At 41.6% G+C, this 70,442-nt stretch overlaps 5 protein-coding genes across 13 annotated transcripts in view; 3 read left to right on the forward strand and 2 right to left on the reverse strand.

Annotated features, from left to right (window-relative positions):
- The first annotated feature begins 1,486 nt into the window (after positions 1–1,486).
- On the forward strand, positions 1,487–19,484 carry col2a1a (collagen, type II, alpha 1a). Of its 2 annotated transcripts, XM_077548916.1 has the most exons (54): positions 1,487–1,858; positions 3,238–3,444; positions 4,105–4,121; positions 4,220–4,252; positions 4,818–4,850; positions 4,971–5,024; positions 5,216–5,317; positions 5,523–5,600; positions 5,920–5,964; positions 6,069–6,122; positions 6,302–6,355; positions 6,442–6,495; positions 6,585–6,638; positions 6,743–6,796; positions 6,886–6,930; positions 7,035–7,088; positions 7,168–7,212; positions 7,316–7,369; positions 7,463–7,561; positions 7,647–7,691; positions 7,775–7,873; positions 7,950–8,003; positions 8,079–8,186; positions 8,316–8,369; positions 8,496–8,594; positions 8,672–8,725; positions 9,067–9,165; positions 9,260–9,313; positions 9,432–9,485; positions 10,386–10,439; positions 10,617–10,670; positions 10,953–10,997; positions 11,138–11,236; positions 11,471–11,578; positions 11,662–11,715; positions 11,818–11,871; positions 12,001–12,054; positions 12,990–13,043; positions 13,149–13,256; positions 13,358–13,411; positions 14,468–14,521; positions 14,603–14,764; positions 14,847–14,954; positions 15,133–15,240; positions 15,352–15,405; positions 15,520–15,627; positions 15,731–15,784; positions 15,886–15,993; positions 16,068–16,121; positions 16,644–16,751; positions 16,845–17,133; positions 17,423–17,610; positions 17,699–17,941; positions 18,028–19,484. In XM_077548916.1, exons 1-54 carry the CDS (start codon positions 1,765–1,767, stop codon positions 18,172–18,174), a joined length of 4,473 nt encoding a protein of 1,490 aa, XP_077405042.1. In that variant the 5' UTR covers positions 1,487–1,764; the 3' UTR covers positions 18,175–19,484. The 2 variants fall into 2 exon arrangements, with proteins under 2 accessions (XP_077405042.1, XP_077405050.1); XM_077548924.1 differs by lacking the exon at positions 3,238–3,444.
- Positions 19,485–21,980: 2,496 nt separating this feature from the next.
- aaas (achalasia, adrenocortical insufficiency, alacrimia) lies at positions 21,981–32,134 on the reverse strand. Its single transcript, XM_077573579.1, has 17 exons — positions 31,987–32,134; positions 31,674–31,808; positions 30,876–31,003; positions 29,488–29,543; positions 29,321–29,412; positions 29,168–29,214; positions 27,846–27,944; positions 27,600–27,743; positions 27,133–27,253; positions 26,929–27,053; positions 25,220–25,280; positions 25,025–25,115; positions 24,098–24,179; positions 23,926–23,993; positions 22,493–22,571; positions 22,292–22,376; positions 21,981–22,209 (listed from the first exon to the last, which is right to left on the reverse strand). The coding sequence occupies exons 2-17, from the start codon at positions 31,782–31,784 to the stop codon at positions 22,054–22,056; spliced, it is 1,545 nt and encodes a 514-aa protein (XP_077429705.1). The 5' UTR covers positions 31,785–31,808; positions 31,987–32,134; the 3' UTR covers positions 21,981–22,053.
- Positions 32,135–33,988: 1,854 nt separating this feature from the next.
- Positions 33,989–45,027, forward strand: map3k12 (mitogen-activated protein kinase kinase kinase 12). The gene is made up of 14 exons (XM_077549822.1): positions 33,989–34,239; positions 35,539–36,062; positions 37,214–37,397; positions 37,492–37,683; positions 37,988–38,146; positions 38,291–38,449; positions 39,702–39,810; positions 40,242–40,351; positions 40,959–41,075; positions 41,163–41,297; positions 42,120–42,849; positions 42,931–42,998; positions 43,108–43,405; positions 43,737–45,027. Exons 2-14 carry the CDS (start codon positions 35,600–35,602, stop codon positions 43,890–43,892), a joined length of 2,880 nt encoding a protein of 959 aa, XP_077405948.1. The 5' UTR covers positions 33,989–34,239; positions 35,539–35,599; the 3' UTR covers positions 43,893–45,027.
- Positions 45,028–45,769: 742 nt separating this feature from the next.
- Positions 45,770–52,310, reverse strand: pcbp2 (poly(rC) binding protein 2). Of its 4 annotated transcripts, none has more exons than XM_077548973.1 (13): positions 52,143–52,310; positions 51,237–51,359; positions 51,134–51,157; positions 51,016–51,048; positions 50,828–50,944; positions 50,618–50,749; positions 49,695–49,823; positions 49,539–49,613; positions 47,755–47,796; positions 47,452–47,524; positions 47,319–47,374; positions 47,060–47,229; positions 45,770–46,899 (listed from the first exon to the last, which is right to left on the reverse strand). In XM_077548973.1, the coding sequence occupies exons 2-13, from the start codon at positions 51,303–51,305 to the stop codon at positions 46,863–46,865; spliced, it is 957 nt and encodes a 318-aa protein (XP_077405099.1). In that variant the 5' UTR covers positions 51,306–51,359; positions 52,143–52,310; the 3' UTR covers positions 45,770–46,862. The 4 variants fall into 4 exon arrangements, with proteins under 4 accessions (XP_077405099.1, XP_077405083.1, XP_077405108.1 ...); XM_077548957.1 differs by having other exon boundaries at positions 47,737–47,796; XM_077548982.1 differs by having other exon boundaries at positions 47,737–47,796; positions 51,016–51,082; positions 52,143–52,303.
- A 7,915-nt stretch (positions 52,311–60,225) lies between these two features.
- The window catches only part of dlgap4a (discs, large (Drosophila) homolog-associated protein 4a), a 90,626-nt gene continuing 80,409 nt past the window's right edge, over positions 60,226–70,442 (forward strand). For 2 of the 5 annotated variants that reach the window (XM_077549029.1, XM_077549050.1), the window contains exon 1: positions 60,227–60,530. The gene's annotated coding sequence lies outside the window, so the exon portion shown is untranslated. Of the gene's footprint in view, positions 60,531–70,442 lie in introns of all 5 variants that reach the window. The other 3 variants (XM_077549038.1, XM_077549055.1, XM_077549045.1) reach the window with 2 other exon arrangements.

Genomic DNA, 70,442 nt, shown 5'->3' on the forward strand with positions numbered 1-70,442 from the left:
AGCCGAGAAACTAAATTTAAATCTGTTTAAATTCCAGAAATGTTTCCAGTGCGCACCTCATTATCATTACTTGTGCTTTCAACTTAATTCGTAAAAGTAAGTAACTAAAACACATTTGTTGTCACTGAAATTGTAAGCATGCAAACCGTGCTACACTGTAAAATGAACTGGAGTGAAGATGGCCAATCCAAATCTTTCTTCGCTTGTCTGAAGGTCACGACCCTGGAATTACAGTGCCTGTCAGGCTGACAAAGACCGGCTTTCAAGCTTCCTCACCTGGCCCAACCTCACGGTGCGCTTCACGATAACCATCACGTGGACGTTTCATCACCTTGCAGCTCAACAAAAGACAACAGTGACATCAAATGTACTGTTTTGAGAAGCAAGATGTTATTATGATGGTAATCCAGATTGCAAGTGCATACAATTGATTAAAATTATATTTGAAATGAATCAAACAATGAATGAATCAATCAATATGTGGGCAAACTTTCTCATGATTGCGTTTGTCACAGAATGTTTTCCTGTTCATCGCAACTTCCTGTTAATTGTCCCTGTCCAAATACAGCAACGTTCCAGAAAGTTAGACTGTACTGTGAACACAACTCATTGCACTGCTCATTGACCAGTTGAACACATAAAAGTTGTCAAACACTCACGGTTTAATCCATAATCCACAGACGAGACGGTAACAAACAACCTTGCTGACCCGGTTCTTGGTTCCCATAAGAGTTATGGGGCCAGCGGCTCCTCATTCCTTCAGAAACGTGTTCCTTTGCTGAGGATTTAAAAAGGGAACTGCAGTTTCAAGCATATTGGATTTAATTCAATATTTAATTAGCATTAACAAGCTTGTAAAGACATTTTCATTTAGTTTTAGGTACACTCCAAAAACAGTTGGGTCAACTTTCTACTTGGGTCTATTTGATCCAACAACTCAAGAAATGAGTCTTTTAGTGTAAAACAACTCATAAATATTGTTCAGATCCTTTACTTGGGTCCAAAAATTGGGTCATTTTGTATAAAACAACCCAGAAATTTGAGTCAAATTGACCCATAAAGTGGGTCGACCCATTTTTGATCCATAATTGGGCTACTTTTGACCCGAATGTTTTTAGAGTGTACAACTCCAAGAAACAAACAAATGGATTTGAAGAAGTCTCAAATACGGAAAGAGAATCAGTGTCCACATAGTGAAGCAGTTTGTTGTAATTGGACTCAGGAAATCACATCAGGGAGCAAGATTTGGGAGAATAGCCCTGAAGTATCATGGGTCAAAGTTTTGTTATACTTGAGTTGGTATCTCTATCAAGCCTCAAAAAGCCCGCACTGTGGAAAGCTCCACTTTCCAAAAGAAAGTGAAGGCGCATCTCTTGGTCAGGCCAAACAGGTCAAGGGAAGAAGGAGGGTTTGAGTTAAAAAAAAAAAAAAAAAAAATCCCTGGGAGAGTAGATGGTGCTGAATTGAGGGAGGGATACGAGGTTCAGGTTTCAGCTCAACAGGGGGTCTGGGGGAAGGACTGGCATTTTGGAATATACGAAGATCCATACAAGACACAGTGGACATAAAACCGCGGTGCTTGCCCTGACGCGGTGGGTGCAGAGTGCCAGCTGGGGCCCCGCGTTGGATTCCACTTAGTCTTTGGAGGGTTTGATTGTATGGTGCCGTTGGTCGCTGGGAACACACATTTAACACACAAGTGACTGAACGTCTCGTCCGTCCCTTCATTTCTCACCCGAGCTATTGCATGTCTAACATTTAGACATGTTCAGCTTTGTGGATTCAAGGACTCTTCTGCTACTTGTAGCATCTCAACTTGTTTTATTGGCTGTGGTCAGATGTCAGCAAGAGGACGACCGTAAGTAGACCAGTTTTCTTCTTCTTTGAACTTCGAGATAAAAATGATGTGCTGACCAACATATCAAAATGTGAAGTTATATTTCAAATGCAGTGTTGGTAGAAGAAAAATATAATTTTGAGAATTCTAGTGTTTCTTACTTGGTCAGGATGTCAAGGCCTGTCTGTGTGGCAGGTGAACAAGTGCTCATTTGTACTCACCTGGCACCGACTGAAATTCTTCAGCACAAGACTCAAATCAGAGAAATGCCACATTCATATAAATAAACAACTGCTATTAAAGTGTATACTTTCTTGACAATCAATAAAGCAGCTTGCGAGGTTGTACTCTTGATGACCAAAGAAAAATTCAAACAGGACCTGTTGAGGGAAAAGTTGGCTTAGCCTCTCTGATTTGTTTACACATGTTTCCTGGTCTGTGTCCGGATGGCTTTTTGTTCTGTTGGCTTTAATAGTCACAGCAAGGATGCTTGAGTTTGAACGCAATTAGAGTCAGGTCATCACACAAGGTTTGGCTGGAGCAAAATCATTGTTGTCGTGATGTGAAGTGACAGGGTCAGGTGGTGTGTGACCTCAGCCTAGCAGGCTCAAAGGGTAGCAGGAAGTCAGTGGCGGTTATTAACTGAGATGATGCACAGTGGGAGGCTGACAGATAAGAGCCGGATGCCTTTTTCTCCATTCTGAATTTTAAGTTGCGAAGTTTAGTGCTGCGCATCAACACCTTACATACTCCTAAAAAGCAAATAGCAGCAGTGAGTTGGCCAGACAAACAAATTGAGCTTTCTTAAGCTGTCGGCGTGTTTGTACTGTTGCTTGACGCCGCTATGTGGCCCAGATGGAGAATTTTTGGAGAGCCCTTGTTTACCCAAGGCAGCAGCTTGTCAATTGGGCACAGTGTTCCTGAAAGAGAGATTCATTCATAGGAGCAGCAGAGGCCCAACACATTGAGTACAGTCGGTAAAAAATGTGACGTACTTCAAGTTTGGATGCTGCTACTTACAGTAAATGATATATACGTTTGGGTGTTATATTTCAAACGTTTGTGTTTGTGGGTCACAGCCACATCTGCTCATTAGCATCAGTCAAATCATTCAATCACACTATTGAATCTTTTCCCGGTGTTTGAAATGTGTATACCTTGCAAACCTTTTAATTGTTACAGAGACTTTTTTCCCCCTCCCTCTATTGTTCCCTACTGGGACTTATAAAGTACAGAAACTCCATCTTACCCTGTTGCTGCTCCTGCCACCTCCTCGCCCACTTAAATCCTACTTTTCGCAAGCAATTTCTAAACATCAACGCACATCTAAACTTTTCCTAACTTTCTTTGGAACTGTCTCATTCCACCTGTCATCCCCCGCCCCCTGCTGGTCACAACAGAGGATGCAGGTGGCTGCATCCAGGACGGCCAGCTGTATAATGATAAGGATGTGTGGAAGCCAGAGCCGTGTCGAATCTGTGTATGTGACAGCGGAGCGGTTCTGTGTGATGAGATAATCTGCGAGGAGATGAAGGAGTGTGCCAACCCTCTCATCCCATCTGGAGAGTGCTGTCCCATGTGCCCCGCCGATGCCACTGCCCCCATTGGTTGTAATTTATTTATTCTCATAGCCATAAATAAATTACTCTTTTAGCTTGTCTCACCCTGGCTAACGCTAACGAATGGGGAAATGCTGCATGATCCAAATTGGCTGCATGATCAGCACTCACGTCATCTGTGAACCACTAGCTTTTGTTGCACTTAAACGATTAGCTTAGCAACTAGCATTGGATGCTAATCACAACTGTTCTGCTCCACAGTGCATGCATCCTGAAGTGTGTTGTCAAATTGGTTTCTAATAGAACCTGACCAAGATTAAAGGCCTTGAATTCCTTGGTGAAGTGATGTCATCTGTTGGCATCTTTTATCTAAAAGGAGCAAAACTCCACCAACCATCAGAGTAGTTCTTCTAGTTTAGTGGATTTCCTTGGCTATGTAGATTTTTTTTAACTTCTCTGATATTTTTTGGCTTAAATGATACACACTCATCACCATCATCATCATCATCATTGCATGCCTGCTTCTGCTTCAGCTACCTCCTTTTTTCACTAACCAAGATGGGGTTTAGGCCTGTGGGTTTGGTCCCTATAGCATCATCATATAATTTATCCTCTCCTAAAACTGAACAGCAGGGAAAAAATCCATAACATGTCTTGAAATGCCTTTAAATGTGTTCTTTCTTTCCCGTCACCATCCACCGATGACAGAAACGATCGGCGCAAGGGTGAGGCACTGGGAAAACATATTCTGTTTTAAATATGAATATTTCTTATTTTTCTAAATCCAAGTTTTCGCTTACTGACATTCTCTTTTATCAACCAGGGTCAGAAAGGTGAACCAGGCGAAATTGCAGATGTAAGTAAATCCTTTTGGAAGCTGCTATGGTTGAAATGCATTCTGTGAAACACTGTTGACTGGATAATACCACATGAAAGACCAACTATTGCTTTTATTTGGATTAACAATGGTTGCTGCACCTCCTCAATGTTTAGAAGCGACCCACATTTATGCCCAATTATGCCCTCCAATTCTTCATCCACATACTTTTTTTATTTTTAATTCTTGGAGTGTTAAATTATCCCCCCCCCCCCCCTTAAAGAGGCTTATGATGATTATGGTTTATCTACATGAGTGCCTTGTTAGACCTTTTATAAATGTGCAAAATCCGACATTCCTGGGACACAGTGAACCCTATCAAATCCTCTTAGATCCTCTCAGCAACTTCGTAGCCAGGGTGCGTGCACACACACATTTATGCACACACATCAGGTGAACAAAGTCAGTTCAAGCAAAGGTCAAGCAGAAGTGATGTTTTCAGACAAATTTAGTCTGTCCAGTCAAATCTTCATCATATTGTTGTTGTTTTCAACTTGATTCAAGACACACAGGACTTTATGACAAAACTTCTTTCCACCTGCAGGTTGTAGGACCAAAAGGACCAGCAGGCCCTATGGTAAATATCGTTGTGATCTTTTGGGCTCCACGTAGGCCGCTACAAGCCGCTTCTTTGTGGCCTGAGCAGGTGTTAGCCACACTTGGAAAACTGCTGAGTTGAACATTTTTGCTCTTGCAGGGCCCACCAGGTGACCAAGGATTACGTGGACCAGTTGGTGCAAAAGGTGACAAGGTAGGACAGAGAGAGAGAGAGAAAAAAAAGGAATTATAAATTCGAATGATTGTGTTCATAGAAATATTGATGCATGATAGGTCGGCAAATCGATGTAGCTTTCGCTACACTTAAACTGACGGAGTTAAACTTCTAATGAATTCTTCCAGTAACCTGTGACTGAAGGCTAATGTACTTTTTTTCCCCCCAAGGGAAATGCTGGACCTCGTGGAAGGGATGGTGAACCTGGGATTCCCGGAAACCCTGGACCCGGTGGCCCACCTGGCCCACCTGGACACCCTGGACTTGGAGGGGTGAGTCTGTAATCCATGTATCCTATAATTAGACCCCATTTCATTTATTTTATTGCTTTTTGTTTTATTATTAACAGTGTTTTCAAAAGTCGCCTTTGTTTAGCTTGGAGAAGGTCTATATTAGTTGGCATGCATGTTGTGCAGCACCTTTAGTATGAAACAAACTTTTTTATCTTTTCTTTTTTTCCTTCTTTTTTTTGTTTAGAATTTTGCTGCACAAATGGCTACAGGCTTTGACGAGAAGGCCGGAGGTGCGCAGATGGGAGTGATGCAGGGACCAATGGTACGTGTTGCGTTACAACAACCTCAAGTAGACATGCCGAGTACTGTAAAATGTTTGCAATGCTGCCCTCTTGTGGTCAAAGTGTTACTCATAAACAGATTACGTCAGCGTTTCTATTTGTTTTTATTATTATTAATGAACAATTGTGAATTTCACACATTAATAAGGTAAATGCCACTACAATATTTTACCGACTTTCTGTTAATTTAATTTTAAAATGTAGATGACATCATCAAAATATGGTGCTTGAGAAATCAATTGACACTGATGCATCCATGGTTTAGTACAATTAATTTACCCTTCTATGTTTCTTTTGCAGGGTCCAATGGGTCCACGTGGCCCCCCTGGACCAAGTGGAGCCCCTGTAAGTGTATTTACCACCGCAAAGCATAGAAATAAAGCCTTACAATTGTTTGACTCACAAAGACTACAGTACATTTGCTAATGAATGTGTTATTGTTCACGTAGGGGCCACAAGGTTTCCAAGGTGCCCCTGGGGAGGCTGGAGAGTCCGGTCCAGCTGTAAGTTTTATTTCTCACCATGAAGCTGTGTGTTTGGCAGGAAGAACATATGATTGTTCAAAACAAATGAGAAAAACAAAACAAAGATCTCTTAATGTCAAGCATTTCATGTTTGATTCACTTCATTTTGAACTTCAGTAGTTCGGCTGATGAACACTTGATGATTTGCTTCACAATAGGGAACAATGGGACCCCGTGGACCACCTGGACCATCTGGAAAACCAGGAAGTGATGTAAGGATATGTTCTCTTCAAATATATTTGAATATTTGAATATGAACAGAAAAAAACATTTAACCCTTCAACTTGTTTCACTGCAGGGTGAAGGTGGCAAACCTGGCAAAGCTGGTGAGCGTGGACCCGCTGGACCTCAGGTTGGAGATTCAATGAATGACTTGGTGAAATCATGCAAGGAAATTGGAGAGAGAGCTAACTTCTCTCTTGGTGTGTGTGTTCACTTCAGGGAGCTCGTGGATTCCCTGGAACTCCTGGCCTTCCTGGCATCAAAGGACACAGAGTAAGTGCTCATCACTCCTTGATCTGTGAAATATCGTCACAAAAACAGCAATATGATGCAATGTGTGCCTGAGATCTGACCAGTCTTGTCACTGTCATCTGTAGGGTCACCCGGGTCTAGATGGAGCTAAAGGAGAGAACGGTGCTGCAGGAGCAAAGGTAAGAACAGTGCTTGCAAAATACTATTCAGCTTTTAGTCCCTGCATTCTTTTTTCTTTTATTTTAATCTTGTGCCCTCTTTGAAACAGGGAGAGTCTGGTGCTTCTGGAGAGAATGGTGCCCCTGGACCCATGGTGAGTGCTTTAAACACTAATGCGCCTGTTCATTGCTTTTGTGTTATTTTGTGTACAGTAGTGTTGTGCGATGGAGCTTCTAATCCGATTTTCCCTCATTTCAGGGCCCACGCGGTCTGCCTGGTGAGAGGGGCCGGACCGGTGCTGCTGGAGCTGCAGTGAGTTTTAATCTCTGCTTTGCTTTGTCCAAGCATCCTTTCCCTTTTCTTCTCTGACTTTCCTATCCCAACTCCACAGGGTGCTCGTGGAAATGATGGCTTGCCCGGCCCTGCTGGTCCACCTGTAAGTCACATTTTGATATTATTGCAATAGATTGAACTCATTTGTCATTTGAAGTACTTTTAATACTGATTACACAGCACTAACTTGAAGGTTCTGTTTCCAGGGGCCTGTTGGTCCTGCTGGAGCTCCCGGTTTCCCAGGATCCCCAGGAGCCAAAGTGTGTACAGACCTCCAGTAGACTTGAATGATCTTGGCCGTGTCTTATTGTGGAGGTACAAATGTTGTTCTTGTGTCCTGCGGCACCTGCCAGGGTGAAGCTGGTCCTACTGGCGCCCGTGGAGCTGAAGGCCAACAGGGTCCCCGCGGAGAGGCTGGTACTCCAGGATCTCCCGGACCTGCCGGAGCATCGGTTTGTCTCTTTCTACAGCAGTAATGACCTCCAACTGTCCTCAAGATCTGATTGTGGCATGTTGTCCTTTATTCCTGTGTCACAGGGTAACCCCGGAACTGATGGCATTCCTGGAGCCAAAGGATCTGCTGTAAGTCCACTCCTCATTTCGAGAACATTGTGTAGCATGTGTGTTTCTCAATTTTAACCGAGTTTTTTTGGGTCACTTTCAAGGGTGGTCCTGGTATTGCTGGTGCCCCTGGCTTCCCTGGTCCCCGAGGACCCCCAGGGCCACAGGGAGCAACGGGCCCCTTGGGACCCAAAGGACAGTCTGTGAGTTACTTGAGAGTGATCTGTAAAGCTTGAAAGTTGTTGATGAATACTCATATTTACATTGTGTCTGGTTTAGGGTGACCCTGGTCTTCCCGGATTCAAAGGTGAAGCTGGACCCAAGGGAGAGCTTGTGAGTGCTTTTGGATTATATTTTACTAGTATGAAATGATAGTGTTGTGATACTGATATAACCTGATGTTTCCAGGGCCCTGCTGGTCCCCAAGGTGCACCCGGCCCGGCTGGTGAGGAAGGAAAGAGAGGCGCAAGAGGAGAGCCCGGAGCTGCTGGACCACTTGGACCTCCCGGAGAGAGAGTAGGGATTCCTTTTATTTAGCAACATAGCTAAAAAAAAATAAAAATAAATAAAAAAGGCAACATAATAAATCAGATCTAGTTATGTTGTCCCGATTCTGATGATGTTTTTTTCTGCTAATCCTTACAGGGAGCTCCTGGCAACCGTGGTTTCCCAGGTCAAGATGGTCTTGCTGGTGCTAAGGTGGGTCCTTCAACGGCATTGCTTTAAAAATCCCAAACGTGTACTTCAACCCTGGAAACAAAAATGGCTGAAATGATGAAAGTTGTCATCGACTACGAGTGAATTTTGACTCTTGATGTTGTTCAGGGTGCCCCAGGTGACCGTGGTGTTGCTGGTGCTGCCGGGCCTAAAGGTGCTACAGGGGATCCCGGACGCACAGGGGAGTCTGGTCTTCCTGGAGCAAGAGTGAGTCATCACATCATCAGTACAAATCAATTTTCTCACATTTGAAATGGTCTGAATTCATGTTTTGCCTTTCGTAGGGTCTTACCGGCCGTCCTGGAGATACTGGTCCTCAGGGCAAAGTTGGACCTTCTGTGAGTACTATTAAGTGGAATTTCCTCTTGAGGCATTATAATCCGTATAATGAATAAATAAAGTGAAAAACAGAGGACCAGCCAGAACATACTCAATGTGAAAGATTTTGAAAAACACAACAAATTGGGTTGATTTAACCATTGTGGGTTATCATGACGTGGATTACTGAGGATCTAGACAGCCATGAAAAACCACACCATTTTTAGGCATTCTCATATCGTTAAAGTAAGTTACAAATGATTGATGCAATTATGCCATTAGGCTAATCATATTAGCAAACCAGGTAATACATCACAATATGATTCAAGTTCTTAATTTACATCTGATTTTATCATGACAGGGTGCCTCTGGTGAGGATGGTCGCCCCGGCCCCCCTGGTCCTCAGGGAGCCCGTGGGCAGCCAGGAGTGATGGGATTCCCTGGACCAAAAGGAGCAAATGTACGTTTGTCAGGACAGAAATAGAAATATCTCAATTACTCGAATGTTTTATCATTCCGAGTGTTTCTATAGCTAACTGGTTTGTGTTCAACAGGGTGAGCCTGGAAAGTCTGGAGAAAAAGGTCTTATTGGTCGCACTGGTCTGAGAGTAAGTGTTCTTTCCTCATTGAGAATGTATACTGCCTACCTGCCCTTAACGCACATTAGTGGATTTTTTTTAAACTTCTATTAAAAAAATGCTAACTGTAGTGTTCCTCTCTGAACAGGGCCTGTCTGGAAAAGATGGTGAGACTGGATCTGCTGGACCACCGGGCCCTGCTGTAAGTGTTTCATTCTGTACTACTATACTCAATTTCTAATCTTTTCAACACCATTACATTTAAGCCCTCTGCATCGCTGGGTTACATCCCAGACCACTCCCACAATAAATTTAATCTGCGATATAGAAATATCATTAACGACACTTTTATTTTAAGATGCAGAAAATCGAATTTTGAATCTCTACTACCACCTGTGGCCAAAAAATGAAACTGCAGCTCCCTTCCTCTCATACTCACACATGACGTTCAAACCCGAATTCTGTCTGAAAACCTTTGGCCAAAGGCTTGCAGGAGTACTCATTGTGAACAGCTAAGGTGTTAATCTACTAATAAAAAAAAAATGTTTCAGTCATATAGATGGTCAAATAAAAAGGCTATTGTAAAGATATTTTCGGCCAGATTGTTACAGAGAGCAGCTTGAAATACGCTTTTAAAATACAAACATTTTCGAAACCATAGAAAGAGCAATGGCAAACATATTGATCCATCACCGACAAACTTATCTTGTCATCTCATAATTTATATCAATAATCATGCCAAAAGACATACATACATTGTAAAAATGTATCTACTGCCGTCACTTTTTGTAAGCGAAAAAAGCAGGATAATAGAGGTTTTAACGTTGAATACCTTTCTACTGTTGACCTACTTTTTTATTTTATTTTACTTATTTATACAGTGTAAGGGCAATATGGTGATGACATTCTGTGGCCTACAGTGACATTACACAAAAAAATAACAAACTGTCCAAAATAAAATAATAATAATTGGTGAAATAGCGGGGCCGCGAACCTGGAACCCGCATTGGAGAGGGGTTTACTGTATTTATAAGATTGTATTTCAATGTCTTCTACATTTGCATGAATATTGATATATGTTTTGGGTTTTTTTCAATCTCAGGGGCCCGCAGGAGAGAGAGGAGAGCAAGGTCAGCCGGGACCTTCTGGCTTCCAGGTTAGTTCCTTTATCATTGAGCTATTAGGGAAATGCACTTGGACATCTACTGTAGAAGTACAAAACCTTAGTTTTCAAAAAGTCCCCAGAGAGTCCATGTTTATTCCCACTTGCAAAGAATGATGCATAAACACAACACACTATAGAAAAAAATAAATCAACTTTTCTGTCAAACAGGGTCTGCCTGGTCCTACTGGTTCCCCCGGAGAGGCTGGAAAACCCGGCGACCAGGTGAATACTTTTTCAGTCTATATTTCATCTTTGGATGAAGTGGAATGATGCCAAAGTGTGACGGTGTTGTCAAAGTGAGCAGCGACAGTATTGCATTCGCAAGTTGAACAGATAGTTTGAATTATTTACACGGTGCTTTCCTTTCCGTTCTACATTTAATGATTGACAATTGAGATGTTTGGTTTTAATAGTTGTCCATGAATTTGTACAGAAGAGTTACAGAATGTTCCATTTAAAAAATATTCCTCAAACAGGGATGAACATTTCGGTTTCTCTCTGCAGGGTGTTCCTGGAGAGGGTGGAGCTCCAGGTGCTGTTGGACCCAGAGTAAGTTTTTGTGTTCCTTTTCGGTTATTTAAAGGAGAACATACATAATTGTAAATTTAGATAGCTTTAGCTCTTCATTTTACATAAATACAACGTTATTGTGTTGCTCCTGTTAATTCAGTGCACCTGTTTCCTAACAGGGTGAGCGTGGTTTCCCTGGTGAGAGAGGTGGTGCTGGTCCTCAGGGTCTGCAGGGACCTCGTGGACTTCCCGGAACACCTGGAAGTGATGGACCCAAGGTCAGTAAAAGATTATTTTAAACTCTTATTCAACACAATTAGTGACCTTTATACCACCTACACTTCATCATCAAGCTCCTCACCTTTGCGTTTTTCACACATTATGAAAACTATCAAGATTTGCCCTACCTTAACGCAGAAAGAAAAAAAAAAGACAGATTAGCAATGTAAATTACATTCTGTTACAATAGCCATTGCACAACTGGCCTGAAAGGTGACAAAATCCTCATTTAGGGAGCCATTGGACCTGCTGGAGCTGCTGGACCCCAGGGACCCCCTGGCCTGCAGGGTATGCCCGGAGAGAGAGGAGCGGGTGGAATCCCAGGAGCCAAAGGAGACAGAGTGCGTGCCAGATTACTTCTTGTTCAAAAAGCCTTTTATATTTACCTTATTATGTATGATTAACATTTCTCTTTGTCCAACAGGGTGATAATGGAGCAAAGGGACCCGAAGGTGCTCCTGGAAAGGATGGTTCGAGAGTGAGTCCACAATGGCGTTGTGTTTATGTTTCGTTTTTTTCATCCCCTGATGGCAACCATTAATCAATATCAACAACCATGTGCTCTTCACTCCGTCCTCAGGGTTTGACTGGTCCCATTGGTCCTCCTGGCCCCGCTGGACCCAACGGTGCCAAGGTAAGAATGAGAGTGCTGCTTCTGCATTACCAAAGCGCTGTCCACTTGAAATTAACTCTTTAGTGTATGAAACTATCCAAGTTGTATGTTATTAAGTATGACTGGCTTGACTGTTTCTATTCCATCCAGGGTGAGAACGGACCTGCAGGACCTTCTGGTGCTCCTGGCGTTCGTGGTGCTCCTGTAAGTATACATACAACTGGCACATTAGGACATGCTTGTAGTAAGTGTTTTTTGCAATATTCCAATTAGGGTTTCAATGGTTAATACATTTCTACATATGAGAATTGAACTGTGGGAAACAGGCTTAAAGGGGAAGCCAACCTCCCCAAAATTTCTTGACATTATGTTCTATGCACCCGCTAGTCTAAATATGGTATTCTGGTTAGTATTGCGTTAGTGGAATATGAGTTAAGCAGTAAAATCCAGCAGTTTTAATCAATATCAGAAGGCGGCCATTTTGCCACTTGCTGTCGAGTGAAAATTACATCAATGTTGCTCAGGTCTCAGGTAAAAAACAATCACAGCGCAGCTTCAGAGAACAGGTGAGCTGTCATTGGCCGTTGCCTGAGGCCTGAACAACTGTGATGTCATCTTCAGTCGACAGCAAGTGTCAAAATGGCCGCCCCTGAGATGGATAAAAACGGCTGGATTTTGCTGCATAATTCAGATTCCACAAATATAATATTAATCAGAATGTCATGTTTAGACTCGTGAGGTTACATAACATATTGTCAAGAAATGTTTATGGTTGACTTCCCCTTTAAACAAATTTTGCATTAAATATATTGTTGCTTTAACCAACATTGTGCTGCATGATGCAGTATTTGATCAAAATGTATGTTCACCGTCAGATTTTCTGTTCATTCCTTTAATTCCTGTACATTGCCAATATTCTCATTAAGACATTTAACATACTAATAAGTGATGACTGGAACATGTACAAATAATGATAGTGTCTTTTTGGTTGGATAAAGCATCGTATAGTCACATTAACAACAATCATATTCATACGAATCGTAAGCGTCTTATATTCATATTGATGAGTGAGCTTTATATTATGGCTTCCTGGTGCCCATTTGTTACAGTAAAGCATGCCTTCTTCTAACCTCCTGCAGGGTGACCGTGGTGAGGGTGGTCCTCCTGGGCCTGCTGGATTTGCTGGACCTCCTGTAAATACATTTAATCTCTTGGAACATTATCATTATCTTGGAACAGTAGTCTGAAGTCCTCTCTATCAAATATGCCAATGTTGCTACCTTGTGGGACATATCCAGGGTTCAGATGGTCAGCCTGGAGTCAAGGGAGAGCTTGGTGAGAGCGGACAGAAAGGAGAAGCTGGTGCTTCCGGACCTCAAGGACCATCAGGAGCACCCGGACCTGTGGTGAGTACTTAGAATTAAACCCATATTAAAGCCGATTCCACAAAAGGTAAGTCTAAATGTATAACGTATAAAGACTTATGTTTGGTGTTTCTCTCTGTCAGGGCCCAACTGGTGTTTCTGGACCTAAAGGAGCACGCGGTGCTCAGGGAGCTCCTGTACGTAATACAATACAATTCCTAATACAATTTTACAGGGAAAGAATCAACATAATAATCTTTAATCTTCGATAAAAGCAAACTGTGTAAAGTTGGAACTCACGTTACTTAGTGACTGGTATGGCCACTGTTTAAACTCATAGGGCTCTATTTTCATGCCCAGCGCAAGTCTAGCACAAGTCTAACTGTGTGCATGGGTGGAGTTTATTTTCTTTTGGTATTTTCCTAGTCGAGCGCAGGTAGAATAGGGTGTAAGGTTGTAGCGCCGTTGTGGGATGAAACGCAGCCGACTTCTGGCCAATTGAGGCAACTTCCCTCATTCCCTTCAAATTTAGCGCAGATAGAGATGCACAGTCTACATCCAGTGAATTGATTTCTACAATGATTCAGAGGGATTGTTCCACGCTGTTGTCATAATTATTAATGGAATACAATGACATGCACCACACGCATGGAGTTCAGAATCTGGCTGCCCGAGCCTCGATCAAATTTACCAAAATCACGTTACGCCACCTGTGCCACAACTTAGACCTGCTCTTAGCTGGTCTAAAATCGAACGTACTTTTAGTCCACTAATTAGCCAGATGCGTCGGGGGTGCAATAAAATATGCCGAAACGCCTATGAAGATGTTCCGCTGTCTACCAAATTCAAAAACACGCTAAATTAGACTTGCCCCAGCATTAAAATGAAGATGTGCCCTGTTTTTATGCCAAGCACCTGTCTACGAAAATAGGATGCATAGAAGTTTTTGATTAAAATGTAGTCATTTATTAGTAGGGAGCTTGCTGTCAGTAACATTTCACTCTTTACATTTGGGGGAATACGTTTTTGACCTCCATCCTCCGTCATCCAGATCCTTTACTTGATAAAATTGTCATTTAACAAATAGAAAAATAAATAGTTGATTGAGAGGTGCTCTTCAATTGTGGTATATATCAGAATGTATAAAAGCTTCACAAATCTGTCTAGATACAAATAATCGTTAAATGGTTTACAAGAGGTTATTGCTGAGGTCCACAAGTTTGGTGATGCTGAACACAGTCTGTTTTTGGCAGGGTGCCACTGGTTTCCCTGGTGCTGCTGGTAGAGTTGGATCTCCTGGCCCTAATGTAAGTAAATTCATTACAAAATAATCTCAACTGTTCTGTTTTTGACTGCTATCGTCCGATGGTGTTTTCTCCATCTCACAGGGTAACCCTGGAGCTGTTGGACCTGCTGGTCCTTCTGGCAAAGATGGACCAAAGGGTGCTCGTGGGGATGCAGGACCCCCAGGAAGACAGGGAGACGCTGGTCTTCGAGGACCTGCTGGTTCACAAGGAGAAAAGGGAGAACCTGGAGAAGATGGACCACCTGTGGGTCACCCTTTCAGACTGATTCAGTTCCTTATTGCTTGGAGAAGATCTATACTGGATCATACCTTGTTTGTCTGTGTAGGGTGCTGATGGACCTTCAGGGCCTCAGGGTTTGGCTGGATCTCGTGGTATTGTTGGTTTGCCTGGACAACGTGGAGAAAGAGGCTTCGCAGGTCTTCCTGGACCTTCTGTAAGTTCTTGATTGCTTCTGGACTATTCTGCTATATTGTAGTTGCACTCAAAACTGTTCAACCTCCACTGCACTTTTGTAACCGTTGCAAATATTTTATATAAAAAAAAAAACTTTATATTTGCATCTTAGATAGATTACATATTATATATAAATTAATACCCACTTTATGTCAAAGGGTGAGCCTGGTAAACAAGGATCTCCTGGCTCTGGTGGTGACCGTGGACCTCCTGGACCTGTAGGACCCCCTGGACTTACTGGACCTTCTGGAGAGACTGGGAGAGAGGTGAACTTGGCATACACAGGCAGAAAAACTAATCATCCACAAGAACTAAGACCACAGAAATGTAAGTTGAACAGAGTATTAGTATATTCAATATGTCTGTCTGTGCTTCAGGGTACCCCTGGATCAGATGGACCACCTGGCAGAGATGGAAGTGTAGGAATCAAGGTGAGAGAACATAGTCCAAGTTCTCCCAATTTGAGAGGGAAAAAAAACATGGAATGGAATAATAGAAAAAAACTTGATGGCAATAACTAAGTCAGTGAGTTATTCTTCCTGTAGGGAGAGCGAGGTAACACTGGTCCTGCTGGTGCCCCTGGAGCTCCCGGTGCTCCTGGTCCTTCTGGCCCTGTTGGACCTCTTGGCAAGCAGGGAGACAGAGGAGAGTCTGTGAGTAACACAAAAAAATGGAATCTTCTAAAAGGCCTGTGAGGACACTAATTGGATAAATGCACCAAGTTGAATGTAAACTTGAGAAAATATTTCTTCACAGGGTGCGCAAGGACCTGCAGGACCTCCTGGACTCGCAGGTGCACGAGGAATGGCTGTGAGTGTCAAAAACTGAAATCACCTTCAGAATGAAGCTCAGTATTTAAATCGCGTGCTACCATCAGGTATGAATATTAAGATGTCACTTTTTCACACCAGGGACCCCAAGGACCACGGGGAGATAAGGGAGAGAGTGGTGAGGCTGGCGAGAGAGGACAGAAGGGTCACCGTGGATTCACTGGTCTGCAGGGTCTTCCTGGACCTCCCGTAAGGAACTCACTTAAAGCATTTTTAATGTGCCTTGTCTTTGTTGCCTAATCTGTTTTTATTTGTTCAAACAGGGTCCCTCTGGAGATGCTGGCGCTTCTGGACCTGCAGGACCAAATGGAGCTAAGGTGTGGACAAAAAGAGATTTCTCCATCTCTTCTTCTTTCGATTCTCCATCATTTGTTATGATATTTGATGGTAATGGGTGTCACCGGTCGGTCTGTGCAATTCTCCAATCACTTGGCAAAAATGGGGACAGCAAAGTGCGAGGGCCTTAATTACCCACCGATGTGATAAGACGGACGGCGGACACTTTTTGTAATTACTTTGTGTGAGGAAATGAGGCTGACAGACAGGGGGAACCACTTCAGCGGAGATCAGAATAGGTTGTAATATCTCTTGGAGATTAGATAAGCAGAGGGGATATGATAAGAGGAATGAAGGAAAATGTCACCACATAAATTATCGCCATGAATAATAAGGTAAAAGTGGTCTGGAGGTGATTGGAGAGGGAAACTGAAAGAATATTTCATCAAAGTTTTGTGTGTCATTGAACATGAAGAGTTTAGGAATGATTCATATTTACAGTGAATCTTGGCAAATTGGTCACAACCTTTTGGCGTTTGACTTAAAACTCACTGTATCTTTAGGGACCACCTGGACCATCTGGACCCGCTGGCAAGGATGGATCTAACGGACAACCTGGGCCCATCGGACCACCTGGACCTCGAGGACGCTCTGGAGAAAGTGGCCCAGCTGTATGTGAAATAGAACTCAATTGAATTGCATGTTATCTATGTTTGGGTAGTATTTTCCCTTCTTGATCATTTGCTGTTTTGGCAATTGGTTAGGGTCCTCCTGGAAACGCTGGACCCCCTGGTCCTCCTGGGCCCCCAGGCCCTGGCATTGACATGTCTGCCTTCGCTGGTTTGGGTCAGACTGAGAAGTCTCCCGATCCACTGAGGTACATGAGGGCTGACGAGGCTTCCAGTTCCCTGAGACAGCACGATGTTGAGGTTGATTCCACACTCAAGTCGCTCAACAACCAGATTGAGAACCTGCGCAGCCCCGACGGTTCCCAGAAGAACCCCGCTCGTTCTTGCAGAGACCTCAAATTGTGCCACCCTGAATGGAAGAGTGGTACGTATTGTATATTTGCTGTGGTAGAAGAATATACTGTATGACAGTTATAGAAATTCCTTGCTAGATGAATCAGGCCAGGCATATTGATAAACTGTAATTTGTAAAGAAACAAAGAAAAATGGACTGATCGGATCAAGGGTTAGGATTCCCATAATTATGGAAGATTGCCAACGAGACACACAAAAGGAAGGGGTACCAATGCAAGGACCAAGAACCTCTTCGGACTGTAGGCCTATACCACAGCGACATTTATGTATTAAACCGCCGACTTGTTCCATCCCTCAAGGTGACTACTGGGTTGACCCCAACATTGGAAGCATAGCCGATTCCATCAAGGTCTTCTGCAACATGGAGACTGGCGAGACCTGCGTCTACCCAAGTATCGCCAATGTACCAAAGAAGTCCTGGTGGACCAGCAAGAGCAAGGATCGCAAGCACATCTGGTTTGGAGAGACCATGAATGGAGGATTCCACGTGAGTGCGGTTGAACACAAAAACTCCCTTATTGGGTGATGCTCATTAAGGCGTTTCTAATCATCTCCCCCGACTTGTTTGGTTACAGTTCAGCTACGCTCAGGATGGGCCTGCTGCGAACGCCGGCAGCGTTCAGCTGACCTTCTTGAGGCTTCTTTCCAATGAGGCATCCCAGAACCTCACGTACCACTGCAAGAACAGCATTGCCTACATGGATCAGGCCTCAGGCAACCTGAAGAAGGCTTTGCTGCTGCAGGGCTCCAACGACGTGGAGATCCGTGCAGAAGGCAACAGCCGCTTCACATACAGCGTGTTGGAGGATGGCTGCAAGGTGAGTGCAGATGTCAGACAACAATATTCCATGAAAGGCAAGTAAGGGTGAGACTGACACATTTTTTTTTTCTTTGCCGCCAACAGAAACACACGGGCCGGTGGGGCAAAACTGTCTTTGAGTACAAAACACAGAAAACCTCCCGTCTGCCCATCGTGGACATTGCTCCTATGGATATCGGAGGAGCGGATCAGGAGTTTGGCTTGGATGTAGGCCCAGTCTGCTTCTTGTAAAGTGGAATATCACAGTGACCCCCCAGAATAACAGGAACGAAATAAACTCAACCATGAAACACTACACACAATTCCACCAATAAAGACGACTGGAACTCTAAAAGAAAATTGATCTCACAACGAAGTGCTCTCCAAGTTGGATGCTAGCACTGAAGGGCATCGGCAATAAGTGTACATCTCTGTCAACACGCTTCCTGAGATCCAGTCATGTTTCCCATGGCCCACTGTTGACGGGTATGAGTCCGGAGGAAGAGGGACTGAGCAAAAGTTGTGGAGAACTGAAACATGACTTGATGTCACTTATTTATTGTCTCACTTGAACGGGCAGAGATGAGGTAGGACTGGAGGGGTTCACTTTGTAAGTACAAGCCCCTTTCCACTACAGAACAGCCGCACAACCTCTGTCCCAGTCCTACTCCACCTCCCTCCCTGTTCCCTCCTGTCACACCAATATGGCATTTTGAATCCGTGTAGACCAATAAAATATTCTGAAAATCCAGGTACTCCACGCCTGTCCATCGTGAGCAGGAGCAAAACCTTTACTGTGTATTATAAAGCCTTGGTTCTCTTGTTGTAAAGGTCTGTGTTTATAAGCAACCAGATGGTTTATGTGTGTTTCCACATGATGTGTGTACATGTGTTTATATGCACACCAACACTTTTTGGAAAGTGAGGTTACATTTGGGGTGTATGTTCCAAAGTCCTGTACCCTTTCACTGCCCATCAGAGAAGGGAAACGTATTCTGCTCTCATCCAAAATTTGCTTTGAAACGATCCTAAGCAATTGTGCCATTTCTTGTAGTCATCCAGATGGTTTGAAGCTACCTCACGCTGAAAAACTAAGTGAAAATGTAGAGATGACCATAAACACATCTACTATCGGGCAAATCCTAATGGCTGCCTTTGCTTTGGGTGGCTGTCTCTTCAGAAGGTGCTATGAGTTCTGTAATAGTCGGTAACAAAAGCCCCCTTTACCCCAGCCCTAATTCCCACTAGCCTCACACCGCAGTTACACTCCACCCTGCAGAAAGGGCGCCGTCGGGTAAGACAGGTGGAGACCAGGGACACTTCAAGACCTCTGCTGAAGTCCTCACTCCAAAGCTGAACCAAGTCGCTCAATAACAACCAGGGTGGGACGCCTCTGTGTGCTTGAGGGTGTGTACATTTTTTAAATTAATTTTATTATGATCCATTTTGTTTTTATTTTGTTACACTTCTTATTGATGTAAATTGGAAATAAAAGGAAAACAGAATGAAAAAGTTGATTTTTGCTTTGAGTTTTCAATAAAAGTATGTACGTGCGTGGGAAAGTTTTTTTTTCTTCTTGTGACCACAAACATTATTAATGTGACACAAATCTGAACTAAAGCACTGTAGCCTATAATGTATGGCTCTTCACGTGCATGGTGTCACTAAGCATCGTCTCAACAGTCAAGATCAAGATACTGTATATGCAATATACCGGTATATACATAATGTATATATACTTAGTGAATATATGTATACATACAGTACACATATATACATATATTGAAGCCAGAGGGCAGCCATCTTACCTTGCCACTCCTACTACTGTTATTTGCTGAAAAACACTGTTCCCAGTGCGTTTTACACTTGGATCCGTTTGCGTAATGAGAGCCTCTCAATGAAGAAACATCCGTTTGCATTGACCAGTCAGAGTATATTATCTCAGTATCGTGAATCATGACTAGAAGGGTAGATTGGCAATTTGTAGCAGTTTTTGTTTGGTTTTGCTTTTATTTCATTGATGATGGTTTTGGCATGATGCAGACAAATCTTTGACTATCACGAGAGAGATACGTCCCTTTTAAGAAAAAATGTATAATCACGTTCTGTTGCATCTATGTAGCGCCGAGTGCCACACATTGTGGCATTTACTCTTTAGAGACAGACTTTAGAGTGCTACACACAGTGGCTTCGCTTCTCTCTAGGGTGGGTAAGCAGCATTGTTGGTCTAGTCATAGTCATACCTGCCAACTTTTGAAAGTGAAAAAGCCTAGTAGCTAGGGTCCAGGGGCCGCATGTCGACGTCCGGTGGGGGGTTCAGGGGGGTGAAGCCCCCCTGAAGCCAAAGGATTTTTAGCATTTTCAGGGCTTAAAATGCAGCTAAGAAGTAACAAATTTTACATTTTTTTCACAATCACAACCTCATGTTTACTGTCAATTTACCTTAACTGTACTGATGGAAATAATCAAAAGAAAGTTCTTTAAAGCTCAACAATTTATTTAATATAACAAAGTCATAGAAAACCCTCATAAATGAATGATATCCAAATGTTCTCCATGTTATACAAGCTACAGCCTAAGCATTATTTGTTCTCCATTGTGCATCGTTTTGATTTTTTCAACTGGTCTTTCGAATGGGTCACACTGTGGCACTTGTATCCAGATGATGTCATCATCATTTTCCTCGTCATCAGTTACGAACAACGGTACATACGAACATGTCTGCGCGTACAGTACATGTCGAAAAATGTCCGTAAAGAGATGCTGTAAGTTAAGATTTTGTATTGCGCGTAGTGCTTCTTTCCGCCGCTAATACCGCCGCTTGGCGCTGTGAGAGCTCATTGGAGGCTCTGCAACGTGTCGAGGAGGAGGAGAAGAAATTCGAGGCGAAACTGTTGGCGGAGGGGTTTTCGCTGATAGATAAAGCCCTCGCACTCTTCGAGCAGCAAGACCCAAACATCGAACCTTGCCCAAAGGTTGCAAATCAAATAAATGATGCCACACAGTGCTACCGCGTCATTTATGAAGAAAAAAAAGGAAGCTGTGCAGTCGTCGTTGGATCGCTTCTTTCGGCCAGTTTCAAATAAATCCTCCAAGGGAGATACTCGCCAACCCGCATCTTCTTCTCCTCGACCCTCAACTTCTTCCGACGTGTTCTTCCATTAAGTGTCTCTCGTTCTCTCTCTAACATTGCACTGTACTGTACGTATTCTCTCTATTTTATTAAAAGTTTTTTTCAGTACAAACCAATGCCGTTTATTTGTATACAAACTTAAACATACTTATATAAACCTTCAATATACTTATATAGGCTTTAAACATAAATTATAATACAAAATATAGCGCTGAAGCAACTTACGAACGACCGCTCGGAACGGAACTCGTTCGTATGTTGGGGAGCGTCTGTACTTCGCGATCTCGTGGTGGAATGTTTTTCATTCTTTATTTACGATTTTAATTTTTTTTTTTTCAAGGGGAAAACCGTAGTTTTTGTAATGCAACCGTAACACCGTAATGGGTTCAAGAAAACCGTACTCATTACGGCAAAACCGTAGTAGTTGGCAGGTATGCATAGTGTACTGAGAGTGGTTTCAATTAAGAATCAGGGAGTACCGTGTTGCTGCCTGAATGAAAAGAGGAAATGATGTCAAACCATCATTGCATCTTTTATCATGGGAGACACAGAGGTATCTCGGTTAAAAACGTAGTAAGTTTTTAAAAATTAACTTATTCCCTTTTGTTCTAAGGTAATAATGTAATATAATGTACCTTGAGTGCCAAGAAAGGCGCCTTTAAATATTAGAGTAATTATAATAAATGCATGAACATTTTCCATGTAAAAACTTAAATAGAAAAAATATCATACCGTGGCACTAACGTATTGAATCTATCCATGAATTTTGCATATCATTGCACCCCTTAGAGACAACTAAGGAAAAAAGAGAGGGTGACAATCAGTTAACATGTCCTTTGCCGTTTTATCCTAAGTCACAATAACAGATGCATACCTCTATAGATTTACTTGTCTTATTTTAAAAATATCATACATAAGGAGATCATTTTAAACATTTCTTCAGTACATTTTATTGACATGAACAAAATGGAAAATATTTGTGACAATTTGATTGATGGTCATGACATGAACTCAGTAAAGAGCGACATATTGGCTGGGTCGGCAGAATGTTCCTGAGGGCGTGGTAGCGACGGAGTGCCATTGAGCCTAAACCGGCTGATGTTGACGCTTTCGAAGTAGAAAGGCATGTGGGTAATTCTTCCTGTGGACCAGCACTATGGAGAAAAACACTTCATACATTAGTCTGTTCTGGTACATTTTCAAAATGGAGCATGAGAATCAAAGGAGGGTACTGACCACAGTGAGCAGAGCTCCATGCTGAAAATTTGGGTGGAATTGCAGCAGTCTCGGTTCCGCACCAATCTCCCCTTGAACAAAACCACTAAGGACAGGAAGGACAAAGCATGAGCAAAACATGAGGATTCATTTCATTTGAAGACAGTAACAAGAAACTACAGCACACAAGTATGAAACGTAACCACAGATGGAAACACCTACCATGGCAAAAGTTCAAAAATGGGCTTTGTTCTAGTCTTAAACACAGGAATTACGGCAGGTTGGTCTGCTTGTGGATCACCTGAAAGACCAGAAATTAGCAACTTTTGTATGTAATGTTGACAATAGCACAAGTGAGGTCAGAATACTCCACATATTACCACCATATTTTTTGGACTATAAATCACACGTCTTAGCCTGTCCTGTCCTGACGTCCTGTAAGGTGCGACTCACAATGTACATACTAAAATCAGAGCTCGGACCGACACCGAAAATCCTTGCTCCCTGATCATATTGAATTTCTAGGCATTACCGTCACCTTCTTTCCACTGGTGGTAAATGCACCAAAAGTATTTGCCAACCGCCAAATGACAGTAGAAGTGGAAGAAGAAACGGAAAAAGCAGTCATGCATTACCACTAGTGGCCACCCTTTTTATATCTTCTGATGCCTTAACGCAATTCAGAGCAAGTGTGTGTGAGAATGTGTGTGTGTGTGTGTGTGTGTGTGTGTGTGTGTGTGTGTGTGTCTGTATGTGTGTCTGTATGTGTGTGTTTGACGACCTAGAGCGCACCATTCATTTCCAAACGCAGCTTATGCAAAAAAGTAATCAGCAGCTCATGCTTGAATTGCCTGATGCTCCAAAACGTTGATTGTCCGTACGCTGTGTCGGGCCACCAAGATGCTGGCTAGTACACATTTTATAAATTAATGTGATGAAATTAACACTGAAGTGTTTAAAAAAAACAACAACAACAAAAACAAAACTGCGTGTCCACATTGAACAGTCCCCCAACCTTCCTGCTTTCTGCTGTTCGTATCGGGGAATGTTTGATGCATGCTATTTTGCACTGCAAAAGTTAGCAAAAGTTTAAATTTTCTTACTTTACTACAGTTGAAAATTAATTCATCCATAGATACAGATATATTTGACAATAACACACTGAAATTTCATACACTTTGATTCAGGCTGCAACTGCTTGCACATTACAAGGTTGATGCTATAAATACAGTACAATAACAAATATTGAAGCCATAATTTATTAACAATTGTGGTTATAGAGCAATGATTATGTGGAATATAACAGTATGCATAATTATTTTCACCCTATTTCATAGTATACTGTAATAACTGTCAAACAGTAATGTACTAGATAAAATGTAAAAAATATGGAAATCCAGACAAATTGTTATTGAAGTGAATTTTGATACGTTAGCAGTTCTGGGTTTATAGTCTGAAAAGGTTCCTTCCCACCAGACCTTATTCCAATTAATGCCATCAGAAACAGCTGTGAAATGGCATTAATGTTGTCTCACCTATTGTATTGTCTTGCCAACACCAATAACAAAGGAGAAAAATGGAGAGAACGTACTGTAAATAAAATCTAGTCAATGTTAGGTTTTATGTGGGAGGATACAAGAAAGATGATCGCAGACCTTTAAGAAGCACAGCAAGTCTTTCTCCTCTCGGGTCCCATGTCAGAGACTGGATCTCTCCACCAACACTGCACAAATAAACGTCCATGGTCAATTGGTCATATAGATGATACGTTTGTGTGTTGAAAAAAAATATTATTTTTTTTTTAGCTTTTCAGATTATAGCTCTTACGTTACATCTCCCTCGGATGTGTTAAAGGTTGTCTGTGACAAGTCGGCCACCACTGATGCTGCTTGTGATCCTTTTGATGTACCTGTGAGGACACCAACCAAATAAACATTAAATCACACTTGAGTAAAATCAGACTTGTATGGGTCACAATGAATGGCATTCCAAATAAGATGTGTAAAAAAGAAAAGAAAAAAGAAGCCTTCAAATAAATGTTATATTTATTTCAGAGCATACTGAAAATTGTAGAACTGTTTCATCAGACTCAATCAAGCTCCTCTCATGCCATCTCAGTCCCCAGACCTCAACCCCACTGAACGCCAACGGCGTGAGCTAAAGAGGAAAGGGCCAAGGTCGCTGGATGACTTAGAGATTGTGCAAAGAGTAATGGTTGAAGAGCTCTCTTTTTCTATTCTCCTATTTTGTGAAACATTGTATTGTAGGAGATGAGGTGCTCTTTATTTTGGGGTGGGGTGGGGGGGGCAAAATGGGGTTTTACAATGTATTAACATCGGGGTTGCTAATAATTATGGCACTCAGGATTTCATTTAAATGTGGGATTTCTTAATGTGGGATCCCCTCGCCCCCTCCACTAAATAAATACAATTTAAAAAAGGGTTGCTCTTTTTTTTTTAATGGTCCTATATTATTCAGATAAAAAGTATGTAGTTCACATTTTTTTCCACAAATCAACACTATTGGTCAGTCTCCACACGGGTCTGTTATTTTCTACAAATTATTGACCAACTGCCTCCGTTGTCTAGTGTTATTTTAATGTGGTTGGAGACCTTCTCCATTGTGTGCATACAACCTGAGACAAAATATTTTTTCTGTAATTTGGCCCCATATAAATAAAGCTGACTAGAAATATTGAGGGAAGCAGCGTCACATATCCCCCCCACCAAACATGGCCGTTTAGTATGTAATAACCTGGTGTGTCAGTGAAGGTGAGAGCGTAGATAACAGTTTCTCCCTGTACGGTGAAGAGAAGTCTACTCCCATCTGGACTCCAACAGCCGGACTAAACCAAACAACAACAACAACAACAACAAAAAGTTGCTTCGTAGGAACGACACCATAGAAATGAGAGAGACATTGAAATGTGATGGTACCGGCAGTGGATACCTGGCAGCGGCCTTTCTCACATGGCCAACGCTCACACGTCCACATCCTGGTCTCCCAGACCCTGAAGAATAACGACAAGTCATTTTGATGACCTTGCGTGTTAAACTTATCGGTACGATTATAGTGGTGGGTATAATTTTTTATAAGTCTTCACACCCTTGTTCAATTGCTAGGTTTGTGTGACATAAAAAGAATGAGACCAAGAGAAATCATTGAAAACCTTTGACAACCATTCACTATAACCTATACAACCCAAATGGAAAGAAAGACTAAGTAAAAATAGACAACTGGGATGTTAAACAACTGTGCAAACCCTCCAATAACTGTGGATGTGGTTGTGTGAGGAATTAACCAATCACGTTAACTCATGATAAATTCGAGTCTGCACAGACCTGCCAGCATTCAAAGTAACTGAATGTTCAAATGTTCTTTTAGGCTTTTCCTGACATTTTTGTACTTTTACTGACTGTTAGTTGGAACTGTGCACTATTCCTTCCATCTTGATTAAGGCCCCCAGTTCCAGAAAAAGAGCCACGAAGCATGATACTGCCATCACCAAACTTCATTAGTATGGTGTTCATTTGGTGATGAGCAATATTGTGATTGCACCAATTGTACTTTTTGGAATTATGGCCACCAAACTCAGCTTTTACTTAATTGGCACATTACATTTTATTCAATACCACTAAAACTTGGCATTTAAAAAAGGGGTGTGTGGGCTTTTTATATCCGCTACTGTATATGATGAATTTTTTATACATAACCAACAACACACTCTCAGCAACTTTAAATACTCAAAGAGCCATTTGCCTTTTTACCACATAAAAAAATACACCAGGAACCAGAGAACAATGTTGACATCTAAAGTGAGGATAACACTGCATTTTTTTTTACCTGGATGTATACAGTACATAATGTATTGCACTTATGAAATAACTGAAATGCTACAGTGAACACAAATCTGGTTTTCTGCTTATAAAAAAACATTTTGAACTCTGAACAAAAAAGACACTTAGTTGACGCTTACTTTCAAATAAAATAGGCAATGTCTATTTGAGTCCTCATATACTTTAAGCCAAACTAACCATCTGCAGTGAACAAAAAAATAAATTAAAAAAATAAAAGAGCCATCTTCTATGTTCTGTCCACATTTGATCACATATGGACTTGAATTAAAAATGACTATTTCACTTAACAATGTAAAATATATTTGCATAACAACCAATAATATTTTCCCTGGTTAATATGATTTTTGTTCTTTGTCAGCACATCAGGGCTTGTACACGTCACTTTCATTTTCACACACAACTAAGCTATCATCTTTGAGGCGTGAGCGAATGTAATTTGGTTTTAATATGGTTCATGCAAGGCAAAGCATTAAATATTCCGTTTTCTTCAGGAAACTTTATTTTCTTAGATTTACTCATGTTTGCCCACTGAGGGACAAATAGCTCAATAAATCTTGGCACCAAGTGTCACACATCATACATATTTTGAGCGACAAAAATATATATATTTTTAAATGAACAAATTAGTTTAAAATTGAATATTTGTTATTGTTTTCCAGAGTGGCACAGCAGATGACTGCAAGAGCCCCATGCAAGTTGCAGACCTCTGCAACAACAGCAATATTCTACAAAAATAAAATGTGCCATTCCAGCAGTATAACACTACACAGTATAGAAATGAGACTCATTTGAATCTTGAACCTGAAGACAGCAGATGGCGTTGAGGCAAGAAGATGGCTCCCATCTGTGGACCAGGACAGAAAGCTGACCCCGCCGCCTCCGACACGCTGGAGGGGCACACAACTCTCTGCCGCTACATCCCATACCTGAAAGAGGTCAAGGGGTAACACACTGACAATTTGGCACTTTCAACAAGCGATGGTGGACTACGGTGAAGCCTTTTACCATCATCGCTGTGTCCTTAGGTGAGGCCGACACGAGGAGAGAGCCGTTTGGGGACCAGGCAATGGAAGTGACTGGTGAGTGGCCGGGATGAGACAAAACCTGCGCGCATCCAGATGAAGGCCTGTCACAGAGGAGGAAGAATATAGGACATCTCATCACAATGTTACATGTTCTTTCAGGTGGCTTTTACGCTGGCACAAGTAAACAAACACGCATTTAAAGGACAATTGAGAAAACAGGGTAACTATCATTAGTGGCGACTTTGGCCTTCTTCTCTATCACTGTTATTTGAATATTTGAAGCGTCAGTCAGTAGACGTTACATGAGATGAATTGCTTCCAAAGGAGCTGGGAGATTTTTCTGCCACACACAAGTATCCTGGCACTTTCTGTTTACCAGCATTCTGAAATGGTCTATAGAAATTGAGCAAAGATATACGGTAACTACTAGATACAACCTTTACATACCTGGTGGACAGCGAGCAAGGATCCACATGCCAGACCAGTAAACAGTTCTGGCAAGCCACAGCGAGTCCTGATGCACACAGTGGCTTCCACTGCACTGCTGCGACGCTCCTCTGGAGACGATGCTTGAGAGTTGGAGTGGTGGCACTAAGCGTTCGTACAAACAAAGACGCGGCCAGTAAATCACTGGCTTCAGAAACACAACTGTGATTGTGTCTCAAGATGTTACAAGCACAGGAGATTCATCACCTTTTGGGGTTGTAGATCTTAATTGAGTCATCCAACAAGGCAACAGCAAATTTATCGGTATGGGGATGCCAGACAAAGGCTCGCACCACGCAGTCTGACCTGACAAAGCAGAAAGATAAAAAAAGTTACAGATTTTACCGGAATGAACATTTTCCAGATTAACTAAATCATAATGCTGTTTTAGTAAAAAAAATTGGCTAAACATTTGAAAGCTGAAAAGTAAAAGAGGATTAAAACAGCTTTTTTTTTTTTTTAACTCAACTCGTAAACTCTTTGGAGTGCTATGCATTTGCTACATAACCAATTACCTTGGAAGATTGAGAGTTTATTCATACAAACATTCATTTGCTTTTTTTTTTTTAACAAAACAAACTAAAGGTTTCCATGTAAGTGTCAGAAAATTAGAGCAGGGATGCAAAAGTGCATGTTTACAGTATAAATCTGTATGCCAGGGGAGGAGAACCAAAAGCCTAGCGATTGCAAAAAAATTAATACAACCTGCGATTCAATTTTTTACGTTTTTATGAGGAATCCTTGAAATGCTTGCAAACCAAAATGCTTGACAATTCAACATCACCCATTTATACACCAGTGGTCGGCCACTGACTGGGAGCAGATTAGGGTTCAGTGTCTTGCTCAAGGACACTTCAACATAGTCACAAGGGCAGGACCAAATGAGAACTCTCATAAAGTGCTTCAGTAGGCCAAAACTAAAGCTCAGGCACTGAAGCGGACTAAATGGCCAAGATTAGTCATCCGGCTTCTGCTCCTGACGTCACTCGACATCCCTTAAAGCAGTGTTTCCCTACCAGAAGAATGCGCACCCCTTGGGGTACGTGAACGCATTGCAGGGCGTACGTACCAAAATCACAACAGCCGCGTGTCTATAAAGACGCTAAATATGAAATACCGGTAATCATGGTATCTAATCGTTTTACATTTTACATTATGAATATACGATTCTGACAAGACCACCACAACTTGGCTCTTGGTGGACCTGATTCTGCAGGATACAGCCGCTTGCAACAATTTCTGTTTCGAGTTTTTGGGCATTAACACTCCCAAAAGTTGATTCATTCACTGAATAAACAGCAAATCCAAAAGGGTCTAATAAGGCAATGTAATAAAAAGCCTCAAATGCTCATTACAAAAACAAATATTTGTTCGAACGAAGCAACACATTTCTTCATACATTTCATAGAGCTCTCAGTCAGGGCTTTATAAAAATTGAAATTGTCACTGAGGACAAAGATTCTTTAACCCAAGAGTACACACACTATGTGGGTTTTGGTGAAATGCCGGCCCGACAAGTTGTCACTCACCAGTTCAGTGCTTGTGAAAACTCTGCAATCATGTCCTCGCTGCTCAGCTACAGACCACGGAACAAATTGAAAAAAACACTTGAACATCATGCAGCCAACATCATGTCATCCATTCACTCACATCACTTGATTGGATTATTAGGCAGAGCTTACTGTGAGATGGGGAAACAAGGAGCTGTGAAAAGAAGAGATTTTCTGCAGCATTGCCAGGATGCACCCAGAACTCACGGACAACCATTTGGGCACTGTGGAAAAAAGCATCATACTTACAATACATGCACATTACAGAATATGTCACTTGCTCATAAAGATTCACGTACCATCTTCATGGGAGTTAGTGATTTCATTCAGTAGCCCTGTAAAACCACCATCCCGCCTGAAAGAAATATATGTCAATGCAAATTACACCTACAATAATAATGTATTTTCACGGCTACAAGGCGCACTTAAAAGTCTTAAATATTTTCAAAATCGTGCCTAATAATGAGGCGTGCCTTCTGTGTGCACCGAGTTCCAAAATCTGTAAATGTTGTTGACCGACTTGGGTAAGCACTCCGCTTGACTGATTGTGTAGGAGCATTTCCGGACACATTGTTTATATACGGGAAATGTGGCCCAAGTTGAGGACTTGCAGGCATTATGAGAACCCAAAAGAGTCACTGAAAGATATTGACGTCTTGTTGCTTATGCTTTATGAAACTGACAACTATGGTGGTTTTTAACGGGAAGACGCTGCCTAAAGAAAGATTTCCAGGCGGTGTCATCGTTAAGGCCAATCAAAAGGGCTGGATGGATGAGGAGAAACTGAAAGAGTGGCTGAGTGAGGTGTACGTAAAGAGACCGGATGGTTTTTCCCACGCATGACTGTCGCTGTTGATTTGCAACTGTCACTCCATGGCAAATGAACTCTGAGCTTGCGATCATTCCGGGAGGCTTGACAAAGGAATTCCAAATGCTCGGCATGACAATGACGAGAGGGAACCTGGCGTGTTTGATGGAGCACTTGCCCAGCTATACAACCAAACTTATTGTTTACATTGTTAAATACTTCAATAAAGTACAACCTAACTCAGTTTTGCTTTTTAAAAACTTACGCCAGCATGCTTGCTAGCGTATGTTTTAGCATGAAAGCATGCTACCATATGTTTTACGCTAACGTATGTTTTACCATACCTGCGCCCATTAAGATTTGTATGTCTTAAATACAGAAATAGCACCCGTAACTGAGACTACACCTTTTAATACGGTGCACCTTTTAATATGGTGTGCCTTTTGGCTGTGAAAATATAGTCACTCTTAATCTCTTTCTCCCGTGCAATAACTATCAAAATAGGTCAAATCTTGCATTTCAATCTCCAGTTAATTATAAGTGTTTATATTGACCAATATGTAACATGAACTGGTTGCGATAAACTGAGACATACAAAAAATTGAATCAAGGTCATCTCTGAAAGATAAATGTAAAGGTAGCTGCACAAAAAAAAGAAATGAATTGAAGTAAAAAAAAATTATAGCGGGTACTTTTTCCCCCTAGATTTCGCTGACACTACTTGTGAATTATCAGGAATAGTTGCCCTATTGTTGTCTCCAATAGTTTTTGTCACCTACAAACACTAACATATGTCCCAAATATAAATACTGTATCTACTGAATTTCTTTCCCCATGTTATGATTTAGTGTGTCGCCATATACTGTGCAATGTGCATACCAAGCTGCTGCACTCCTCATCCACAACGTCTCTGAGTGGTCCAAGAAGGCCGTCTTGCTGCTGCTCTCAGTGCGACTGTGAAGCTTGAGGGACTCTCGGGGAAAGTGCAAATTCAGAGGACTTGATTCCTATATAGAAAACAAAAACAAATACTTTAACGACATGTTTTTTATGCACATTGGTAGTTTACTTGATTAAAACAAGACACAATCAATTAATTATGTATATATATACACACCAGTGATTCCCAACCAGTGTGCTGTGATACGTTAGTGTTCTGTTAGAGACCAGGTGTGCCACAGAAATATTAATTGGTCCAAAAAATATTCAATTACGATTTACGTGTACTACAAATATGCCAGCAACGTACAGCTACAGGCAGGCATGCCTCCATTTTTAGATATACAGTAAATCCCCACTATTCACAGGGGAGAGGGACAATTGCCCTGGACAAACTTTCTAAAATTACGGTCCAAGGCATTTCCCCCCCAATTTTTCTCAAAACACAAAAAAACTGTAGGCCTCCTAAATACTGAGTATTATTTCTAATAATTTAATTTCAGAGTTTGTGACATATGTTGCGCCATTATTTTTACGGTATGTTAACTTCACAAAGCTAGGGTATGGTAGGAGTTCTGTAAACAACATATCAGCATTAGCAGGTTATGTCACGTTAGGCTAGTCGTTGATATTTGTCAACTGTGGAGGTGTTTAAAAATTTGAGACTATTTTGTGATTAAGGTCCATAGAAATAAACTTGACTTGACTTGACTTGACTTGGCTAAATTTAGGTTAGACCTGCTGCAGCCGCTCCTCCGCGTTGCTTCCTGCCCGGAGCTCGTTGTTCGACTCGCACAGAGTCGTGTGTCCAGGGGGAAGCGGAGCAGGGAACAGAGCCAGAGAGCACATCTTTTGGAGGGGCGGGGAACAAAGCTGCAGTATAAATAAAAAGCAATCATTTGTTACAAACAACCATTGCACACTGTGGAAGTACTGATGCTACTGCTACGCTAACACGGTTGGCAGGCGAACTTTCGCCAACTACAAATACGTCAGCACGGTTCTTGTAAAATTTTGTCTGTTTGCTTTGTTTTTCCGGAATTGAATTTACCTTATGTCAGGTCAAACGTCTCTCACCATATTCGACGAAAATAAAACAACGTCTTGTCACAACTTTCTTGGATACCCGAAACGCTTGAATCCCGCCGTGGAAATCTACGGGTTCCCAAGAGGTACAAACTGTGGCTGCATGTTGTACGATGTGCATGCACTAACAAGCAACGCCCTCTTGAGGACAGAGGTTGCTATTGCATAACGACTGATCCAAACAAACAATGTTTAGTTTTTAGTAAATAGCTCAAATTAATAGCTTTGGTTCCAATCTTGGCTCAGACATTCCTGTACGCAGTTTGCATGATCTCCCTGTCCTTGTGTGGGGTTTCTCTGGGTACATGTTAGGTTCATTCAAGATTCTAGCTTGTCCATAGTTGTGAATGTGAGTGAGTGTAAATCTTTGGTGTCCAAACTCGGTCCTGGAGGGCCGGAGTCCTGCAGGTCTTGGGATGTTTCCCTGCTTCAACACACCTGTTCCAATGAACAAAATCGTTATCAGGCTTATGCAGAGCTTGCTGATGAGCTTCAAGTGTGTTGGAGAAGAGAAACATCCAAAACCTACAGGACTCCGGCCCTCAAGGACCGAGTTTGGACACTACTGGTATAAATGGTTGTTTATCTCATCTGTAGCCTATATGCCCTGCAATCGGCTAGTGACAATTTATCTGGACTAGGCTTGAACCGTTGCTCTTAGGGTCAAGTGCTATTGAAAATTGATGCATACATTTGATTATATAAGGGGTATTCTCTGGCTGCAAATGTTTGTTTTCAGCTTCACAATTCTCTATCCAAAATTCCAGATGTAATAGTTTTTAATAGGCCTTAAAAGGCTAACTGCTTCAATCCATTTGATTGTTGTAAGTGTGACGTAACAAAAATAGAACTCCACCCAATGTCAATTTGAAATTGTAATCACAATTAATGATAATGTTCAAGTTAACATTAAAATGCATCTTACAGCAAGATGGGGGTGAACTTATTATAAATATTTATCTGCATCTTGTTTGTAACGATTCATTCTACTTTAATCAAATTTCTAGCCTAAAAATTAAATTACCTTTCTATTGCATTTGTGTTCTTTGTGCAGCCATTTCATTTTACTGTGTCTGCCTCGTACCAGCCTCTCCAATGCCAGCCAGGATTCATGGTGCACTACTTTTGGCAAACCATATACATATATATATATATATATATATATATATATATATATATATATATATATATATATATATATATATATATATATATGTGGTTTGCCAAAATTATATACTGTATATATATCCTGCTGGTTTGCCAAAAGTAGTGCACCATAAATCCTGGCTGGCATTGGAGAGACTGGTATGAGGCATATATATATATATATATATGTGTGTGTGTGTGTGTGTGTGTGTGTGTGTGTGTGTGCGTGTGTGTGTGTGTATGTGTGTGTGTGTGTGTCTTGGTCCATTAAATTTTGACTGATACAAAATGCACAGTAAAAGAATAAACAAGATTGGAGTGGCGCCATGCACGAGCTTGCCATAGGGGCTGCAGTTACGCTTTTTGTCGCCATAGATGCTGCCAGTAACAAAAACAAACAAACAACAACAACAACAAAAACATTTCCGCCAGCTTTGGAGTTATTGTTTTGGGGATTTTTTTGTAAACTTCAGAAGCCCCGTTTCTTCCAGTGAAAAAAAGCATTTATGTTTTGTTTTTTCTTCTAATTTGTCAGAAACATGGTTCCACAGTGGATGTTTTTTCTTTTTTAAGTTTTGTGTTCTCTACACCATTTTTTAAAACAAGTATCTTCCATTTTTACGCTTATCGTAGAGTCTGTACTTCTACTTAGGTACAGACTGTACTTTTGTCACCTCTGCGGCCATGAAGTAAACCAAAAACACGGTAATCCACAACATGCTGGTGGGGTGTAGAAGCGGAGGCCTAGATTTGGGCCACGTTTGCGGGGCTGGCGCAGCGCCCCCTCGCGGCAAATCCCGTTACCTACGTGACGTAAATTCAGCACTGGGAGTGAGACAGCTCCCCCCCTTCACGAAACCCAGCGCGCCTGCACGTTGCATGGTTCCCCAGCTATCGATACACATTTGCCTGCTGGGATCCGTCCCAGCGACGTAAAAGTGCAGGATTACAGGACGGGAAATAGAAGAGACGCACGGGAGGGGGGGTGGGACGATTGGTTGTTCATCGTGAGGATAACAGAAAACCGAGCCCATCCTTTCACTTGACAACGCGACAACAAGCGGGCAAAAAGGTATGGGAATGTCATACTAACTAACCGCTTAAATGCTAATTCAGCGTCAGGTCTGGAATCACGGTGCGTGCTTTTGCGCGTGACGCTCAGTGCGGCGCCGCTCACGCTTCACCAGCAAACGGATGCTGTTTGAAAGACAAACGAACCATCGACGATTGATGCTTGAAGATCATGTGTGTGTGTGTTTGCGACGAGGAAGCGCACATTCCGTATCATTTGCGCCGGTGCCAGCACTGACTAAATGTACCGATCGCTGCGGCACTTTCACTTGGTACACAATATAGTAGGCACCGGGCTTTGCAATGAATGCTCACTACACGTCGAGTTGCTGTGTGTCAACATCACATATTCGGTTATTTTAAGATTGAGCTTCCTGCATTCATGCATGGCCGCGTGCGTGCGCGCGCGTGCACATCACAGGCCCACTGATTGTTTATCGCCTGATTTCCACGCTCCGTTTTCCGCCGTGGTTCTACTCATGCGGTGGTGCAGTCTACGGCGCTGTAGAACAAACTGTATGAAAAGGGCACATATGCCCCCCTTCTCTTCCTGCACAGGAACAGGCTCACGGGGGCGATTATGCAATTCATCATTTTTCAGGCATGCATGGGTATAGTACTTAAGACTTAATGCATGGAAGGAGTCATACTGAAGATGATGATGTGCCGTCATCTTCGTCAAGTGCAGGTAACAGAGCAACACCACCATGCTTTCGTCGACTCATTCATAAAGCCCATTTCCACTCTGGTTGATGGCTCCACTGGGCAGGCTGCACGGGCTTCCATTCATAGGCATCCGAATGGAGATTGTTTTGCTCGACGCAGCAGGGCTTTAGTTTTTGGAAACACGTGATTAGATTCGGGACTGGCAGTTTGCCCAAATTATACCCGTTTTTTTCCCCCCATCCATCACGTTTCTCTATAATGCGTGTCCTCTAAGGGTCACGGGTGGGATGGAGCCTATCCCAGCTGACTTTGGACTTGTCCTGGACTGGTCACCAGTAGTGACTAGTCAATCACAGGGCATAAATATAAAAACAACAAAGGCAATTTAGAGTTCTCAATAAACCTATGCATGCATGTTGTTGGAATGTGGAATGAAGTAGCCAGAGTCAACCCACACAAGCACTTGAGGACAGACAAACTCCAACATTCAAACACAGGACCTCTTGGCAGACATGCTAACTGCATGGTACCGCCATACCAGGCTGCTTATTCTCTTTTCTCCCCTTTTTGCTTGAATGAGAGATATGTTTTTCCCCCAGTAATTTCTAATGTATTTTATTATCTTGTCCTTTAGGTCGTAATCTCAGCTGTCCATCCTCCATCCACCCTAACCTGCTGGGTTGGGGAAACCCCTGATGAGTGGGACCTGTATCCATGAGCCCCGTGCCCCTTCCCCCTCCCTGTCAGGCTTTAGTACCCCAGTTTCAGAACCCCCCTATCGAAGACTTGATGGTGACACCCCCGCCTGCACCCCGGAAACGGACCTGACGCCTACACAGTGTGTCCTCCGAAACGTGTTGTCGATCGACACTGGTGGGCCGGGGGCACCGGGAGGCAGCAGTCCCACTCCCAGTGATGGACCTTCAGGCCACTTTGATAACAGTGTGCTAAAACTACACGAACATGACGCCAGCCAGTGTGGCAGTGGTGCCGAGGCGGGCCACAGTCCAGAGGCTGGTGCCGTCCGGAGCCATTCGGAGAATATTCGCCTCCAGTCTGGTAGTGGAGGCTTTTTGGAGGGTCTGTTTGGATGCCTAAAACCTGTGTGGACTATGATCGGAAAGGCCTACTCCACTGAGCACAAGCATAGCCATGAAGGTACGTGAGATGAGAAATTGTGTGGTTTGGGTGTTCTCACTGTAGAAAAAGGTGACCAATGAAGATAGGACATTTCCAAAAAGGTTGTAGATCACATGTCTCAGGATCTTCACAGTGCTTACATGAGAGTGGATTAAGGGAAAAGTCCCCCATTAGTCAATACAGTATTTGAATTGTCTATCACCAGTATGTCATTGTTGTCTGTTTGAATCCACACATCAGACACAGTGAGTTTTAGCAGCTAGCTGGGGTAAGCGTTGTGTGCATCCGTCTCTGCTAAAGCAGGCCTCCAGAGAGCTTCACACTTCAGTGGGCCTCATGAAGAATAGATTTGCTTCTCTCTTTGGCTGTGCCTGCCGCGGTTCTCTTTAGTGGCCAAGTACTTTCTGTTATCTAAGGTGTAGATGACAGATTTCCTCTCTTCAATTTTTCTTTTAACAAGGACAATGATAAACATATCACAATATCGTCTGTCTGCCTGCCTGTCTGTCTGTCTGTCTATCTATCTATCTATCTATCTATCTATCTATCTATCTATCTATCTATCTATCTATCTATTGTTTAAAAAAAATCAATGTTAGATGTGGATATATCGATATTGTATCATCACAGAAAACAATATGATTCACCGCAATATCGTTACTTGGTCTCACCTCTTGTAACGATACAGTAGAGATGGTAAAATGAAGCTTCATGACCCATTTGCAACATTTTTTTTTTTTTTACTCATCTAGATGGTGCGCTTTTTTTTTTTTTCATTGAATCAATTTCCATTGCACTAGCCTTCTGTTTTAAACTAAGATGCCTAAAACATGTGGACTATGATCGGAAAGGCCTACTAAAAATATATTTTTTTAAATATCGCAAGTGGTTCATGAACCTTTATTTTCCCATCACTGCAATACAGTATGATGTTCCATCAATTAATTAGTCGCTATCATTTGTTTGGCATGTCACTCTTTGCATTGCAAGATCCCTGTTCTCACTGCTTCCTGTCCGCATTGGCTAGATTTGGCAATGTCACACAGTGGGGCAGAAAATAATGTAATGCTTCTCATCAGGGACTTGTTGTTACTTAATATTATTCTTATTTAAAAGGCACTTCATGTTTATTATGCTTATTTTGTTTTTACTTGCTGGTCTCTGTTCAGAGTGCTGGGAGGTTCCATTTGAGGAGATCTCAGACCTGCAGTGGGTGGGCAGTGGGGCGCAAGGTGCTGTCTTCCTCGGCAAGTTCCACGGAGATGATGTGGCTGTAAAGAAAGTGCGAGACATCAAGGAGACTGAAATCAAACACCTTCGCAAACTCAAGCACCCCAACATCATTACTTTCAAGTAGGGAAACTCCGAGATACTTCTTTCAAATTACATATCCACGTCAGTCTGCCATTAAGATCGTGCTCTCATTGCTCTCATTGCTCTCATCTAGGGGTGTGTGTACGCAGGCTCCTTGTTATTGCATTTTGATGGAATACTGCGCCCAAGGCCAACTATACGAGGTGCTGAGGGCAGGTCGTAAAATCACTCCCTCACTCCTGGTTGACTGGTCCATGAGCATCGCAGGAGGAATGAACTACCTACACCTTCATAAGATCATACACCGAGACCTCAAATCCCCCAAGTAAGTCACCAGTTCATCACATCACACATTCATGGTACTTTTTGGAAAGACCATGATCCTTTTGTGACACTCCAAACCAACAGGGGCAGCATCGTGCCACAATGGGTTGTCCAACTACAGTATATCAAAAGAAAGAAAGTGTTGAGTTATTTTTTTAAAACACGCCATTACCCTTCTAACTAGCTTGAGTTAATATTAGAAGCTTACACATGTCTCATTCTTGCACTTTCGGGTAGTATTGCAAAAAAGACTTAAAAACGGTATATTTGATAGCTAAAGCAATCTAATGTTACTTTTTTTTCAGCATGCTGATCACACACGATGACCTTGTAAAGATCTCGGACTTTGGAACCTCAAAGGAGCTCAGTGACAAGAGCACAAAGATGTCTTTTGCAGGAACTGTAGCCTGGATGGCTCCTGAGGTCATCCGGAATGAGCCAGTGTCAGAAAAGGTGGACATCTGGTAGGTGCAATGTATGGAAGTAGGTTTCTTTCTGGTGGAGAAAATGTTATAAACCGTGTAGCGTCTGCTACTATTAGCAGTGATTATTGATATCACGTTCTCTATGATTTTCTCTTTGTCTTTTTGACCTCAACTGACTTGAAGGTCATTTGGAGTGGTGCTGTGGGAGATGCTCACCGGAGAGATCCCTTACAAAGACGTGGATTCCTCTGCAATCATCTGGGGTGTCGGAAACAACAGCCTGCAGCTGCCCATACCTGAGAGCTGCCCTGATGGCTTCAAGATCCTCCTCAGACAATGCTGGTGAGCAATTATTGAATATCGGGAAAAAAGCGTTAGCAGAGGCGAAGAGGCAGGGAAGTCACCCCCCCCCCCCATTTTTTTTGACAATAATATGTTCTATATAACTCCACTAGGCTACTCTGGTTAATATTGCATTAGTGAAATAAGAGTTAAGCAGCCAAATCCAGCTGTTTTTATCTATCTCAGGGGGCGGCCATTTTGCCACTATTGCTGTAGACTGAAGATGACATCAATAGTCAGGTTTCCATCCAAATGTTTCGAAATTTTTAAGTGAATTTTGTGACAATGCGCAAAACGGACATGCGACTTATGCCCGTTTCCATCCGCTCTTCTTTTGCCAATATGCGGCGCGAGATGACGTTGTAGTGACGGAACTTTGGGACAATGGGGAGTTCCAGGTGGGAATGTTGGTTTTGACGGACTGAACGGAAGTAGTTTGTCTTGTTGGATTCCCTCCCGCATGTAAGTGAAGTGTGTCGTTACATTGAGAGTTAATGTTAAATAAAGCCATCTAATATTGCATTCATGTTTTTTTTTCTTTAATTAATTATAAAAAGAATCGTGTTTCTTCGTCTCCCCAAACATATCTTACTTTATCATTTGCCATTTCTTGTGACTACAAACGTGCGTGTGACGTAGTATCGGTCAAAACGTGCGACGTATATCTTGTAGTCGCTTATTCACAAAACATGTTTCCATCGCCAAAATGTGCATTTTCCTTTTTTCGATACGCTTAAAAAACAGCCCCCTCCAAGCTCCAAACTTTTTTTGGGCCTTTTTTTGAATTTCTGATGTTTCCATTCAGTTTCTTTTTCGCAATTCTTGAAAATTTGAATACAAATAGGTGGATGGAAACCCACCCAATGTTGCTCAGGTCTCAGGTGACAACCAATCACAGCACAGCTTCAGAAAACAGGTGAGCGCTGATATGTTGTTGCCTGAACCCTGAGCAACATTGATGTCATCTTCAGTCGGCAGCAAGTGTCAAAATGGCCGCCCCCTGAGATGGAGAAAAACGGATTTTGCTTCATCACTGATATTCCAAAAATGGAATATTCATCAGAATGTCATGTTTAGACTAGTGAGGTCCTATATAACATACTATTGTCAAGAAATGTTTATGGTTGACTTCCACTTTAAGACACAAATATAGTGGTTATGGGTTTACACATGTAACGCAGACTGTTTGAGGATGAATATTATAGTGCAGGCAAACACACTAGAATGTTGTGTTTAATCTTGGTTTCTTCAGGAATTGCAAGCCAAGGAATCGGCCCTCTTTCCGTCAAATCCTTCTCCACCTGGATATAGCGTCAGCTGACGTTCTGTCCACTCCTCAGGAGACGTACTTCAAGTCCCAGGTATTGTCGCTTGTCTTACTCACTGGTAAATAAGCGAGCGTCATGGTATACATAAAAATGTGCCACATGGACAAGTAGCCTACTGGGTGGGACACATGACCATTACGCCACTCAGCCAAAATGAACTGCTTCTATTTTACTGTGAAGACTTTGATTTTTGGAGTGTGTCTGAATTGTGGTTTTGAGAGGTCTGTGTAATCTAATTTAACCCAAAGGTGTTAGAAGAGGTTGACGTCTGTATTGGTATGCTTAAAAACAGCCATGTTTCTATACAATGTACATTCAGTATACTGTATATGGATGTACACAGCCAATCAACCCACACAGTCTTGCTTAGTCATCTGATCCGTTGTGTGCCAACAAAAGAGAACCACCTCTCAAGTCAGCTCTAACTAAACGCAGCTGCTTAACAAAAAATGTGCTCTCATCAGGCTGAATGGCGAGAGGAGGTGAAACAGCACTTTGAGAAGATTAAATCGGAGGGGACTTGTCTGCACCGACTCGATGAGGAGCTGATCAACCGACGCAGAGAGGAACTCAGGTTTGTTTTTTTAACTCATTCACTGCCATTTACGGATATAGACGTCAAAAATTAATTTGAACTATTTCTATTAGTTTAACATTTTTTTCACTTTTCCTAACAAGAGTATGAAAACCTAGAATTTTTTTATTGTCAATTTAGAACAGATATGAAATTTATGATTAATCAGTAGTTAACTAGTGTAGTCATGTGATTAGTTACAATTAAAAAATGTAATCGTAATTAATCGCATGACTTCAGTAGTTAATCGAAAATTTTATATTTGTTATAAATGTACAATATTTTTGGGGAAATTAAATGAAAAAATGTTAAACTAATAGAAATAGTTCACATGAATTTTTGACGTCTATAGTCGTCAATGGCAGTGAATGAGTTAACTCATGAGTACACAAAGCGCTTCCTTTTGACAGTTGTGCTCTTATTGTGTTTGCGCACACGAACGAGGCCACTTTTCACTCTGTGCCATTTCTTCATGTCACTCCTTTGTCGTCCATCCCCGTGGGTGGATGAAGTGCCTTGAGTGCATGCCAGTTGCTGAGGATTGGGATTCTCTCATGCGTATGCACGATGACATCAGCCGGCTTTTTTTTTCTCTCTCTTTTGTCAGACATGCTTTAGACATTCGTGAACACTATGAGAGGAAACTGGAGAGGGCTAACAACCTTTACATGGAGCTCAGTGCTGTCATGCTGCAGCTGGAGCTCAAAGAAAAAGAGCTGCAGAGGTTTGACTCACTTCATTTGAAACATTCGGTTGTTTGGCTCATGATGACATTTTTTTACACAGCCACTTGCGACGTGTTTATCTGCAGGAGGGAGCAGTCCTTGGATAAGAAGTATCCAGGTTTTTTTAAGCACCACAGTTCCAGGCAGAGCGGCTCTTCCAACAGCATGGACAAGCTCATCAAGAAGAGAAATGTCCCACAGAAACTGCCCTCAGGAAAGCGGTGCGATCTTATTTCAGTTACTAAAACAAACACTGATTCTCCGCTGTGAAGATTAGGGATGTAACAATATCTAAAGGTCGTGATACGATAAATATCACGATATGAACCTCGCGATATGATAATTATCACCATTTTGTGGGGAGGTTGGCGACATTAAAAAAGTAACCCCCTTCGCTCCCGGCTGTTTTACTGGATTTTGACTGATTTTGCAAGGCCCACAGAATATTGCTATGAAAACATGGAATCTAGCAAAAGATCAGAGTGTCTTTTTTCATCGGGACAAAAAGTACATTTGTATCTGTTTCCGTTTTGAAGCAATTATCATTAGAATATAACTAAGTTTCCTCATTAATCACAAACCTGTTGAAATCACTGGAAAAGAGCTTGTTGCAACATGGCCCAGGTTGATCTCTTATACTCTGTTGCCACCTGCTGGACGTTTTTTGTAATAACTACCATTGCAGGCTGCATCAAAGTGTTCTGTATGCTGTAGCATTAAAAAAACAAAACATAAAAAACATATAAATACGTTTTTGGGACCATGGTAATATTTAAAATAGACTGTGTTTGTACGTTTTTGGGAGCAAATAAGCACCCAGTTCAGAGTGTACCCCGCCTACTGCCCAAAGCCAGCTGGGATAGGCTCCAGCGACCCTTGTGAGGACTAAGCGGTTAAGAAAATGGATGGATGGGAGCAAATGAGTTAATATCATGGCGATATCGTGGCAATTTTAATATTGCGATATCACGATACTGCCGATATCGTTACATCCCCAGTGTAGATTATAGATTGTATTTGTTATTTCCCTCCCCGTCTTGCAGGCCAGACATCCTTAAGTCTGAGGTAATCATTCCCAAAATGGATTCCTCTGTAATGCAAGTCACTATCCCAACCTGCACCACCAGAAGCTCTACTTCTCCCAGTCGATCTCGGAGGGTAAAAACTCGCCACCGCAAGCCTGGAAAAGGCAGCAGTGGAGATCTGGCAGGACTTAAAGCCAATCAGCCATCTCCCAACAGAGAGACGGCGGCCCAGGTTAACAGCTTGGCCACTGATTCCTCCAGGCAGCTCTTGGAGCCCTCCGCAGCCCTGCGGGGCCTCAACCACGAACAACAGCAACGGCAGATATCCTCTTCCAGCCCTGACCTGATCTGCACCACTCTAGAGGTGGGCGGCCAAGGAAAAGCGGATCCAGCTGTTGGTGGGCTAGAAAGGGGAGGAAGCCTCAGCGCCTCTGCAGGATTAGGGCAATCAGAAGTGGGGGTCACCGGTCTAGATGACCTCACAGAAACTCCCCCACGCAGCGACACTCCCAGCGAGGATGCGGCATCGTTCCCCTTCTCCAGCAGCCCTGACTCACCTTGTGGGAGGGGAGCAGCAGCAGGGCGCGGATCTCTTGGATCTCCTCGCTTACCCCATGATGGCGGGGAGGATAAAGAGGATGGAGCAGGCACTGTGAGGTTGCCCCGGGGGGCTTCAGGAGGAGGAATCGGGAGTCAGCACCTCACACCTTCAGCCATTCTGTACAGGGCAGCTATTACACGAAAACAGGTAAGAGGACAGAATCTGTTCCCAGAATTCCCAGGAAATGCTTTTATCTTTTTATCAATGTATTTTTGATGGTCACTACAGAGACGTGGAGTGTCATCAGAAGAGGAGGAGGGTGAAGTTGACAGTGAGGTTGAGTTACCACGGAGACGGTGAGTAACTTACACTCCTTAGTAACTGTGAATTGAGTGAGCTAATTTTAGTTTCAAATGTGCTTGGAGCTGAAATAATCATTTTGATTCTGCATTCTTGGATTCTCAGACGTCCGACGAGCATCACCAAGTGTCAGTCCGTGTCGACGTTCAGCTCAGAGAACCTGTCAGTTTCGGACGGCGAGGAGGGCCACACTACAGACCACTCCCACAGCGGCACCCCCGATGTAGTCAGCACCAACACGGATGACAGGTTGGACTACCGCAGTGATGACCTCCTCTCTCAGGGCTCGGAGATCCCAGCAGACAACACGGATCCCGCGCAGGCTTCCGATGGCCTGTCAGAGAGGGACGGAACGCTGGGTCAGACCAAAGCCAAGCCGGAAAGCGAGCAGAATCCAAATGAGGTACGGCACTTCTAGAGATCTGCATGTCATCTTCCTGAGAAGCAGGGACAAAAAAATTGACTTAGCCCAGCCCTTGCCTAACATGCAGTTCTGCCACTGATGTTTATTGATGTTTTAGTTTCCTATCTGTATGTGAAATGGATTAATAGACTCAAGTGATCTTTTTAAATTGCTGGCCAATCTCTTGTGGTAAAATGTAGGAAAATAATCATTTAAAAGCACTGCATCGGCCCCAAAAGAGGCCGGCCCACCAGGCATCTTCCCTGTATGCCAGATGGACCGGTCCAGCCTTGCTGATAAGTACAACAAACATATTCCCCTCACTCCTCAGGGTCGAGTCTTGTGTGACGATTCGGACTGCGACAGCGCCGAGCTGGACCAGTCGGGCAGCGGAGAACCGAGCCGACCTCCCAGCGCTGGAGCGTGGATGCCGCCCCCTCAAACCCATCAAGGGTCACCGCAGGCGTCTCACACTGGACCCCCATAGACCCCAGGACTTAAATACCTCGAACCGCCATACATCGAACCGTCACAGTGCACCGGTCGGCCAGTGCAGCATGTCATGAGGGATCACAGCTATGACAGCAAGTTATGAGAGCTCCCGAGTGCATTGGCTGGCAAAACTCCACCATGTGACACACATTTTTCATAACCTTCTTCTGATTCTTTTGATTTTCAGACATTAATAACTACTGTTGGTAGTCAAAATAGGTACCAAGGTAACCACCACAAGTCCTTTCATTCACTAACACCCACTCTGGGAACATCCCCATACACTAATGCATTAAATACTAATGAATAATAATGTAAATATCCATCACATACCACGTGAGAAATGTTTTATTTATAAGATAAAATCTAAGAATAAATGGTTTGCAGCCCTGTGAACAAATGCATGACTCTATGTTTATAATTTATGATTCGAATGTATCCGTTTTATATTTTGTGAAGTTTACACTTTTTTAATCCTGAAAGTATTCCCTCTGTTGGTTATGTTAATAAATGTTAGCACTTAAAAAAGGAGGGAAAAATTGAATGAAAATGTCACAAAATGATCAGTCTTCAGTCACGGTGCGTGATGAGGGTTTCTCAGCAGGTTTGAGTTGTAAGACATTCCTCCTGCTAAGTTTCCAGCACACTTGCGTGAGGGTCATTCAAAGGTCATCAGATTTGTGGTGGAATGGAGACTTTTCGGTTTACTCAGAAGGAAATGGTTGTCATTGTGCAGTAGTATTTCCCAAGTGTTGTCTTTGGTGAGTGTGAAGTAGTGCCTGCACTCACAGCGACAACCTCCTCTGAAATGCACTGAACCAGGACAATGATTTATGCTTCAACTCTGGTGCAGGTGCTAATAAATGTGAATGTGCTTTTGTAATGAACCTAAAGGACTCATTATGGTGGTCAACTTCATAAAAACCTCCACAGTCCCCCACGACCCTTTAAGATTTCTGCAGGAGTAGCCTGGTTAAGTATATAGAGCACTTCTCTGTGGTCACTTGTTGAAATGTTAAGTATCCTTTGAATAGAAATGTTTTGTTTTTATACTGCATTGCACATTGTACCTGTAATATAGGAAATATATCAAAAGAAAAATTATGATCTACAATAAATAATGTATTGGTTAAAAAGTCTTTTTTTTTTTTTTTTTTTAAGTGTTTAGGGATGCAGTAGCTCAGCGCAAAGTTTACATAAATGCATCATGGGCATTAATGTCATATTCATTTTCCAGGGTGTTATTTTTTAATTGAGCGCACAAGTTTAGATTTGGGTTGTCTTATCCACACGGGTTGAAAAGTTCACATACAGGGTCAAACACGTCAGTATAATGTTCGAAATTGTACCAGTGCATTGCACAAATGACAAGCTGTCATTCCATCCACTTGGTGCAGGTGAGGACTACCTCCAGAGTCCTGTAATCCACATCGGTGATCCCACACACATTAAAACGGGTTTTGAAATTAATAAAGCATGCTAAAATTAAGCCTTCAGAATAATCTTGCTAAAACAAGACTGTGCCAAGCAACTAGTTACAATTATCCAACCACCATTACACCATGAGCTTTTCAACGGCTAAATGTAGCCACTGTTAAAAGTTGAAACTTGCTCACTGAAATGTAACCAAATACCAGTGAGGGAGTATCAACTATATCTAGCCAGTTTGTATAACGAGCCAGTGTCAAATTTAAAAGTCAAACTTGTTCACAAAAAAAAAAGAAGTGAAAATACACATCACTCCATCCTGGAAAAACAAGTACCGGTGTAAAAGTGTAAAAAAAAAAATGCCTGAATGTGTCAACGTTTCTGACCAAAGCTTGATTAATTGCACTATATGTTTTTATGAATAACAAAGTAAGGAAAACAAAATGTGTTTTAGCATCTCACATCTTTTTTATTTCGGCATTTTTATTTCTTCCACAATTTAATTGCACCCAGATCTACAATAGTTTGAAATCGTGCACAAAACGTGAGTTTCTTCATCCTGCAAAGAATAAAAATAAAAATCTGACACAGGCAGGAAAAAAAGGATAACAGGAAACTAGTGTCATTCTATTATTAATTTCCTTCTAGTTCATCATAATTTATTACTTTAGCATAATATACTTTAAGACCAACATGTATTTTGTGGTCTTGCAGCATTCCCCAGCCCAGCAGTTAAAAAAAATATTTTCTCTATTTAAAACAAACATTTCAAATGTTACCGTCATTAGTATGGTCTTTAGTAATTTTGGAAAAAAGAAAAATATTTTCCTCTTTTTCAGGCCCAGTCCTGGCAACAAAGACCCACCCGCCCACATCAGAATGCAATACAAAACAAGAGTCAAAACTTCTGATCAAGAAATAAAACTGATGAAACACAGGAATGGCAATTACTCAGGTGATACCAAATATAGTTTAAAATTCAGACAATGGCAAACTTTTCTATTTCTTGTGTTTTTCCTGCGTTCAACTTCAAATGAGGCCATTTTGACCCATTAAAAACCCGTCAAACCCACAATGCATTGCTCAAGAAGCACAGCTCCAAATATGAATAGATTCTCTTCTTACAAGGAGCTGTTTTAAATAAAAATAAATATATTCAAAAGGGAAGGGAAAGAACAGTCCATCTATAATCTTGAGTGTTTTTTTCTTCATTTTTACATTTTCTAAGAAAAATCTGACATAAAAAAGATTTATGCATTTTCAGATTTTTCTAAAACATTTGATCCTTTATCGAAACTATAAGATATACAGAAAAAAAAGGAAACCAAAAGTAAGTCTTTAGAAATTATTGTCATGGGAATTTCAAACTTTATAAATAAATAGAACACCGCGATCATGACGATGCCATAGTTACAACCGAAACGTATAGAAACCAAAGCAGAGGAGACCGTGAGTTCATATTATTTTTGCATGAAGGGACCTCTTGGTAAAAAGTTGGGGCGGGGGCAACATTAGATGCTGATGAGGATCCTCCATGTCAGTTGGCTGCGAGTCCAGTCGCTTCAGAGGACAGCCTGAGTGCAACAGAACAGAAATAATATGAATCATTTTGAATATCAGTTGAAACTTTGACTGAGTTCTGTTGTCAAAAGAATAATTACAGTATCGCGCCTGTGCACCTATACAGCTTTCGGCACACAAATGTAAAAATATGAGTGTGGGGGTGACCCTTACCGAGCATTAATCAGGTACTCAGCAAGGTTGATGCTGGCATGGGAGCCGGTGATGGTGACCTGTCTGTCGGTGGAACCCTCCACAGGATTAGCAATTTTGATCTGAGCGCCTGACATCTGACGGATCTCATTGATCTTTGCGCCCTGACGGCCGATGATGCAGCCGATGAGCTGAGAAAATATGAAAAATAGGAGCACAGAGTGAAACCAAGGCAAGACCCTACCCAAGGATCGTGTTGCTGAAAACAGATGGGCTTTACGTCGTTTGGAATGGTGAGCTCATGCGAGCCAGTTTGTGCAGAGGCGTCCATCCCAGCTGCAGAATTGCAAAGAAAGCTCCGTCACAGGGCAGAATACATTATGACAAATCGAAAGCAGTGACTGCCCACCTACCCTGGAAGCTCTGGTTGCTGTGCGGAATGGGGAAGGGGCTCTGCTGCATGGCCATCTGGTGAAGTTTGGTGAGCTGTGAGGAACAGACAGACAGAAAACATACAACTCATAATGTTGATTATTAAAGCCCAGCGACAATGAGGAAAACGTATGAAATGGATCATTTATCCTTAGGTCGTGACACAAACTTATATCCCTTGTATACATGAAATGGGTGCGGAGGTGATCGGAAAACTATGATGAAGCATCTTGGGACCAAACTTGCAAATATATTGGATCACTTACAGAAGGCCCTTCACTTACATCAGGCTGAGGAATGGCGTGCTGTCCTTGGACAGCATATGCCTGCAAGGAGAGAAAAGCACTTAGGAGGTTGTGACAGTGTCACACACACTTTACTTCCAATATCCATCAGTCCTATGTCCTTGGAGTGCCCACAAAACAAAGTCATGCAGACTACAAAGTGTTACAATGGCTACTCCCCCCCCCCCAAAAAAAAATGGGAATAGCAGACTACTAACAGGACTACAAACTCAACAAAAAAGAGGAACTCTAGCCTATTTCACATTAAGTCTGCATTTTCCCGGCTCGCTGTCCTGTGTGTATAGGACAGATGAGGCATTGCGGCTGAAGTTGACTTGTGAATTTGACGGCTTCAGTGTTGTGACACACACACACACACACACACACACTGTACATGTCCCCGTGTAAGTGTGTGCCTGAAAAAAAATTGAGACAGGAATATACTATAAATATAATTACAATACACGTAACAATATTGAGGCACCAGAATCGATTAATTCATGAAGTTTCCCGGTGCAACTCTGAAAGCTGCTCCTTGCTATGCAGTACGCACATATTCCGACCAAGCATGGCACTGGCAGTAAACCGCGGGTGCTGGTGACGTTAGAGGAAAACATTTTTGCCATCCAGCATAATAAAAATATTTGGGTATACATATGATTGTTTTCATTAAAATGTATGTAAAATATCAGGATAGGTATCGCCTTGAAGGCCATGTATTGGCATACACTTGTATCGTGATATGTATATTGAGGCCGCTGTATGATGAGATTCATGATATGGTGAGGTTGTTGGCAATATTCAGCCCTATCCTCCTGTCCCAATAGTCGCTTTTATGTTGACGTCACCATGCATTCAAATTGTCAACCCTCATCGGCTGTGTGAACACATACTTTGAACGTGTCCTGCTTCAGTGAGTTCTGTCTGAAAGGCGCAGGCAAATCAATCCTGGCTCAACCTTCACTATTCTCATGCGCCAATTTAGCGGGAAGCCAGTGTGAAATGAACTTATGTTACAGTGTGGAGCAGGGGTTATCAAACTTTCCTAGAGAGTTTTCAAAGAGATTCCTCATAACCTTACGCCAATTAAACATGACTATCATGTGTACCCTTTAATACCAAAGACATGTTTTGCCTGTTTAATAGGAATGAACATAACCAAACTTCATGGAATTAAATAAAAATAGTTAGCCATCATTGTGAGCTTTCACACACTGCTTCAACATGGCCGCAATCAGAGAGGAGTTAGTTTACAAATTCAACAGTAAATGTAAATCAACCTGGTGATTATGTAACTATACTTTGCAATTTTCTCAACCCTTTACGCTACTTTTTATTCCTTTTTAAAAGCTCCTAGCAACTTCAATTGGGGCTAAAAGACAACACAAAAGGAATAATTTTCATGTGTGAAAACAGAAACAAGCACCGTGGAAAGCAATCGAGTCAAGTCATCTTTAGGGAAATACTTAGCCTGAACATTGGCAGAAAATGGTGTATGCGCCCCAAAAAGCAGTTTTGTGTCGACATGTTGGAAACATTTGATCTGAGGTATGTGTTCAAAGCCGCAAACATGACTGCCTGGTTTCGTCAATACTATTCACACACGTCAGATTTATACGATACTTCACAATCACTTTAAAGCTTTTGATTGGCCCAAAGCTTAGGGAGGAGTCCTTGTTATAGTAAGTTTGCAATATTGGTGCGCTGGTCCCAAACTTGTAGGTATGCAGTTGGCCCTAGTTAGAGAACCACTAATGTAGAGGACCAAACAAATGATTTCCTACCTGACCACCTGCAAAGATGACAGGAGAGCCTGAGGGTTTGGGTCGGTATGGGATGGTTACTCCCTTCGGAGGGGACTGGGGAAATAGACACAGTACAACAGTCAACTTACAAGATATTGGATCTCAAAAATATGTTTTGCATTCTTTCTTTTTTACCTCAAGCATGACAACACAGATCTGCTTGACACACTCAATAATGGACTGTGGAGTCCCTGCAACAGTGATGGCACGTTCTGTTGAATTGGGCAACATGTCCCCGGCTACTTGTACCTGAGCTCCTGCTGACTGTGGACACACAAACACCCACAGCAAAAACAACATGATACAGGCCTCAGCTAATTGAGAAGAATTATAAATGGCTGACAAGTGAACATGAATGAGTCAAGCCACTTAAATATTATTTAAAGACAAATCATTAAGCCTGTATTTTGTTACTCAATAGCAAGTTTCCGTGCATGTGTATTTACTCAATACACAAAGTAGCAGGTGTCTACTAAGGCCAACTTGTAGACTCAACAACTCAGAATAATAATTGTGTTACCAGTGTTATCATTTCCCCCGCAACTAAAACATTATGTCATAATAAAATAGGCACTTAACATATGGACAGTATTATTTTATAATGGTACATTCAATCAGTTGCATTCATTCATTTCTAATGTGCAGGTAGTATGCACTGTGGAAAATTTGTGACATTTAACGCAACACGTGGCGCCGGGTATAAAATGTCAGAGCAATGGTTACTGCAGCTAACTGGTGGATTATGCAAATGTTGTCGAGGGGGGAAGAGGGGGGTGGGGGTAGTGCCTATTTGAGGAGTGGCAGTGATTTATCCCAGTGGACAACACTGTGGGGAATTAATTGAGCATGGTGTCTATTACGCGAGAAAATACCACACATGATGTTATCACATTATATGTGCATTACTTGCAAAGACATTCATTTGAATCCTCAGTGGTCATTTGTCTCTTACATAAAACATTTGCAAAGTGCACCATTATTGGTTAGAAGACACTCTTGAGCAAGCTCAGCCAACCAAATGTTAAGATGAGTTTCAAAGTAAGATTCTGAAGATGCACCTCTCTAATTTCTTTGATCTTGCAACCCCCTTTGCCGATGAGTGAGCCGCATTGGCTGGCAGGCACAACGAGGCGCATGGTGACCGGTGGTTTGCTGGTGGCTGTACTGTTGGTCATTGAGGTACTGATGTCCTGAGAGAAAAAGCCACATGTGAAGTCGTTCATCTTTAAGTTCACGAGTGGAATCAATGGTAGTTTGCAAATCCAAACCTCCTCCAGTTTCTCAATGATCATGGAGAATGCTTTGAAAATGGAGGTGGTGGGTCCTGCAAGGGTTATGATCCTCTCTGGACAGTTCCCCTCAGAGATGTTGATGCGAGCTCCGCTCTGCATGTACAAATGAGCCATATGGCAAATTACAAAGTATAATCATATCTCATTGTTTTCTTGCATCTTACCTCCTCTCTCATTTTCTTAACCGATTCTCCTTTCTGTTGTGCAGACAAATAACATTTACAAAACAAACTGGAGTGTTAGATGTAGATAACATCCATCTAAAAGGTAAAAATAACATACCTTGCCAATGATACTTCCAACCTCCTACAGAAGAAATTTGCAAAAGTTAATGACAAGTGCACAAAAGGACAATGGGAGAAGTACCGCATGCAGCCACACTCACCTTTCCATGCATGAGTAACCTGATAGTTAAGGTGACATTAAGTCCTCCTTCAACCAAGCTTGAGTCCATCGATGCAGTTGGGTATGACAGAGAGGAATGAATCTTTGGTCACAGGCCAAATGCCTGCAACAGCATGGAAAGGAGTAACGTAACGTCAGCAACTGGAGCTATGTCCAAAGTTGAAATGTTTCTTTACAAAGATGCTCTCAGTTTAGATAAACGAGGTAAAGCTGCCTTTGTCGTGACAAAGCACTTTAACAGCACATTACAACTGCAAAAGAAAGAGACATTTAACTGCTGTACTTCACATTAGACTGGCGCGAGTCCACCCATTCACCGTAGTACAATGACCCACTGTCTACGTAGGGCGCAGACTATTTCATGGTACCGATGAGTAGAAGCGACATATGCTACACGTACTAAACGAGTTTTCCGAGTGTAAACACTTGCTTGTGTCACTTGGGATTCGAGTGCCTCGGTGCCAAGTGCTTCTTAACGGGCAGCAGGGGGCTCTCCTAGTCAGAAGCTAACACCTCCACTCTCAAAGGTAAGTCTCCATCACGATCTGTCTGTCACGCAAGCAGATGGCCAAGTTTGACACCATGCTATTCAAACCATACACCGCGCCTTATTTAAAAAATGACTGCGCTTCCATTTGGGTATAGCTTAACAACAGAACACCATTAGCAGCAGTTACAAGCTAGGACGCCCAAACGGCTAGTTAGCATAACCGGTAATTTTCCATCCGGCTTGCTAGCTTAAACGTCGCCTACTCCAGGAAATAGTCACAACCCGCGGCCTTCGACGCACTGTGGAGCACAGAGTTATCGCTGTCCTTCACTCTACTAGCAAAGCTAAAGCAAAACAACACCAAAAAGCATATCGTGCCATTGTTGGATTCCCTACCCGAACCGTCCGTCGACGTGTGTCCAGGGGGTGGGTAGGATGGCAAGGGAAGAAGGGGGAGAGGTTCGGGAGGGACTTTTAAAAGGATCCGGGGAAGAGGGAAGAGACGCCGCGGTTCGATAAGACTCCACTCTTCTGCTTAGCACAAAAGCTAAAACGATTTCAACTTTGACCTCTTAACGGCCACGCCCCTTGCGTGCGCTTGCTCCTTCCCCTGCCAGGAATACACACAATTATCTTTTTCATTCGATTGACTGATCCCGAACTCAAAATACGGGCTGAAAGAATAGTTGAAAGAGATACTACTACTACTACTAATAATATTACATTTTCACTTTGTTACCATTTAAAAGTTACTAAAGTTTTTGTATTTGTTCATATTATATTGGGCGTTATTCATAAGTCACGCATGCCTTTAGTATTTTGTTTATTTCTTTAAAAATCTATGATGACCATTGATCACTAAAAAGGGCTGTATCAACAATTTCGTCTTTACAGTCCCGTTCTGTGCAATGGAAAGCACTTCATAAACCTATAGTTTGAGCAGTGATCCACCATCAGCCCATACGCATGACTGGTAAAAGGTGAGTTTATCGGAGCTAGTTTGCTCATCTCTGAACATCAAAAACAACTGTGCATAAAAACAATAAGTCATGTGTAACGAGTTTTTGTAGCTGTTACGGTAATAATGCTAAGGTAGGGCAGCAATATCCTATAATGTCTGTTAAATCCCTCGACTTTCATAATTACAGTTCAATGTAGTCCTTGCTGGAATAAGATATACATCCACTAGATGGCAGGATTACACCGAGAACGTGGGAAGTTGTAATCACCCAACAAACACCCCCCCACCCCTGCTATTTCCCCCCTGCCTAATTACAACATCCAAGATGGACGTGTTGGCCTACTAAATAATCAAAACGTAATTGAATTATCACATACTCTCAAACAGTCAATTTATCAACATGAATTAAAAGCTTGCGTGTATTGCAATATAGTAACTCACTCCACTGGTCTGCTTAGCAGTGCATGCTTAAACACAGCAGTACAATATTATGCGTTAATGGTTGGTAATATTTTTAATTAGCGAATGGCAAAGCATCAGTAATGTGTCCTTAAGGCCGGTTCGTCTGTTAGGACTTGGCCCTAGGAGTCCGACATGAGTTTGAGTCCTATTGCAGACAACAATGCAAAAAATGGCAGCTATTTGTTAGAGAAATGTGTGCTTCCTGGCTACTGTTAAGGTGCCCTTGAGCAAGGCATAGATCCCATCACCCCAGCTCAAGTAGCACAGCACTCTATCTTTTTCACTCTGAATCTCTCCTTGCCTCCAAGTGTGATCAGTGTGTGGTGTGCAACACAAAATATATAGCGGAGATTGAGTTGAATTTGCCCTTGTCCTTGAGGGAGTGTAATAATGATAGATAAATAAATAATAATGTGCAGCATATATATATTGAAGTTTAGACAGCTGGAAATGAATTTAATCAACTGATCTAGCCATGTTGCCTTACAATCACTATCAAGTGTGGCATTTTTATTTTATGAATTAGGCTGCGAGTCCCTTCAGGTTTTAGTCATTGATGCTGTTTGCCATAATTCAAAAGTGGTTTTGCTGATACAGAAACAACCAGTCTCTCCATATTTAACCTTTGGCCTGCAAATAATACAATCTGCTCTACTATTTATTTCATGATTGATGACTTCAGGATTCATGATAGATTGTTTCGCTTTGTACATTGTTCTCGGAATTTATGTTTTGTCTGGAATTCATTCACTTTGAATCAAAAGAATGCAAACAAAGGGCTCAGTCGCAGAACTACATAGTGTTAATCATGCTATTTATAAACTTTGATAAAAAAGAGATTGCCAAAATGGAACAGTATAGCCCTGTAACCATGTTTTCATGGTCTGCTTGCCATATATTCTGCCTGACTGCGCCCAGCACATGTTCATTAATCTGGTGCACATCAGAGCACCCGTAATGTAATCAGTCAATGGACAGAATAGCCAGTGATTCTGTAAAAAAAAAAAAATAATTCCCACAAATTGTTACTCATTTATACATCCAATTTTCTATTGTTGTCATGATGTTTTCCATCTAAAAATCAAATGCAGAGCAGCATGATTGTGACTGCCGAATGTTGGCAGAGGTTTCAAATCCAGTTAGATTGGTCTCAACTAAAGAAATGTACTGTGCTCACTTCTCCAACAAAAGTACAGCATGTTTTAATTGATAGGTGCTGTGAGCAAATTAGGATAATTACAGCAAAGATTGTGCAAGAATAATTGGAGGCTCTTCAGTTTTTCCAATGGTCGCATGGCTTGTTTTGCCTTACATGTGAGTGCTCATAAGGCTTACATAATCGTCTGCGTGCTTTCTCACAATTTTTGCTATATTACGCGAAACAATTCACTGTTATACTCCCACCCCATGCAACTGCCTTGAGTTTCCTGTTTTTCTCCTTGGGTGCTTTTATCCAAAATGCTCTGTAGCGCTATTGCCGGCTCTCCTGTCCCTCTTTCTTCCACTACTGAGTGGTCATTGATTAATTAGTTCACATGAAATGTACAATGAAATGCCACTCGCCCACCTAACAACCTCTTGTCAGTGGCTCACTCTCTCTGTGTATTACAAACTGTGTTCAGAGTAATATTATAGTGTGAAAAAACAAACAAATGATCCACTGTCATATTATAGCACAGAAAACACCTATTGTACACATTTCGAATTGCACTTTATTCTCTTTAGCTTCATATGTTGTTCATTTATTAATGAATTTACAACGAAAAACTGGATGACACATTCAATCCCAAAAATGTTTCCAACTAGTCACCTCATTAGTGAACATGACGAGAATGTTGCTTGAAAGATGAAAGGTCTCACAAAAAATAATAAAACAGAGGATTAACTTGCAAAATCAAGTGTCTCACTGAATCATAATTTAGCACACACATTTTCACACTACACAGTGACAATGTTCTGCATTTGTGTATGTTGTTGTTTGTAGGATGGAGTTCGTTTTTTTTGTGAGAGCCGTGGGCATGTTTTACAGATTTGTTAGCTCCCCCAAATGGGACTGAATTCTCTCTGCAGGGGCAACTGCGATGTCACAACCCTCCCACAGCCATAGAACACCCTGGAGGGTCAAAATGATGATGGCGATGTCTTTGCCGTCAACTGACCAGTCAGAAAGGATGTAGCACCACTGTGACGCTCTACAGAAATAAGAAAAAGGACTTCCACAAATAGGTTTCTCCCACAGAGACAAATAATTGGCGTGGTATCTGGGAGGCACAAGCATGAGGAGCCGTCTGGATTTGAATGCCAAACCTGGAAGAAGTTATGCATGTCAGTGAGCATGCTGTTTGGGAAAACACATTCAATTAGAGCTTAGCTCACAGTGGTTTTTCTCCTTATTGCCAGTAATTCTTGTCTTATTCTCTTCTAAATGAATTGACTTTGTATAAAGTATGAAAACCATAACCTTTTGTTGATCGATTGTATTTTACTTACGCAATGAAATATAAAGGTGACCTTTTATTAATTATTAAAGATTAAAGCTACTGAACTTAGAATATTCCATTTCGAATAGCTACTGCCACCTGTTGACGAAAAATGAGACTGCCCATACCCCTCTTCTCATACACAACTTGCACAAGACGTCTCAAACCGCAGGCAGAAGGCGGAAAATTCGAACCCGAATCCAGTCTGAAAACTATTTGCCAGAGGCCTACAGGAGTACCCATTGTGAATAGCTAAGGTGTTAATCTACTAATTAGAATAATATGTTTCAGCCATAAATAGTCAAATAAAAAGGCTATTGTGAAGATATTTTTGGGGGAAAAGTTCCATAAAGCAGCTTTAAAATGGGATTTTGTAATAGGGCAATTGTTTAGTTGTGTGTGTGTTCCCTCCTGGTGCTCCGGCTTCCCCTATAATCCTTTATTTTTTTAATATATATTTTTTGTATATGGGTGAGTATGTGCATGTGCGTGTGTATGTGTGTGTGTGTGTGTGTGTGTGCATGGGCTCTATAATCCTAAAACATGTATGTTGGGTTTATTGATGACTATTGACCAAAGATCCTACATGCCAGTATTAGTTAATATGCAGTAAATGATGTTCTAGTAGTCTGTTCCTGACATTTTTGTAGTCACATCTTACAACACAATTCATAAAAATCCAAAGCATCATATACCAAAAAAAATTCTATAGTTTAGGAAACCATTTCCCAACTGTCACTGGGGGTTCGGTGACCCAGTTTGCTAAAATAGACTGTTGACATTGTTGAGAAAAGCCTGCATGTTTTGTACAGTGTGATGTGTGATTCCCAAATACTGTAATCTCTGATAAAACACTGCGTCTATTTGCATCTATACTGCAAATGCCGAGATACAAATACACAGAGATCAGCATTTTTTAAAAATGTATTGTGCCTCCACAGGTGACCATTCATTGCTGTTGTGGTGTTGACAAAGCAACAGACACACAGAGAATTTACAGGACAGAGAGACTTTGAAAGGCTGTAAGGGTCTCATTAGTGAATGTCTGTGTACTGCATGAGGTGCAATGTACGGTACACATCTTCCATTTGATGAAGTCACTTATTGTGTAACACAAGATTTCCAGTTTGGTGGCATGAATGCTGCTACGGTAAGCAAATGTTGGGATAGGAGAGGAAATGTAGCCAATGTAATTCCTGATGTAAAAACTTCATACAAAAAAAATAGTGATAGTCCATATGCTGAAAGTACATTACATTACAACACAAATCCAGTCAGGTAACTTTGACATACTGAAGTGTAAATACAAATTATTATTTTTTTTTTAATGAAGCTTGGTCGCCTATTTTTTCCCCCCTTAGGATATGCACTCTTGGATCAGATACGGCGTTAAAGTATTAGTCATGGTTTTATCCAATCAAGCAAGCAACCCTTTGTTCCTGGACGCTATCGCTATTCAAAAACATTGTCAGATTTATGTACTCGATGGCACATACATTCATGCCTTTGAAACATTTGTTTGGCCTGGATTAACTCAAAGACATGGATTTAAAAAGGGTGGTCAATTCAGTCTAACTTGTGAACTGATGATAGGCCATGAGTTGCTTTGGCTGTGGTGCTTTTGTCATTGGGGAACTCAAGTTAGCGGTAATCAGAAGGTCAAAAGGTAAATGTGTATAATATCCAGCATTTGACAATATTTGTAGTAATAGAGACAATAGTCTCATTTGATTTTCCATCCATGATTTTAAACACAGTAGATCGAAACTACCATCAACACTATTATGTCTCAAAAGATATACATCATGAATAATTAGTACATTGCAGACTATAGGGCCCGACCAATAAGGAATTTTCTGAAGTCGATGCTGCAATTCTAATATTTGGCAGAAAAAAAAATACAGTTTGTCGATGAATCGGACGATTCATTTGAAATTATTAATTAATTTAAAATCAATATAACATGCATAAAATAACTTACTTTTATTTTGGAAATAATATATTTCTGCATATATGATGTTGATATGGATGTATATGCTTTTTGATTTTTGATTATACTTGATGTAAATAAGAAATTGTTTGGACAGGGATGGGAAGGATTGAGTTTTACTGTAGGTTTATCATTTAAAGTCATTTAAACAAAATTAATAACTGTATTGTTAAAAAAAAATACTTCCTGTATCCACTTATATACCCCAGTATAGCATTTTTCATTAAAATTCGATTAATTTAATGGCAAAAATCTATTATATTTGCCCCCCCCCCCCCATTAAAAAAAATAATATAAAAAAATAAATGCATATCTTTGGAATGTGAGAGGAAAACTGGAGTACCCAGAGAAAACCCACACAGGCACAGGGAAAACATGCAAACTCCACCCAGGAAGGCCAAAGTCCGGACTGTCAGCCACAATAATAAACATAATTGTTAAATGTCTGGGACAGTGTCAATCGAGACTGAACATTATCATCAAGATAGAATATTTTAATACAGCTTCTCTACTGAACATATATGATGACCACTTGGCCATCCACCCATTTTCCTCATTAGGACTAGAATCACACATGAGTTGTAGCCTAAACCAGCTGACTTTGGGTGAAAGGCATTGCAACAGTGGAGCTCAGCACGCATGTATTTCTTGACTCCATCATGCACTTTGAGTCGCTTTCCTGACTGGCAAAAAAACTAAATACTTCACACACATTCATTAAATATACTGAACAAAATATAAATGCAACACTTTTGTTTTTTTCTCCCATTTTTTTGTGAGCTGCACTCAAAGATCTGCAACTTTTTCTACATACGCAAAAGGCAATTTCTCCTCAAATTTTGTTCACAAATCTATCAAAATCTGTATCAGTGAGCATTTCTCCTTTGTCGAGATAATCCCTCCCACCTCACAGGTGTGGCATATCAAGATACTGATTAGACAATAATTAGACAATAAAAGGCCACGTGCACTTTTACCACATAGCATAATGTCACAAGTTTTGAGGGCACGTGCAATTGGCATGCGGATTGCAGCAATGTCCACTAGAACGGTTGCCCGTGAATTGAATGTTCATAAGCCATCTCCAAAGGCATTTCAGACAATTTGGCAGTAACCGGCCTCACAACCGCAGACCACGCGTAATCACACCAGAGCAGGACCTCCACATCCATCATGTTCTTCCAAGATCCTCTGAGAACAGTCACCTGGACAGCTGTGGCAATAATCGGTTTGCATAGACAAACAATTTCTGCACAAATTGTCAGAAACCGTCTCAGGGGAGCTCATCTGCATGCCCAACGTCCTCATCGGGGCCCCCGACTGCAATTTGTCGGCGTAACTGACTTGGTGGGTGAATGCTCACATTCGACGGCGGCTAGCACATTGGAGAGGTGTTCTCTTCATGGATGACAACAACCTGATCAGCTGTATGCAAAGGAGATGGATCGCGTGAGGCAAATGATGGTCAATATTTGAGGGAAATGGCGTTTTGTCACAAAACTTTCTCTACATACACGAAACTTTTGTGTATGTAGAAAAAGTTTTAGATCGTTTAGTTCAACTCTCGAAAAATTGGAACAGAAGCAAAATTGCGTTTTATTTGTGTTTAGTAACAGACTGTTGAACATTAGCATATGCAGTAGGCCTATGTATAAAACACCTATATTGGCGATATAAAGGCATTCTGCGACGAGAGGAGCTAGCCACCAGCTAGATCGCAAGCTAATAGGTTTCCAGACACTGTGGAGTGTGGACCAGTGGTGGGTTAATCCAATATACGTTACCACCTCACTTGTTGTCGTGTCGGTGTGGGTCCACAAAGACAAAAAGGAAAGTTCACCAATCACCGTTTAATAAACAGGGCACACGTGGGAGGAAAAAGTTTGGACACCCTTGCTTCACAGGGTCTTGAACACATTTATTAGACCCATTGGTAAATACCAAAATATGATGTTTTTGCTATATGCTTCTGTAATACCAGAGTGTAGAATTATTTTCTTTAGCAAACAATGAAAAGCAAAAACAGCCCTTATTATTTCTTGTTAAAAATGTCAAATTATAGTCACTTATTTTTCTGAACAGAGAGAGAGAGAGAGGTACAATTTTTGCAAAAGAGGGCAATTCAATTTGAAATTCATCCTAATGGTAAATGGTGTGTGTGCGTGTGTTTTAAATATTATTATTAGAATTATGTCTGTCTTATTAGCGATGTCGTTACACTCCAGTCACACAAATGCCATGCTCATTTATATTCAAAGAAAGCATGATTACTTCAATTAGCACTAGAACCTGCAAAAAGTAAAAAGTGTCTTGGGCATCTCTTCTAAGTGAGAACACGTTCAAATTTGGAAGCTTTTCCTCTTCCTGGATTGTTTAAAGTGCTTAATTCTAAATATCCCATATTGGCACTTTGTTACTGTGGGTGAATCATCCTAGATGAGCTCTCTCTAATTGACTTGCTGATAAAACACGCACGCGTGGTGATTCATCCACCGTGACACCGTCATCATTACGGCTCCCCCACTTGGTTTGATTTCGGGGGCTGTTGGTCGTGGGCCCTCGGACGCCCCCACCCCACCCGCACCCTCACCGCACTCATCCCACGTCTCGTCGGAGTAAAAGGCTGCTGCAACATCAGCGGCAGCCTCCCAGCAGAGCTCCCCGTGCCGCCATGGAGCTTCAGCCTCTCGCGAGCCGGTGAGCCGCATCCAGCGGAGGGCGGCTCGATAGACTGACACTTGCGTTTTTCATGCCGTGATATTGGGGCGTGTTGTTTACCTTGCAGAGATATAGAAAAAGAGTCTGTTGGCGGAGATTTGGTCGACATGCAAGAGGAGGATAACTATTGGCGTGTGACAGGCAGCAACATCTGCAGCTCATCACAATAAAAGGTGAGAAGGTAAGGTTGCTGTTTTCACGCCGGGCGTTGCGGCTTTCTGTCTCTTAAAACAACCACCCGATGCTCGATTGGAGCTCACCAGGCTGCCTCGTTGCATCGCAAAGCCTCCTACGGTCGATCTGCGGTTTCGAATAGGTCACCGTGCCCGAGTATGACCGTGCAAGATACAGAGATGTGACTCGTAGGTGCGTGTGACGCCGACAGCCTGTTTGCATCATCCTGCTGAGTGAGGTTCAGCTCAGGATGCCTGTGGAGTACAGATCTGCTCTTCACTGCCTCAGCCCGGGCACTTGATTGAGGAAAATAGCCTACTGCATCTGCATGGCAGACGTTCACATGCATGTGTGTCCTCTTGGCAAGTTTCCGAAAGGCACAGTAATGCAAGTCTCTGTGAACTTGCTGCATAATTTGAAATCACAAAATGATGAATTAACTTGCTTTTCCTTGTCCCGTATTGTGCTTTCAAAGTTTAATTGCTAGAGAGCTTTAAAAAAACAAATAAATAAATAATCCTGTTAGTTTGCCTTGTCCTGCATCACTCCGGGGTTGATTCACAGCAGCTCTCGCCTCCTCTGCTGCTGTTGACGAAGCTGCATTGAGCTGATCGATAGCCTGTTTGGATCGAGGCCTGTGTTTCAGTTGTTGTCAAACAGCAATTTCGACAATTAAAAGCCCATTTGTTAGTGGAAGCTTGATTAATAATTCATAGGCAGGATGGGGCCGCAAATCTGTGGATGGCACACGGGGGGATGTCAGCCTCCGAGACACATTGAGAGATTGGCAGTCTGACAGATGAAGCTTTGCTCTTTCTGACAAATAACACCTTGTCTGGTCTCAGAATCTATACATGTGTAACAGGTGCACTATTTTGCAATAGATATCACCATAGATAGTTGATTATTGAGCAATTGGAGAAGATGAGCGCCAATTATATTATGCTTATGAATACCACATGATAGTATTGAAGAGAGTTGAGCTTTCCGTGACGCAATCTATTACAGTTGAAGTTAAATGATAGAGAAGAAACATCGCTGCTGCACCTGAAGTGCAAAAAGCAATTGCCGTTGTCACTGTATGAGAGCGACGGGCATGCAAATAGATTACAGAAGCCTTCTCTTGTTTGAAATATGATTTGTATATATTAAGTAATAAGCGCTTTGCTCAACTCTGGAGTTTTCTTTTGGTATTTTGGCAGGATTTGCACTGATAGATAGTGTAGAGGGTGTTTGCGCTGTTGTGGGATGGGACGTAGCTTTTTTCTCAGCCAATCGTGGCAAACCTTCATTTGCATTAAAATCATGGTGGTCGGAGAGCGGAAACAGAAATAGACTCGCTGGGGTCCGAGCATGATATTGGCAGGTAAACTGCAAGATCTCCCCTTGCGGATGATGTAGGTGGCTGCACATGTGACGTGGGCAATTGGAGACCGCCTTGGTTGCACCCACTTAATTGCCACGTGGTCAGTACGGTGCTTTTAAGATAATAACGATTATAATTCGTTCAAAGAATTGATTTCTACAGTGATTCGAAGGGATTGTCCCACGTTGTTGTCATATTTATGAATGAACATCACACATGTCCACAGAGCGCCTCGATCGAATCCGCCAAAATTGTGTTACCTGCACCGCTAGATAGATCTGGTTTTTGCAAGTCTAAAATCGAGTCAACTTTTTAGCACCACATTGCTTGATGATGTGGGGGGTGTCAGCGGAGCATAGTGCATCCACCAAATTTACAAACACGACTAGACTAGACTTGCTCAGGCACCAAAATGAAGTTGCGCCCGTTTTTACACTGAGTGCACGGGCGCCAGTCTACAAAAATAGAGCCCCTAAAATGATGTAAAGCAATAGCCGGCAATAATTTCAACATGACAAGGTTTATGTATTAGTGAAGTCTATGTGGAGGAAAAATAAGTGTGTATCTGTTAGTGTTGTTCCGATACTGCATTTTGGCCCCCGATACCGATACCGTACCGATACCTAGGTTTTTTTTTCCAACATAAAAAAGCTGCCCTGCCATTGGTTCAGAACATTCAAGGGCAAATAGGATATCTTGGCTGGGCATGCAGTGAACATGTCACACATTAGTGAATGTCGTGCACAAGCAAGACACAAGATGCTGCATCCAAAGTCCTATATTAGTGTTGGAAATAATGGTCTCAACACGTTCCTGTTCGTACTACTGATGCCGATACTACTGTTTTAATGCGTTATTGGGGCCTCTCCCGATACTGATATCGGAACAACACTAGTATCTGTTGATATGATATGTTTTCCACTGGTGATGTGACTTAATGTGCACATTAGTGTCTTTGTGTTACAAAATGTGCTCAAAGCCTCAAACACTGCCGGCGTCACTACTGGCACTAACGCAACAGTGAAGGCGTTCTGGCTTGTCCAGCAATATTATAGTTCAAGCTATTGGGCAATCTGAGTTTCCCATTTCAATAGCATAGGCATTCATCTCCATCATCAAGCCAGTGCACAGCACCGTTCACAGCAGTTATTTTAATGTTATATCTTTTTTTATAATGGCAAACAATAGGAGCTTCTAAAGCATTGATGGTTCTGGTTGAGCCCTGCGATTGATAGGTGAACAGTTCAGGGTGTACCCTGCCTTTAACTTGTAGGATAGGCTCCATTTTCTTTTTAACCCATAACCCTGAACAGGATAGGTGGTGGACAGATGCATTACACTAAATAAAAGTACAGTTATTCCTTTAAGTATTTTGTTAAAGCCCGTTTTTAACATTGTTTTTTTCTTTTTTAAGGAGAGTTAATACATTCTCAGCCAAGGATCTGTTTACAGGTAACATTTTGAGGTCATTTCTTTTTCAACCCTTCAGCTTTTGAGGCCTCTGCTTTCACATTCATTATATCCTAGCTAGGCTCAGTTCATACTTTAACATTAACATCAAATAGTAATGAAGTCTGAAGCACTTTTGAAAGAATCTTAAATGTGATTTGATCACACCAGCATGGAAGGCAGACTGCAGTGTATTTATTCAATACTTGCTGGGTTCTCCAACTTTGTGAGAATTCTAATAAAAAGGTCAGTGGAAAAAGCTGACAGGCAAAGTGCAATCTTTCATTGTGACTTTCTAGATCACTGGTCCCCAACTTTTTTTCTACTACAGACCAGCTCGAACAAGTCCATGCTTTTCATGGATTGGTAGCCATTCACTGACCGGAGGATGGGGAGATTTTGGTCACCATTCATCTGATCTTGTCAATAATTACCATAATTTGTCTCCTTGTTTGTTTTGTTTGGTATGACCATTTTAAAGTTATGATGCTTCATATGTCAATTTGCAAATGTGCATGACCAAAAGATGTTTTGGTCTGGTGGCTCAGTGATTGTTAGTATCAGCTAACTGCTAATGCTATGCGTGTGGCAGCAGAGGCAGTGCCGACTCCGCTTGCATTTTCATAATCACTGTGTGGTAGTACTTCTTCAAATGATTAAACAGGTTTGTTGTGTTGCCAGTTTTGAGGGACATACAGTACCTTGCACATTGGCTTCGTTTGCACCTCGTCACTTTGGCGATGCCGCCACACAACCTATGGCGATGAACGTTTTATCGAAACAGCTTCATCTTTGAAGAAAAACTCCAAGTCATGGCTTGCCGCAGCTTTGTGTTTGGTCATTGTATCATGTACTGTATACTGTATTCCTGTAAGATTTTTTCCCTTGCTTGCGTGAATGGGGATTGTTGCAAATGCAACAACATTGTCATCATATGTGAAACAAAAATACACTTGGTTGATATTAGATGTTGTTGTTGTCGGGTTCCTGGCCAAGAAAGAAGTCGTCAAAATAACAAGAAGAAGCCACATTAGCATTTAAGTACATGCATAACACATAATTTATATCTCTCAGCCTGTGCAGGGTCATATAGCGATGCAACCTATCTGAGATGACCTTGGCTGCCTGAGACAGATTTATTATGGACAGGTCATCATTCAAACACAGGAAAGACACATTCAAATAATAGTCATCAGTAAAGCCATCATGTAGTCTACTGAAAGAATCTTTGTGATGCTGAGAACATACAATTTCTACATAGAAAGCCACAAACTTACCAGGTCGCTCTTATTTAGACTCTTTTCCCTATGAATGGACTGTATTGTTACTGATTATAAAAAGAACTCCATGAACTGGACCCAAGTGTATCTCATGAGGGCAAAGTTGCAATATTGTGTTGGACCTACTGTCTTGGCAGGGTCGGGAGTGTTACTTTTAAAATGTATTCCATTACAGTTACAAGTTACCTCCTAAAAAATTTAGTTAGTAACGTAATCCAAATACCATAATATTAAAGTAATGTAACTTGATTACTTTTGGATTACTCCAATACCAAGTATGCTCATGAAGACAAAATAAAAATAAATATCACCACAATATATATTCTATACAATGTGCCCCTGCTATTTGCGGGGGGTAATAGGGAGCCTATAAAAATCCTTGTGTAATTAAAAAACATGTAGGCTATAGATTGGTTGGTTGCTTGATTGCTTGCTTGCTTGATTGATTGATTAATTTCCATATGCTTTTTTCAAACTGTCACTGAAAGCATAGATAGATAGATAAATACAATGAAGATGACAATGTGTGACATCAACTGCAAAATGAACTTTTATCCCAGTCACAAGTTTAGCCGTGTATATGTTGTGTATGATGTTTAAATAGTGAATTGGTGGGAGGAAGATTTGTTTGGAAGGTGTAACTCACATTATGGTTGTAGGCTAGCGGGCTAGCTAGCAAGAAGCTACAGCGCGTAGCATGCCACTGGACTCTCAGCTCAAACTTTCGCTCCGAGTAAGTTCCAGTGAATACCGGTTGGCATTTCCTCCTCCTGTCCATGAAGGTTTTTCAGACTGCCCGTGTGTGGCGGACACGACTAGTCAGTTTGTTTGTCCCCACCTCCCCGACATGTAGCAACGGTCCTGCTCTTGCTCTCTCACCCTCTCGCTCTCTCGCACTCCCTCTCTCATCGTAGAAATTGTAATCCCTCGAAGTAATCCCCATTTTTAATAAATGTACCTGTAATCTGATTACATGTTTTCCCTGTAACTGTAAGGGAATACAGTTACTTAAAAAAAAAAAATTCTGATTACGTAACGTATTCCGTTACCCCCAAGCCTGTGTCTTGGAACATTATAACATTATAAGGCCTTCTCATGCAGTATGTGACTGCCCATGCTGGGGCACATTAATCACATCATGAGATGCACAAGTGCAAGAATGTCACTATGCAACTGTCTTATGTGCATGAATTACGGCCTTGAAAGCAACCCACTTATCTTGTGTTCTGTATTGGTGGTGTTCGCTGGGTGTAAAGTCACAATACAGAGAAGTCTCTCTTGTCATTCATGTTGTGTTCTATTGAATGTTTCGGGCTGTACCTGTTCAATTCTCTGTGGTGCAATTGAATGCAAAACTCACTGTGGAGCTTTATAGCAGTGTGCAATCACATGCAAGAGCCGCATTGCGATTTGCTGTTGGATGATATGTTTTCTGCATGTGAATCCTGACTTATATATAAAATAGTTCAAATACAATGGATGTATCATGTCAAGCTGTTGTTCCTCCACATTTACCATAGCAACAAGGCCTCAGTGTAACTTGAGTTCAGCCTTGTGCGTAGACTTGTGTGTACACTTCCTCCCTACCACTGTTAGAAGTGTCTTACTGCTCCATCTGTTCAGCTATTGTCTCGGCGTCACCCTCGCAAATTTTTCTTCGAGAGGCCTGAAGTGGAGAGCCAAATGGCGTGGTCTCATTTTTTAAGAAGATTGTCATTTCTTATCTTATACATCAACGTTTGATATAGGTTGTCAGTGTGGTTGTCAGGTAAAAAAAAAAGAAGAAAGAAGGATATATATATTTTATATTTCAAACATGGCAATAATTAAAACCTACAACTGTACTTGAGAAATATCACCTTGAACACAGTCAAGGCAATAAATGTAACCACAGTCAAAGTAAAGCCCTTTTCACACTGCACTCACTCTGTGCGAGAGTGGCAACGTGTCATGACCAGGTTCAACTAATCAGGTGTCCATCCAAATGTTTTGAAAATTTTATGCAAATTTTGTGAAAATGCGCAAAACAGACATGCGACTTATGCCCGTTTCCATCCGCTCTTCTTTTGCGAATATGCAGGTACGAGATGACGTTGTAGTGACGGAACTTTGGGACAATGGGGAGTTCCAGGTGGGAATGTTGGTTTTGACGGACTGAACGGAAGTAGCTTGTCTTGTTGGCTTCCGTCCTGCATGTTAGTGAAGTGTGTCGTTACATTCAGAGCTGATGTTAATAAAGTCATCTAAAATTGCATTCATGTTTTTTTTCTTTAATTAATTACAAAAATAATTGTGTTTCTTCGTCTCCCCAAACATATCTTACTTTATCATCCGCCATTTATTGTGACTACAAACGTGCTTGTATATCCAGTCTTGTAGTCGCTTATTCACAAACCCTTTTTTTTTTCTCTTTCTTATTATTTACAAAACCTGATTCCATCGTCAAAATGCACATTTTTCTTTTATTGATACGCTTAAAAAAACACCCCCTCCAAGCGTGCAAACTTTTTGGGTGCATTTTGGGCCTTTTTTTTAATTTCTGCCGTTTCAATTCAGTTTCTTTTTCGGAATTCTTGAAAATTCAAATAAAAATAGGTGGATGGAAACCCACCTACTGTGCCCATATTCACAAGCGCTGACGGAGTAGCCTACGTGAAAGTCAAAACGGATTTTGCGGCTGTTTAGACCAACAGGACGTATCGTTCATTGCTGTATAGGAAAGCCCTGACTTTGCTCATTTTAAGGAGGAGGAGGACATGATCAGCAGAGAAAAACAAATGGCTCGGTGAGAACTTGGAAAGTTTAATCATCCAAATAGTCAAAATAACTTTAAATTACTCCACCAGCTCCTCTCCAATTGGAAGCGCTTCTTTGATGTCACAATGCACCGCTCTATAGTTGTTTCTCCATTTTGAGGTGCTGTGCCGCTCCTCACCACCCTTCAACATTGCTTTCCGTGGTCCCTGCCCCTCGCCACCTACACAATGGTCAATGGCACGTTGCGCCCTCCTAAATGCAGTGTTAAAAGGACTTAATTCAGATCTACTGACATTCTAAATTCTGTAGCCCAACTAGGTTAGCCTGGGTATGGGTGGATTTTGCTGTTTAATTCACATTTCACAAACACTATCAACAAGAATGCCAAGTTTAGTCTATTGGGGCACATAGAACATACTATTACTGCATCATGGTAAGCAACATTTTTGACTTGACTTCCCCTTTAAGGCTTCGGCTGCATAATATTCATATACTCACCCAGCACTTTGCTCGCTTCTGTTATGTAGTATTTATATACAGTATATGTGTGTACCACTGCCTGGAGGTAACCTAAGTCTGCTGCCACTGCTGAGTCAGTGACCTTTCCTGCCAACAGTTCACCATGCTTGACTAACTTCCTTCATTTGGGCTTGTATAATAACAATGAAGAAAGGACGAACCATATCATACAAGGACACACTTATGTAACATTACATAATGTTTTGACTTTTAAAATAAGTGCTTCAAATCAAGTTGCTGACTTGCGATTGAGAAAACAGTCTCTGTTCTTGACAAAGTCATCCCAGATCGCCTTATGTATCAGTGCATTATAATAGTGGAAAAGCTCACACATGATGTGTTAGCACTAGCGTTTGTGCTAAGTTAAAGTTAAAGTCGCTACCAGTTAATTGTCACACCAACCTAAGTGGGGCGAAATTTGTTCTCCGCATTTGACTCATCCCCGGAGAAAGCAGATCTAATCTATAACCTAATGTCATTTTAAGCCACTTCTTGGGCTTCCTCACTGTACGGATCCTCTGACACAAATTTGCATGTTAATAAACCAAATGCTCCTCACCAGGGACAAATACATCAGTGTGCAGCAATTGTGAATTTCTGTCCCTCAGTGATTAATTATGTCTCGTGTGTCCATTGAGAAGGAGATCCTAGTAACAGATGTTTATTCATTTCACTGTCTCTCTGGCGCTCCAAATGATAATAGTTGCCTCAGTTAATAATGTGCTACAGAAATACAGAAATGCAAATCAAAAAATGCAAATATAAAAACAGATTGATGGAAATATAGCATATTTTCTCTGCTTGTAGCGCACAAGCAAATCGCCCTAAAATGACTTTGTTACAGCCAAGAGGCAAAGCAGGCTTGAGGTGAAAGTCGCCTAACATGACTAAGGGACAATTCCTGTGTGAAAGAAGAAAATACGCTATGCTAAATAGTGCCAAAGGATGCTGCCGAAGCAATGCAGGGTGATCCTTAAAGCTTGGGGATATTTTGTTTTGAGACTACAAAGAGAATTTGTGTAACCCTCGCTTGGATTTCTAGAGCAGTACTTGGTGATTGTGTCTGTGGGTGGTTGTGTATATATTAAAAAAAAAGGGTTTTTGGACATGCAGTGATGGAGCTCTCAGTGCTTTGAGCAGTAATAGCCACAGCATGCTAATATGAAGTTAACTTTAATAACAATAAGAAGCAACTACCATCTTTATAACCAGTGTTTGGTACACAGGGTTATAAAGGTTCACAGTGAGAAACAAACAATTGCTATTGACAAGACACTGCTGGCTAAGGTTGTGTGAATACAGTGGTGAACAAACGTATATCAGATGGGGATGGAATAAAAGTGAAAATGTCTGAATTTGCATTTCAGCGAATCCCATTCTGATCATGAGATTATTGCAAGCAGATTGTGATGGTCTCACAATACTAATGTGGCGCTCTTCTGCAGCAGTCATCATGCATAGACATGAGCCTTGATGGTCAGAGAGCAGATCTGAGCCTGCTGAAGATTAACACGACAGGATATCGCCTTCTGCCACCGATTACATTCACTCAAAGCAAGACTTGACCCCGGGTGCGCCCATGTTGCAGAGCCATATGGACACATTTCATGTCATTGGCCATGTTGCCATTCTTGGTGTTATTAACCTGACCCGTTGACTCCATCACATCATTAGACTGAACGAAATATACAGTCAATAGAGATGATTAATGCACCATGACCATGGTGGCTATATAGATGCTGACATTCGATCAATGGTGCCCTCTTCAGCAATAATCAAGCCTGGTTGCATCATATTAAAATGAATTGAAATTCATCAAAGGGCCTACTGAATTGTAAATGTTCCTCACTCATGAGTCATTTGGTGATGAAAATAAATAACGTCATGTAAGCAAGCAGTTAAGTAAAATTAAATTGGACTAATATTGTTAGGTTTGGGTGTACGGATCCCAGAACTCACAGACAGATAAAGAGTTGACAAATATTTATTTACAAAAACTGCGCTCACCATTATAACCTTCAACATAAAACGCTTGTAAAAGGCAAGAAGCAAATATAACGTCAAAAAGGGCTTGCAAAAAGGATCCAAGGGTGAACAAAAACAACTAGTGATGGCAAAATCAAAACTGTGTTTTGGTACATACATAGCGAAACACAGACGGAACTTGTGATTCGAAACACTGTTCCAAGGTCTGTTTCAGAAACAAGGTGTCACGTGACTGTTGTATTTCACGTTCCATTACGCCCCCAAATGTTTCGAAATGTCACAGCTATTGTTTCAACAAGTGAACAGTGATCATGTTATCCCTTTTCTAAAATTAAAATCCTACCTTTGCACTTTATGAAAATGTCCTAAATCTAAAATATATCCAACCTAAGCATAAACTTCTTAAATTGCCCGGGCTACTGATTCATTCCCCTACATGATAACATATCATAAGATTTATGAGGTGGTGGTTAGCTCAGTGGTAACGCACCTGCACGTTGTACTGAGGCCAGCCTTATATGTTGACGACCCCCGGTTCAATTACTGATATAAAG

Source organism: Vanacampus margaritifer, chromosome 1 (assembly GCF_051991255.1).
Source record: "Vanacampus margaritifer isolate UIUO_Vmar chromosome 1, RoL_Vmar_1.0, whole genome shotgun sequence".
Taxonomy (NCBI): domain Eukaryota; kingdom Metazoa; phylum Chordata; class Actinopteri; order Syngnathiformes; family Syngnathidae; genus Vanacampus; species Vanacampus margaritifer.

Bases quoted from the DNA above. Each gene is read 5' to 3' on its own strand.
- pcbp2 (XM_077548957.1), bottom strand. From the start codon at position 51,305: ATGGACTCAAGCTTGGTTGAAGGAGGACTTAATGTCACCTTAACTATC. The intron at 51,049-51,133 runs GTATGTTATTTT...TCTGCACAACAG, and splicing joins TTGGAAGTATCATTGGCAAG to AAAGGAGAATCGGTTAAGAA. The intron at 50,750-50,827 runs GTTTGGATTTGC...TTTTTCTCTCAG, and splicing joins TCATTGAGAAACTGGAGGAG to GACATCAGTACCTCAATGAC.
- aaas (XM_077573579.1), bottom strand. From the start codon at position 31,784: ATGTGCTCTCTGGCTCTGTTCCCTGCTCCGCTTCCCCCTGGACACACG. The intron at 27,054-27,132 runs GTAAAAGGCTTC...GACCTCTTTCAG, and splicing joins CTAAGGACACAGCGATGATG to GTATGGGATGTAGCGGCAGA. The intron at 24,180-25,024 runs GTTATTACATAC...GTGTCCTCACAG, and splicing joins CACCTTCACTGACACACCAG to GTACATCAAAAGGATCACAA.
- col2a1a (XM_077548916.1), top strand. From the start codon at position 1,765: ATGTTCAGCTTTGTGGATTCAAGGACTCTTCTGCTACTTGTAGCATCT. The intron at 11,716-11,817 runs GTGAGTCCACAA...CTCCGTCCTCAG, and splicing joins CTGGAAAGGATGGTTCGAGA to GGTTTGACTGGTCCCATTGG. The intron at 15,785-15,885 runs GTGAGTGTCAAA...TTTTCACACCAG, and splicing joins CAGGTGCACGAGGAATGGCT to GGACCCCAAGGACCACGGGG.
- map3k12 (XM_077549822.1), top strand. From the start codon at position 35,600: ATGAGTGGGACCTGTATCCATGAGCCCCGTGCCCCTTCCCCCTCCCTG. The intron at 38,147-38,290 runs GTAGGTGCAATG...ACTGACTTGAAG, and splicing joins TCAGAAAAGGTGGACATCTG to GTCATTTGGAGTGGTGCTGT. The intron at 40,352-40,958 runs GTTTGTTTTTTT...CTCTTTTGTCAG, and splicing joins CGACGCAGAGAGGAACTCAG to ACATGCTTTAGACATTCGTG.